The following is a 72,089-nucleotide window of genomic DNA, read 5'->3' on the forward strand; positions in this document are numbered from 1 at the left end:
GTAGTTTAGTTGTAGTTCAGTTGTAGTTCAGTTGTAGTTCAGTTGTAGTTTAGTTCAGTTGTAGTTCAGTTGTAGTTCAGTTGTAGTTCAGTTGTAGTTCAGTCGTAGTTCAGTTGTAGTTTAGTTGTAGTTCAGTTGTAGGTCAGTTGTAGTTTAGTTTAGTTGTAGTTCAGTTGTAGTTCAGTTGTAGTTCAGTCGTAGTTCAGTTGTAGTTTAGTTGTAGTTTAGTTGTAGTTCAGTTGTAGGTCAGTTGTAGTTTAGTTTAGTTGTAGTTCAGTTGTAGTTCAGTTGTAGTTTAGTTGTAGTTCAGTTGTAGTTCAGTTGTAGTTCAGTTGTAGTTTAGTTCAGTTGTAGTTCAGTTGTAGTTCAGTTGTAGTTCAGTCGTAGTTCAGTTGTAGTTTAGTTGTAGTTCAGTTGTAGGTCAGTTGTAGTTTAGTTTAGTTGTAGTTCAGTTGTAGTTCAGTTGTAGTTCAGTCGTAGTTCAGTTGTAGTTTAGTTGTAGTTTAGTTGTAGTTCAGTTGTAGGTCAGTTGTAGTTTAGTTTAGTTGTAGTTCAGTTGTAGTTCAGTTGTAGTTCAGTTGTAGTTCAGTGGTCTCTTTTCTCTTCTTCTCTGTGCTCCTATTCAAATCAATCCCAGACAGGACTCTGCTGCTTTAGTCTCCATGTTTCCAGGTAGAGTGGGGACCAGAAGACGACTGGAAACCACAAGTGACGAGCAGTGATGGACCGTTAAATCTCATTTGGTGACAGCAGCTAAAATTGCTTTAGGGAAATAAATCGATTTTATATCAATCCAACACTGACAAAGACGAAAACGAAGGGAATTTTATCCAGAATTTTTATATGTTTTAATTAATTTTATAAAAACAATACAGTTTCAGTTAGTTATCATTTTTTTCTTTTAATTATAGTTTTTATTGAATTTTACGAAAATGTTTTTACAATTCTAGTTTTCGTCATTTTGTTAGTTTTCGTTCATGATAATAACCTTGGTTCCACATTGTCCCAACACACCTGGGCTCTGTGTTTAACACCTTTATTTAAAACCTGACAAATACTATGCTGCACATTTCTAAGTATACAGCAGGAGGCGTGCAGCAGTAGAACTCCAGTTCCATCTGCAGGTGAAGCTGCTCTGAATGAGCTCTGTCCAGTCTGACCATGAACACTGATGCTTTATCTGATCCACACACTGAGTTCCTCCTGCAGCAGCTGCAGCTGGGACACCAACCAGCAACAAGAGGCTCTGAGTAAACTATGACAAGGTGTTGTTCTTGTGCCCCCCTCCCCTCCCCTCCCCTCCCCTCCCCTCCCTCCCTCCTTCCCTCCCTCTGTCTTCTGTCTTCCGGGAACACTAATAGGCTCCATGCAGAGTAATGTGACCAATTGAATCATCCTCGCCCCAAGAGCCGGAGGCTGCAGATGGGACGAGCAGACAGAGAGCGCCACGCTCAGTCCGACCTCTCTGGACTCTACCAGATCCTCCTCTGGACTGCACCAGATCCTCCTCTGGACTCTACCAGATCCTCCTCTGGACTGCACCAGATCCTCCTCTGGACTCTACCAGATCCTCCTCTGGACTCTACCAGATCCTCCTCTGGACTCTACCAGATCCTCCTCTGGATTCCACCAGATCTTCCTCTGGACTGCACCAGATCCTCCTCTGGACTCACCAGATCCTCCTCTGGACTGCACCAGATCCTCCTCTGGACTGCACCAGATCCTCCTCTGGACTCACCAGATCCTCCTCTGGGACTTTAGCAGGACATAAGTGAGCCGGTTCTTTTTCTCCTCTGTGAGTCCTTGGAAGGCCCACTCGGCTGACTTGGCAGACTTCAGTCCCCAGCTTTGGAAGGCGAACAGGTCAAAGGGCCCCCCCCCCCCTCAGCCCTGACTGCAGCCTTTAGGTGAGTACAAACTCCACAGTGTGATGCTGGGTCACAGATGAGACTGAGTGATCAGTCTTGATGTGATCAGTGTGAGGATCTGAAAGGCAGTGAGTGGAACATAATGCAGCATTTGTCAGAACGCATTCACAAACAGACAAACCAAGGAAAGGGGATTCTTGTCACTTATCAACCTTCAGCCAAAACACAAGAGAATTTACAGGAGCACAAAACGTCGTCAGTCCTCCTCAGTGTTTTTGTGAGATAAAGAGTCAAAAGGGAACAGAAGGTAGCCTCTTCTTGATGATGGAGTCACACTCCTGCCTTTAACTTGGCACATACTTTAGACACGAGGGGAAAATGGCTGACTAGACACCATCACGCGTCGATGTCATTACTCCAACACCATTCCAGTAGACGTAAATATTCTGCAGCCTCAGGGACTCTGCAGACGGTTTCAACAAAGTGCTGTTTGTTTGTGTCATCAGACAGACTGAGGCAGAAGGAGGCTCTTCATTTTTCAACAGTCACATAAATCCATGTGACACACTGATGTGCGCTGAAGTGACAGTGTCACACTTGAACATGAACAGTTCCATCCAGTGCACGGTGACTTCTAATGCGAACGGGGGATTCTGACACAAAACAAGCCCAATGACGAGCTCATAAAATGTAAAAACTACTAATGTGGTCGATGAGAGACGTTTGAACTGCTGACCATGAGATGTTTTTTGCTCTGTTATTGTAGTTATCTTCTTAGCGTATGTTTGAACAGGGTTTCCACAATGCACCTGAGAGAAGAACGTGAACTAGTTTTGTGACAAAATATCTCTTATATTACAAACATTCTTTTAAAATCTGATTTTATGGGAACACTGCTGAGTTTGCATGCCTGTCAATCATTCTGTGTGAGTACGCTAAAGTTTTCAACAGGAAACGGGGTACTTTATATTTTATGGGTCATCATACTGTGAGGAAAAAAGACTCCTTCTCAACAGTCCCAACAACACACGTCCCACTGTATGGATGGATCAGCTTCAAATAATAAGCAAATAAACTCCTCATGCACATTATTTTGGAAAAGCCCTATGTCACACAGTCATACACATAAGACATATTTGCAGTGAAAGTACCATGAACATACTGACATTAACATATGCACAGATCTCAACATTTTTTCAGTATAAATCAAAATTACAACGTTTCAGTCAGTTTTATCGAAGTATATGAAACAATCTGGTGCATCAAACAGCAACAGATGAACCCTGACATCACTTCAGGAAATGGTTGATTACAATAATTCCACTTAGTTTTATATTAAAGACATACTGAACACAATAACAGAAGATGGTGGTGTGGAATCAGGCGGTAGATGATGAAAAGCAGTCTGATGGGACTCACACAGAAACTGTTTACAGATGAAGAAATGTGTAAAAGTTTGACTGATGGGATGTGTAGTGACGTCCAATCATATTAGACCATTTCAGTAACGACAGTAACGACACTGTGACCAAATGGAACTGACTGTTTTCTCTGAATTACTCTGAGCAACATATTATTTTTTTCATGTTTGTGTGTGTATGTGTGTGTGTGTATATATATATATAGATATAGATAGATAGAGAGAGAGAAAGAGAGAGAACTTAAAATGAGAAAAAAGATCCCTCATAAAATAGTAAAGAAACAGTAGAAAGTTAATATAGGGTTATTCCATGAGTTATGAGTTGCTAAAAGTTACATGAATAGTTCTTCAGTCTAAATAAATGCCACAGTGTAAACAGAATATGTGGAAGTGTCCCATAAAAGGACAACAGTCGTCCTGTTTCCACAGTGGACTGGTTGTATTTCATACCAAAACTTTTAGTTGAACTTCACATCTAACATCTAATAGTATTATCTTTCATTTTTGTCCCATAGTTATTGTCATTTAAATGCTGCCCAAGTCATACAAACAAACCTTGTTAGTCATAAAGTAGGGAAAAATTAACCCTTCAGCTCAATGATTACACCAGTCCAGTTTGGAAAATGACTACAGTTAACTGTTCTGCCTCGCTGAAGTGTATTTTCAGTGACTTTCCACTGGTTCCAGGAGTCAGTGTGTGTGTGTGTGTGTGTGTGTGTGTGTGTGTGTGTGTGTGTGTCCATGTCCATGTGGGGGTCAGTGGGTAATCCAGTGACAGAATCCACTCAGATGTCATGAAGTGTCAGGCAGCAGCACATGGCTGTCATGTGATGGGCGAGTGTTTGCCTGAGCCTCAGCACACAGATGGACGTGTGAACACTGAGGCTGTCCAGTCGTCATGGACCCGTTCCCTCAGCTTGTGCCAGATAAGTCCTCAGAGGGTTTGGGTCTGCTCTCCAGCTGAACTCAGGATGCAGACGGTGCTTTCTGATCCTGTTGTTCCTGTTTACTCACCTACATTAGCAGGTCGCTCTCTGGTCATTCAAGAACAGAAGGGTCAATATGACTACGAGGTGCTTTTAGACTTCAAAATGTCAAAAAAAACAAACAAACAAAAAAAAAAACTAGAGATTTTCCACTTAACTTTATGTTCAATGTATTAACCTCCCAGGAAATGTCAGCAGTACCAGCTGTTTTTGTTTTTTATTCAGTCAGTGCCTATATTGGAAACATCATGATGTAACTGTGTTTTCAGATGCAGTTTTTAACATTTTTATGGAATGTCCTTTGAGGTGGACAGTTTTTCTTTCTTTTTTTTTTGTATAAACTTGTGAAACTCTTGTCCACAAATGTGGACAGAAAACCCAGAGCTGGGTCTGAGGAGGTTAAGTCAACTTTAGGATGTTAGAGAGGCATGCTGGTCAAGCTTCAACATTTTTCATTTTAATTTACTTTTTTTTTTTTGCAAGCGAAGTACAAGCAGACGACGAAATACGAAACAAATATGTCCACCCTGTCACTGACAGATACATGTAGACAGAAGTGACAGGGGGGGCAGTTCTGTCTACAGTTAGCAGTTAATGAGCACATGTTGGAACTAGGGGATGTGAAGTAGGTCATCTCTGAAGAGGACGGTGTAATGTTCAACAAATATATTTAGAATTTCTGAAAGGTTTGACATCAGTCGATCTTTTGTGGTGACGGGGTGGACATGCTGGACCACATCTAAGAACAAACACAGAATGATGAACATTTTGAACTGTAAATGTGATTACTAAATGCTCTCATAGACCATGTTTCCACCTCCAATGGGGACAATCAAAATGATGATGATGTCATCAGTGATGTCATCAACTTGATTATTAAAAGGGCACTTCCCCCAGAGCAACAAGATGGACAGCAATTTCAAGGACACGAGTAGAATGTTTATTATTACTATGAAAATAAAATATAAATTAGTAAAACTAGCAGCATTGTACCCGTGGTGCCATTCTACGACGGCATGAGAGGCTCAAATCTCCCAGCATGCCTCACAACATTTGAATACGGACATAAAATGGTGCCTAGTGGATAGTCAGGGACTGTTTGTATTCATTTGGTGAGTTTGGTGGAGATCAGGCCAGTGACGGCTGAGGAGAACCTGCACAAACGCCCCCCTGTGATGGAACAGCGATGGGACGGACAACGTGCATTATATAGTAGGATGAGTTGTTCTACTGAAAAACTGGTTTAGTATAATGACAACATCTAAAAAGTTTGTTTTTTTCATTTAAACGCTTATAAAACTCATTAAAGTTAGAAGGGCAGTGTGAGGGACATGCACAGATCAAGCACTTTCCCTCAAAGAAAAGTGGATAAAAGAATAAAATCACATTTCAGGAGGTTTCAGATTGGACTGATGTATGTGTAGGTGTTTGTGTGTTCAGAACAAACCCACAGAACGTCATTATTCTGAGTTCAGAACAAACCCACAGAACGTCATTATTCTGAGTTCAGAACAAACCCACAGAACGTCATTATTCTGTGTTCAGAACAAACCCACAGAACGTCATTATTCTGAGTTCAGAACAAACCCACAGAACGTCATTATTCTGAGTTCAGAACAAACCCACAGAACGTCATTATTCTGTGTTCAGAACAAACCCACAGAACGTCATTATTCTGAGTTCAGAACAAACCCACAGAACGTCATTATTCTGTGTTCAGAACAAACCCACAGAACGTCATTATTCTGAGTTCAGAACAAACCCACAGAACGTCATTATTCTGAGTTCAGAACAAACCCACAGAACGTCATTATTCTGAGTTCAGAACAAACCCACAGAACGTCATTATTCTGTGTTCAGAACAAACCCACAGAACGTCATTATTCTGTGTTCAGAACAAACCCACAGAACGTCATTATTCTGAGTTCAGAACAAACCCACAGAACGTCATTATTCTGTGTTCAGAACAAACCCACAGAACGTCATTATTCTGAGTTCAGAACAAACCCACAGAACGTCATTATTCTGAGTTCAGAACAAACCCACAGAACGTCATTATTCTGAGTTCAGAACAAACCCACAGAACGTCATTATTCTGTGTTCAGAACAAACCCACAGAACGTCATTATTCTGTGTTCAGAACAAACCCACAGAACGTCATTATTCTGAGTTCAGAACAAACCCACAGAACGTCATTATTCTGTGTTCAGAACAAACCCACAGAACGTCATTATTCTGAGTTCAGAACAAACCCACAGAACGTCATGATTTTGAGTTCAGAACAAACCCACAGAACGTCATTATTCTGAGTTCAGAACAAACCCACAGAACGTCATTATTCTGAGTTCAGAACAAACCCACAGAACGTCATTATTCTGTGTTCAGAACAAACCCACAGAACGTCATTATTCTGTGTTCAGAACAAACCCACAGAACGTCATTATTCTGAGTTCAGAACAAACCCACAGAACGTCATTATTCTGTGTTCAGAACAAACCCACAGAACGTCATTATTCTGAGTTCAGAACAAACCCACAGAACGTCATTATTCTGAGTTCAGAACAAACCCACAGAACGTCATTATTCTGAGTTCAGAACAAACCCACAGAACGTCATTATTCTGTGTTCAGAACAAACCCACAGAACGTCATTATTCTGTGTTCAGAACAAACCCACAGAACGTCATTATTCTGAGTTCAGAACAAACCCACAGAACGTCATTATTCTGTGTTCAGAACAAACCCACAGAACGTCATTATTCTGAGTTCAGAACAAACCCACAGAACGTCATGATTTTGAGTTCAGAACAAACCCACAGAACGTCATTATTCTGAGTTCAGAACAAACCCACAGAACGTCATGATTTTGAGTTCAGAACAAACCCACACAACGTCATTATTCTGTGTTCAGAACAAACCCACAGAACGTCATTATTCTGAGTTCAGAACAAACCCACAGAACGTCATTATTCTGAGTTCAGAACAAACCCACAGAACGTCATTATTCTGTGTTCAGAACAAACCCACAGAACGTCATTATTCTGTGTTCAGAACAAACCCACAGAACGTCATTATTTTGAGTTCAGAACAAACCCACAGAACGTCATTATTCTGTGTTCAGAACAAACCCACAGAACGTCATTATTCTGAGTTCAGAACAAACCCACAGAACGTCATGATTTTGAGTTCAGAACAAACCCACAGAACGTCATTATTCTGAGTTCAGAACAAACCCACAGAACGTCATTATTCTGAGTTCAGAACAAACCCACAGAACGTCATGATTTTGAGTTCAGAACAAACCCACAGAACGTCATTATTCTGAGTTCAGAACAAACCCACAGAACGTCATTATTTTGAGTTCAGAACAAACCCACAGAACGTCATTATTCTGTGTTCAGAACAAACCCACAGAACGTCATTATTCTGAGTTCAGAACAAACCCACAGAACGTCATTATTCTGAGTTCAGAACAAACCCACAGAACGTCATTATTCTGAGTTCAGAACAAACCCACAGAACGTTATTATTCTGTGTTCAGAACAAACCCACAGAACGTCATTATTCTGAGTTCAGAACAAACCCACAGAACGTCATTATTCTGTGTTCAGAACAAACCCACAGAACGTCATTATTCTGTGTTCAGAACAAACCCACAGAACGTCATTATTTTGAGTTCAGAACAAACCCACAGAACGTCATTATTCTGAGTTCAGAACAAACCCACAGAACGTCATTATTCTGTGTTCAGAACAAACCCACAGAACGTCATTATTTTGAGTTCAGAACAAACCCACAGAACGTCATTATTCTGAGTTCAGAACAAACCCACAGAACGTCATTATTTTGAGTTCAGAACAAACCCACAGAACGTCATTATTCTGTGTTCAGAACAAACCCACAGAACGTCATTATTCTGTGTTCAGAACAAACCCATAGAACGTCATTATTCTGAGTTCAGAACAAACCCACAGAACGTTATTATTCTGTGTTCAGAACAAACCCACAGAACGTCATTATTCTGTGTTCAGAACAAACCCACAGAACGTCATTATTCTGAGTTCAGAACAAACCCACAGAACGTCATTATTCTGAGTTCAGAACAAACCCACAGAACGTCAATATTCTGAGTTCAGAACAAACCCACAGAACGTCATTATTCTGTGTTCAGAACAAACCCACAGAACGTCATTATTCTGAGTTCAGAACAAACCCACAGAACGTCATTATTCTGAGTTCAGAACAAACCCACAGAACGTCATTATTCTGTGTTCAGAACAAACCCACAGAACGTCATTATTCTGAGTTCAGAACAAACCCACAGAACGTCATTATTCTGTGTTCAGAACAAACCCACAGAACGTCATTATTCTGAGTTCAGAACAAACCCACAGAACGTCATTATTCTGAGTTCAGAACAAACCCACAGAACGTCATTATTCTGTGTTCAGAACAAACCCACAGAACGTCATTATTCTGTGTTCAGAACAAACCCACAGAACGTCATTATTCTGAGTTCAGAACAAACCCACAGAACGTCATTATTCTGTGTTTAGAACAAACCCACAGAACGTCATTATTCTGTGTTCAGAACAAACCCACAGAACGTCATTATTCTGAGTTCAGAACAAACCCACAGAACGTCATTATTCTGTGTTCAGAACAAACCCACAGAACGTCATTATTCTGAGTTCAGAACAAACCCACAGAACGTCATTATTCTGAGTTCAGAACAAACCCACAGAACGTCATTATTCTGAGTTCAGAACAAACCCACAGAACGTCATTATTCTGAGTTCAGAACAAACCCACAGAACGTCATTATTCTGTGTTCAGAACAAACCCACAGAACGTCATTATTCTGTGTTCAGAACAAACCCACAGAACGTCATTATTCTGAGTTCAGAACAAACCCACAGAACGTCATTATTCTGAGTTCAGAACAAACCCACAGAACGTCATTATTCTGTGTTCAGAACAAACCCACAGAACGTCATTATTCTGAGTTCAGAACAAACCCACAGAACGTCATTAGTCTGAGTTCAGAACAAACCCACAGAACGTCATTATTCTGAGTTCAGAACAAACCCACAGAACGTCATTATTCTGAGTTCAGAACAAACTCACAGAACGTCATTATTCTGTGTTCAGAACAAACCCACAGAACGTCATTATTCTGAGTTCAGAACAAACCCACAGAACGTCATTATTCTGAGTTCAGAACAAACCCACAGAACGTCATTATTCTGTGTTCAGAACAAACCCACAGAACGTCATTATTCTGAGTTCAGAACAAACCCACAGAACGTCATTATTCTGTGTTCAGAACAAACCCACAGAACGTCATTATTCTCAGTTCAGAACAAACCCACAGAACGTCATTATTCTGTGTTCAGAACAAACCCACAGAACGTCATTATTCTGAGTTCAGAACAAACCCACAGAACGTCATTATTCTGAGTTCAGAACAAACCCACAGAACGTCATTATTCTCAGTTCAGAACAAACCCACAGAACGTCATTATTCTGTGTTCAGAACAAACCCACAGAACGTCATTATTCTCAGTTCAGAACAAACCCACAGAACGTCATTATTCTGTGTTCAGAACAAACCCACAGAACGTCATTATTCTGAGTTCAGAACAAACCCACAGAACGTCATTATTCTGTGTTCAGAACAAACCCACAGAACGTCATTATTCTGAGTTCAGAACAAACCCACAGAACGTCATTATTCTGAGTTCAGAACAAACCCACAGAACGTCATTATTCTCAGTTCAGAACAAACCCACAGAACGTCATTATTCTGTGTTCAGAACAAACCCACAGAACGTCATTATTCTCAGTTCAGAACAAACCCACAGAACGTCATTATTCTGTGTTCAGAACAAACCCACAGAACGTCATTATTCTGAGTTCAGAACAAACCCACAGAACGTCATTATTCTCAGTTCAGAACAAACCCACAGAACGTCATTATTCTGTGTTCAGAACAAACCCACAGAACGTCATTATTCTGAGTTCAGAACAAACCCACAGAACGTCATTATTCTGTGTTCAGAACAAACCCACAGAACGTCATTATTCTGAGTTCAGAACAAACCCACAGAACGTCATTATTCTCAGTTCAGAACAAACCCACAGAACGTCATTATTCTGTGTTCAGAACAAACCCACAGAACGTCATTATTCTCAGTTCAGAACAAACCCACAGAACGTCATTATTCTGTGTTCAGAACAAACCCACAGAACGTCATTATTCTGAGTTCAGAACAAACCCACAGAACGTCATTATTCTCAGTTCAGAACAAACCCACAGAACGTCATTATTCTGAGTTCAGAACAAACCCACAGAACGTCATTATTCTGTGTTCAGAACAAACCCACAGAACGTCATTATTCTCAGTTCAGAACAAACCCACAGAACGTCATTATTCTGTGTTCAGAACAAACCCACAGAACGTCATTATTCTGTGTTCAGAACAAACCCACAGAACGTCATTATTCTGTGTTCAGAACAAACCCACAGAACGTCATTATTCTGTGTTCAGAACAAACCCACAGAACGTCATTATTCTGTGTTCAGAACAAACCCACAGAACGTCATTATTCTCAGTTCAGAACAAACCCACAGAACGTCATTATTCTGTGTTCAGAACAAACCCACAGAACGTCATTATTCTGAGTTCAGAACAAACCCACAGAACGTCATTATTCTGAGTTCAGAACAAACCCACAGAACGTCATTATTCTCAGTTCAGAACAAACCCACAGAACGTCATTATTCTGTGTTCAGAACAAACCCACAGAACGTCATTATTCTCAGTTCAGAACAAACCCACAGAACGTCATTATTCTGTGTTCAGAACAAACCCACAGAACGTCATTATTCTGAGTTCAGAACAAACCCACAGAACGTCATTATTCTGAGTTCAGAACAAACCCACAGAACGTCATTATTCTCAGTTCAGAACAAACCCACAGAACGTCATTATTCTGTGTTCAGAACAAACCCACAGAACGTCATTATTCTGTGTTCAGAACAAACCCACAGAACGTCATTATTCTCAGTTCAGAACAAACCCACAGAACGTCATTATTCTCAGTTCAGAACAAACCCACAGAACGTCATTATTCTGAGTTCAGAACAAACCCACAGAACGTCATTATTCTGTGTTCAGAACAAACCCACAGAACGTCATTATTCTCAGTTCAGAACAAACCCACAGAACGTCATTATTCTGAGTTCAGAACAACCCACAGAACGTCATTATTCTGAGTTCAGAACAAACCCACAGAACGTCATTATTCTGAGTTCAGAACAAACCCACAGAACGTCATTATTCTGAGTTCAGAACAAACCCACAGAACGTCATTATTCTGAGTTCAGAACAAACCCACAGAACGTCATTATTCTGTGTTCAGAACAAACCCACAGAACATCATTATTCTGTGTTCAGAACAAACCCACAGAACGTCATTATTCTGTGTTCAGAACAAACCCACAGAACGTCATTATTCTCAGTTCAGAACAAACCCACAGAACGTCATTATTCTCAGTTCAGAACAAACCCACAGAACGTCATTATTCTGAGTTCAGAACAAACCCACAGAACGTCATTATTCTGAGTTCAGAACAAACCCACAGAACGTCATTATTCTGTGTTCAGAACAAACCCACAGAACGTCATTATTCTGTGTTCAGAACAAACCCACAGAACGTCATTATTCTGAGTTCAGAACAAACCCACAGAACGTCATTATTCTCAGTTCAGAACAAACCCACAGAACGTTATTATTCTGAGTTCAGAACAAACCCACAGAACGTCATTATTCTGAGTTCAGAACAAACCCACAGAACGTCATTATTCTGAGTTCAGAACAAACCCACAGAACGTCATTATTCTGTGTTCAGAACAAACCCACAGAACGTCATTATTCTGTGTTCAGAACAAACCCACAGAACGTCATTATTCTGTGTTCAGAACAAACCCACAGAACGTCATTATTCTGTGTTCAGAACAAACCCACAGAACGTCATTATTCTGTGTTCAGAACAAACCCACAGAACGTCATTATTCTGTGTTCAGAACAAACCCACAGAACGTCATTATTCTGTGTTCAGAACAAACCCACAGAACGTCATTATTCTCAGTTCAGAACAAACCCACAGAACGTCATTATTCTGTGTTCAGAACAAACCCACAGAACGTCATTATTCTGAGTTCAGAACAAACCCACAGAATGTCATTATTCTGAGTTCAGAACAAACCCACAGAACGTCATTATTCTGAGTTCAGAACAAACCCACAGAACGTCATTATTCTGAGTTCAGAACAAACCCACAGAACGTCATTATTCTGTGTTCAGAACAAACCCACAGAACGTCATTATTCTGTGTTCAGAACAAACCCACAGAACGTCATTATTCTGAGTTCAGAACAAACCCACAGAACGTCATTATTCTGAGTTCAGAACAAACCCACAGAACGTCATTATTCTGAGTTCAGAACAAACCCACAGAACGTCATTATTCTGAGTTCAGAACAAACCCACAGAACGTCATTATTCTGAGTTCAGAACAAACCCACAGAACGTCATTATTCTGTGTTCAGAACAAACCCACAGAACGTCATTATTCTGTGTTCAGAACAAACCCACAGAACGTCATTATTCTGTGTTCAGAACAAACCCACAGAACGTCATTATTCTCAGTTCAGAACAAACCCACAGAACGTCATTATTCTCAGTTCAGAACAAACCCACAGAACGTCATTATTCTGAGTTCAGAACAAACCCACAGAACGTCATTATTCTGTGTTCAGAACAAACCCACAGAACGTCATTATTCTGTGTTCAGAACAAACCCACAGAACGTCATTATTCTGTGTTCAGAACAAACCCACAGAACGTCATTATTCTGTGTTCAGAACAAACCCACAGAACGTCATTATTCTGTGTTCAGAACAAACCCACAGAACGTCATTATTCTGTGTTCAGAGCAAACCCACAGAACGTCATTATTCTGTGTTCATGATGACCCATTCACAGGCTGGCACTGCAATCTGACAGTTTACAGTCCAACAGGGGACCAACACACCACTGACTACAGGCACAGGTTCCAAAGTAGACCAGTGTGAGAACAGCCACCTGTGACAACAGTCCCACAGTGGAACATTCCCACAGTGGAACAGTCCCAGTGGAACAGTCCCAGTGGAACATTCCCACAGTGGAACAGTCCCAGTGGAACATTCCCACAGTGGAACAGTCCCACAGTGGAACAGTCCCACAGTGGAACAGTCCCACAGTGGAACAGTCCCAGTGGAACAGTCCCACAGTGGAACAGTCCCAGTGGAACATTCCCACAGTGGAACAGTCCCAGTGGAACATTCCCACAGTGGAACAGTCCCACAGTGGAACATTCCCCCAGTGGAACAGTCCCAGTGGAACAGTCCCAGTGGAACATTCCCATTGGAACAGTCCCAGTGGAACATTCCCAGTGGAACATTCCCACAGTGGAACAGTCCCAGTGGAACAGTCCCACAGTGGAACAGTCCCACAGTGGAACAGTCCCAGTGGAACATTCCCACAGTGGAACAGTCCCAGTGGAACATTCCCAGTGGAACAGTCCCACAGTGGAACATTCCCACAGTGGAACAGTCCCAGTGGAACAGTCCCAGTGGAACATTCCCATTGGAACAGTCCCAGTGGAACATTCCCAGTGGAACATTCCCACAGTGGAACAGTCCCAGTGGAACATTCCCACAGTGGAACAGTCCCAGTGGAACATTCCCAGTGGAACAGTCCCACAGTGGAACATTCCCACAGTGGAACAGTCCCAGTGGAACAGTCCCAGTGGAACATTCCCATTGGAACAGTCCCAGTGGAACATTCCCAGTGGAACATTCCCACAGTGGAACAGTCCCAGTGGAACATTCCCACAGTGGAACAGTCCCAGTGGAACATTCCCACAGTGGAACAGTCCCACAGTGGAACATTCCCCCAGTGGAACAGTCACCTGTTAGAACATTCCCACAGTGGACCAGTCCCTTTGGTTCCGTCTCCTGCTCCAGTGGACAACAGTCTGCAGGTTCTCCTGTGCTTGTGGACCTGCTCTGACTCCTGAATGAAACGATGCTTTCATGGACCAACCACTGACTGTCTGTGATCAGCAGACGTTCTATGATAACCGGTACCAAAGCAGATCTAAACAGTATTCATCACTGGTCACTGGCAGCCGTTCCTTTTCCCCACAGTTCCGTCCTGTGGGTGAGCCGGCAGGAGCAGGACTTTGAATGAATGAAGGCTTTATTTGGGTTGGGACGTTAACCGTTGCACTTCGTCCAATCATTCTAATAAACACAAAACCCAAAACAGAAAAGGGCAGAAGCCTGTCCTTTTCACCTGATCCACTGTTTACATGAAACTCAAGTCTAACATTCTCATTATCACAAAAAAAAAATCAACCACAAAAACACATCTACCATCTAGACTTCATATTCCTGAAGGATTTTATACTTAAGGCCTTTTTTAAACTTTGTCAGAGAAGTGAACGACTTAAATTCATCAAATCCATCCCATAATTTCACACCCACATCCATCTGGACCTCACATCTGTCTTCACTTTAGTCCATTCACAAACACAAAAACCTCTGAAATTATAATTACTCTCTATATTTACAGAAATCTTGAATGGCATTTGGAACAAAATTATTTTTTACTTGATAAACCATCTGTAATATTTGAATAAACACAGTTTCCGTCCATTTTCCTTTGGCTTCTCATTGGCTTGTTAAACTGTGACATCATTTCCACTTGTTCATTCGTCTGTATTCAGCGTTCTTCAGCGCTGTGTCTGGAGTCCACAGAACACTTCCTGTCGTCAGTTTACATCTTTACATGTAATGATAAACTCAGAGGAAGTGCATGAAGTTGATAAATAAAGTTCTAATCATTAACCCATGAAGACCCAGGGCTACTTTTGTGGCAGTTCCCACATGAACTGTTCTCTGTATTGAACTGTTCTTAAGGGATTTATCACCATTCCTTACATTATTGTCTGCTGTATTTTACTTTTTTTTTTTTGTTTGTTTTGTTTACAGTGAAAATCTGGTATTTTCTTATATTTAATTTACTCATCATGTAGATGTTCATTAAAGGCCCCGTATTATGCTATTTTTCAGTCACATCATATAGGTCTCAGAAGCCCAAAAACATAGTATTTAAGTTTGTTCGCCCCAAAATCCTCCTTTGTTGGGAGTTTCAGCGGTGGAAACAGTCCCTCTCCCCAGCCCTCCTCAGAACAGGCTGTTTCTGGGCCTGCTTCCGGGTATGCAAATGAACGCATCTGTCCACGCCCACTCCCCCTCCCCTCTCTGGGAGAGGACGCGGCTTACGAATACACCAGTCACCTGTCTGAAATGCCCCTCTGTCGTCTACAATACACGACTCAGACAGAACGTCTTTCCAAACACTGGCTTTCTTTGCCTTGAGGCGTGACTGAGCCCCGACGGAAAACGGCGGTGTTGTGTCGGGTTCGTGGACCTGACACGGAAAGACGCCTGCCGCCACTAATGCAGGCAGCTGCTAACAAGCCTGATGCTAACTGTACTGATGCTAACCACAAAAGGCCCGTGTTCACAGTAGTTCTGTTCAATGTCTCTGGATATTATCAGCTCTTGCATGTTAACGGGGACGCAAACGTTAGCAGCAGTAACCGAGCTATGTTAGCTGCCATGCTAACGTTAGACGTACACATCAACACCCACCAGCTTATCCGTAATGTAGGGTTATGCAGTAAAGATACAAACAAATGATCAGAACTTACATCTCCCACACTTGGACTTGGGTCTCGAAGCGTTGGTACTGCGTCCTTCTTGATTCGGAGTCTTTGTGCTAAGCCGCAGCTGTATGGGCCCATGTTCGAAAAACACTGGTCCGTGAAATGCCGGGCACACACATACAAGCGTTTGGGAATGTTGTTTGGTCCATGAGCATCACAGACAGAATCCAGACACTTTTTACGGAGAGGCTCAGAAGTGGGGAGCAAAACTAAACTATGGTGTTGGTGTGTGCAGCCAACAACACCACAACCTGCGTGTCTCGCCTTCGCCATGTTTGTTGTCCAAGAGCTACTTTTCCAGGGCGGGGCTTACCTTTTCATGCAGGGTGGGGGCACAGTCAGGGGGAGGAGTTAAATCCGCTTATGTCGTCATAAACAGACCCAACTCAAACTGGGCCGTTTGAGCATTTTCACAAACTGTGGTGTAGCAAGGCAGGAGGAAACAGACAGTTTTCAAATTCCAACCTCATAATGAGGAACTGCAACACACACTACTGTAAGAAAACTGTCACAAAGTCAGATTTGCATAATACGGGACCTTTAAAGCTCAGAGTAAATTCAAAGGTTATCATGTCAGAAACAGAGGAAACGAAAGAAAAAGTGACTCTTTCAGCAAAAATATCATTAACTGAATGTAAAAAAAAAAGCCACTCCATCCACTGTCACTGATCCAACTCCATGGGTTTGACTGGGGAATCAGTGTTGGAGAAGATGACGGTGTTTCCATGGTAACAATGGAGCCTCTGAACGTTGAAATATGATCATATCTGATGACCATGAAAAGATGAAGAACTGTATTTGACACCAGTTATGGACATGCATTAACAGAATGAGTGGATCACCAGGTATGAAACAGTTCAGATCAGCAGATGGTTTTGGTCGCTGGTGGTGGTTTGGGTTTTTAAGGATTAAAGAATTTTTTAAAAATAAACTTTGTCATCAGATAATGTCTATTCTCACTGCATGTGTTCAACCACATCTTCAAGGACAACCCTGTTACAGAATACAGCTCCTATACGCACGCATTTTGGACCTTTTGCATGTTCTCACATGTCAGTTTATGCCAAGATGGCCACTTCAAGGTTCCAGTAGTTCTAGATTTTTCATTCTAGTTTAGTTTTAGTTGGTTTGGACTTTTTTTCTCTAATTCAGTTTTAATTCGTTTTTAGAGCAGGTTTGATAGTTTTTATTAGTTTTTGTTATTTTCTAAATGCTTAGTTTTAGTTGTAGTTTAGTTTTAGTTTAGTCGTAGTTAAGTTTTAGTTTAGTTGTAGTTTAGTTTTAGTTTAGTCGTAGTTTAGTTGTAGTTTAGTTTTAGTTCAGTTTTAGTTTAGTCGTAGTTTAGTTGTAGTTTAGTTTTAGTTTATTGTAGTTTAGTTGTAGTTCAGTTGTAGTTGTAGTTTAGTTTTAGTTTAGTTTTAGTTTTAGTTTAGTTTTAGTTGTAGTTTAGTTGTAGTTCAGTTGTAGTTTAGTTGTAGTTCAGTTGTAGTTTAGTTGTAGTTCAGTTGTAGTTCAGTTGTAGTTTAGTTGTAGTTCAGTTGTAGTTTAGTTGTAGTTCAGTTGTAGTTTAGTTTAGTTGTAGTTTAGTTGTAGTTCAGTTGTAGTTTAGTTGTAGTTCAGTTGTAGTTCAGTTATAGTTCAGTTGTAGTTTAGTTGTAGTTCAGTTGTAGTTGTAGTTCAGTTGTAGTTTAGTTGTAGTTCAGTTGTAGTTTAGTTGTAGTTCAGTTGTAGTTTTGTTGTAGTTTAGTTGTAGTTCAGTTATAGTTCAGTTGTAGTTTAGTTGTAGTTCAGTTGTAGTTGTAGTTTAGTTGTAGTTCAGTTGTAGTTCAGTTGTAGTTTAGTTGTAGTTTAGTTGTAGTTCAGTTGTAGTTTAGTTGTAGTTCAGCTGTAGTTCAGTTGTAGTTCAGTTATAGTTCAGTTGTAGTTTAGTTGTAGTTCAGTTATAGTTCAGTTGTAGTTTAGTTGTAGTTCCGGTGTAGTTCAGTTGTAGTTCAGCTGTAGTTCAGTTGTAGTTTAGTTGTAGTTCAGTTATAGTTCAGTTGTAGTTTAGTTGTAGTTCAGTTGTAGTTCAGTTGTAGTTTAGTTGTAGTTCAGTTATAGTTCAGTTGTAGTTTAGTTGTAGTTCCGGTGTAGTTCAGTTGTAGTTCAGTTGTAGTTTAGTTGTAGTTCAGTTATAGTTCAGTTGTAGTTTAGTTGTAGTTCCGGTGTAGTTCAGTTGTAGTTCAGTTGTAGTTTAGTTGTAGTTCAGTTATAGTTCAGTTGTAGTTCAGTTGTAGTTCAGTTGTATTTCAGTTGTAGTTCAGTTGTAGTTCAGTTGTAGTTTAGTTGTAGCTTAGTTGTAGTTCAGTTGTAGTTCAGTTGTAGTTCAGTTGTAGTTCAGTTGTAGTTTAGTTGTAGTTTAGTTGTAGTTTAGTTGTAGTTCAGTTGTAGTTCAGTTGTAGTTCAGTTGTAGTTCAGTTGTAGTTCAGTTGTAGTTTAGTTGTAGTTCAGTTGTAGTTTAGTTGTAGTTCAGTTGTAGTTCAGTTGTAGTTCAGTTGTAGTTCAGTTGTAGTTCAGTGGTCTCTTTTCTCTTCTTCTCTGTGCTCCTATTCAAATCAATCCCAGACAGGACTCTGCTGCTTTAGTCTCCATGTTTCCAGGTAGAGTGGGGACCAGAAGACGACTGGAAACCACAAGTGAACACAAGTGACGGAGCAAAAAGTGTCGTATGGAGACAGCACAGAAAACTGAGAGAGACAAAGAAATCCATTTAACATCAATCTGACATTGACAAAGACCAAAACCAAGGGAATGTGATCCAGAATTTGTATCTGTTTTAGTTAGTTTAGTAAACACACAATACAGTTTCAGTTAGTTATGTTTTTTCTTTTAATTCTAGTTTTTATTTATTTCAGTGAATGAAAATGTTTTTTCAGTTCTAGTTTAGGTCATTTGGTCAGTTTTCGTTAACGATAATAACCTTGGTCTGGCTCACATAACCCTAACCCTCAGTTCGCAGTATTTAACCCACTGGATGGGGGCTGATAACGGTGTGAACATACATGTGGAAATTTTCTAATGTGTTCAGACAACACACCGATTAAAAGCAGCGTGTATATTTATGTGACTCATGAAATCACATACACATTCACTGGTCAGTCCTTTACCTGTACGGTCCAGTTCAGAGCAAGGGGAGATTTAAAGGAGGAATATTTTACTTTTTTAAATGGAATTCTTCCTTTTCCCACATTTCCCTGTGGTCTCCATAAACTATAAGTCTCAGGTGTCAAACATGCGGCCCGAGGCCCAAATCTGGCCCACCAAAGGGTCCAGTCTGGCCTGGGGTGAATTTGTGAAAAGCAAAAATTACACACAGATATGAACAATCCTTTTAGTTCAGGTTCCACATTCAGACCAGTTCAATCTCATAATAACCTATAAATACAACTCCAGTTTTTCACTTTGTAAATGTGAAGGTTTTTGTGTATTTACACTAAAACAAAGTATAATTTCACAAAAACTCTGAATAACCTGAACAAATATGAACAACCTGAAATGTCTTCAGAGAAGTGCCATTTTAATAATATTCCACCTGTTACTAAATATTGTGTATCTGTAGCTCCACTGTCATCTGTCAGTTATAACGTACAAGTGGAAATGAATGAATGAATGAATGAATGAGTGTTTATTTCAGTTAAATACAAAACACATACATATAAAAAAACAAACATAACATTAACACATTTTGTAACTGAAAAAGACAGAAGCTGAAGCCAGAGGTTTATTTCTGCTTCTCCTATTCCCATCCTTACTCTGAGTCCACACCTGAAGTGTCAGCAGATTAAACTTAAACACAAATTATACTACATTCAGTGTAAGTTATTTTGTAATCATATTACTTTCATAGCCCTTCAGAATTTAACAAATTAAATTCTTTTTGAAACTCAACAGTGAACGACACAATTTCACTTCATCCTTCAGTTCGTTCCATAGTTTGACACCAATAACTGAAACACTGTGATATTTAACGTTTGTTCTGACTTTACATGTGTCAAACACAAACATCCCTCTTAAATTATAATGTCCTTCTCTTAACTTAAACATTTTCTGAATACAAGGAGGAAGATTTTTACTTTTAACATAAAACATAAATTCCATTGTTTTTAAATATACAATATCAAAACATCTTAGAAAACCAGATTCTACAAAAAGTGGATTACTTGATTGGAGATAACCAGCTTTGTTTATGACTCTAATAGCTTTTTTTTTTTAAGTTTAATGATAAACTAAAGCAGAATAGTGTTCAAATTACACTGATTTTTTCAGTTTGTTCATGTTATTCACATTGTCTGAAAGGATCGTTTGTAGATGGAAACCTTTTCATAGTGTAAATTCACTTTTTTCACTGTAAAACAGAACATTTTGGGGCTGACATTTATATATTCTGTTCTTATTTGACTGGTTGGGCCCACTGCAGATCACATTTAGCTGAATGTGGAACTGAACAGACATGAGTTTGACAGAACTGCTGTAAATGCTCTGCTTGGCTCTGAATTCATTCGTTCAGCTCCACAGGTCCATCTGCAACACTATTCTGACTAACGACACCACAAAGGGGGTTTGGAGCACTGGCCCTTTAAATGGAAATTAGACACTTCGGGCCCCGCCCCCTCCAGGTGATTGGCTAACCCTAACCCTGACACATTTTTCCACCACAGTAAAGGTTGATGGATTTCTCCTTTTGCAAAAATTAATTAATTTAGATCTTTTATTTACTAAAATTAACAAATAAGCACAAAATCCATTTCTTACTGTGAAGGAAGTTCATGTTCATTTTTCAGTCCTCTTGGTTTGAGTTTCAGTCCAGATATGAGGGTTTGGTGGAATACCCCCCACTTTCAGTCTTGTCAGGATGTCACTCCTGAGACCACAAACATTCAAAACTTCCAAACAGGAAAAGCACTCACAGAGCGCAGACCTCCGCCAAGGCAGATCAGTGGGCCCCTGTGGCCCCCCTGCCCCCCAGCCCGCCCCCCAGCCCGCCCCCCAGCCCGCCCCCCAGCTCACCCCCCATCACCACCAACATTTAATCATTTCTTCTTTGTACCAGTATCAACATTTCCTGAAAGTTTCATGAAAATCCGTCCTTAACTTTTTGAGTTATCTGCTAACAAACAAACAAACAAACAAACAAACAAACAAACAAAGCAAAGCGATCCCAGTACCTCCTGGTGGAGGTAAATACAGGCAGGTAGCTCTGGGCTAAGGTGCAAGTTAAATACAAAAACCAGATCAAACATCACCACACTATCATACACACATTTGTATATGAGTGTTTCTATGGAACTGGTCCTAAAAACAGGACACGGGGCTGAAAATTCAACCCAGATGTAGACGAATGTTCTGAAGCAGGTTTGGAAACACTTTGGGTCTGATTGAAAAATAAATACTTACTGAGATAAAAGAGAAACTATTTTTCAGATAAAACACATTTTTATATTATTTGACATTACATTTAATACAAAAATCTGTATGTAACACGGTCAGAAGGACACGAAAATTACTCACAGTTTTTTTTAAATATCTTTTCATTCTCTCACAGGTACATTTTGGGAATCGTAGTAAATATTCAAGGCAGAGTGTTTCACAAAAATGACCACTGCTCCAAAATCATGTGCAATTTATATGTATTTAACTGGGCAGGTTCTGCATGTAACACCAGTGGACACGATGGGTTCCACACCAAACCTGGAATGAGACTCAGATTGATGAAAAACCCACATGTGTGGATTAGAAAAACCACCTGGATCCACACAGTGAACACAGTGTGTGTATTTAGAGTCTATAGAAGAGCATTTACACACGTTTACACAGCTAATGCACCGACACCTGGGGAGATTTATTTTACAATATTTGATTAAAAATACATTTGAGTATGGGATGGTTTAGAGCAAGAGTATAATTTTTTTTTTGCATTTCTCTGAGGTCATCATTAGGTCCATCCTGGGGTTAAATATGTCTACATTACTTTTTATTATTGAGTCTAAAAAGATGGAACAGTGACAGACACTAAAATAAACCCAGTTTCATAGATAATATTTAAATAAAGAACTGTAAAAGGGTTTGTTCAAAACAGTATGTAGAGTAGCTAAATGACAGCAGCTCTGCTTCAGTGACAGACTGGTATCATCCGTCTTCCTCATGTTTCACATCTGGAACTTGGACTTGTTTCCTGTTTCCAGTCTGACTTGTGTTGGTTTCCTAACAGTGCTACTGTACGCTCTTATCAAACTTCATTTCTAAACTGAACCTCTCCTCATGGGCCCTCACACTTGGTTTGTGCTTTTGGTTGAACTTCACATATCCTCCAGTCGTGCGGTTCGCTGGACGTAACAGCTCTGCAGATGTTAAAACAAATGCACCAGGTTCATCTGCGAGTGCATCCACACAAACCCGTCAGATGTAGATTGAAATTGGTGAACAGGACAAGTGGAGAGCCACGCAGTGCAGCAGGTTTAAAGTTTCCTGCAGATGAAAGACACATTCCTACTCGGCATGTCGCTGTGTTCCACAGACTGATTCCCAGCTGGGACCGGCTCTAATCTCCTGGCAACAATATTGACATAGAAATAGAAACTGTGGAGGACAGGACTCTAGCTGTCTGTCTGACACAGCGCCTTCACATACATCTGGTGCTCGGACTTCCTCCACACAGACTGTATAGAGCAGCCAAATTAAATCCACACAACCGGCCTCAGCTCTCACACCACTGTTTTATATGAGTCTTCACACATTTGATTATTACTTCTATTACTGGTAGTATTAGTTTGACATTTATTTAAGATCTGCCGGCTCTGTCAGACTAAAGCCCCCCCGACATCGCACAATATCAGAAGAATACTGTACTACGTAAAAAAGTCAAGTCTTCACTGTGACTGCTGGGTCTAGTGTTAAAGTGGGTTATTTGTGCTCAGTTTAACCCTTTCATGCACAGGGTCACTGCAGAGGACAGGCCTTCTCCAGCTGTTCTCTTGTATATTCACAGGTTTTGTTGTTTCAGTTCCACTTCAGCCGACACTGTGGACACTAATGCACCATCCCATAATAATACACTGACAGTCAGACCGGTACTGTAACTTTGCAGTTCTTGATAAACCTGATCTGTAGCAACATATTTAAGTGTAAATCAACTGCTAATTGTTATTAGACTGTAATTAAGTTTTTCTTGTTTTTTTTGTAAACAAGAAGTTATGTTTTGTTTTTTGCATATTATTTGAGTAATAACTACTATTACAGTATGTTAAAATATGAGAAAACATCAGATTAGCAACATTATAAAACATTTCTTTCATAGTTTTCACACAGTGTGACAGTAAAGACAGGTTTCTTTACTTCAAAAATAATCACATGGTGTCCAGATGAGTGGATACTTCTGTAACTCCATGAAAAATAGGTTCATTAAAAAAAAAAAAAAAAAAAAAAAAAATTCAATCACATTGTTTTTTTCATGCCTAAAGAGGAATAAAAACAGTCAGGAAAAAAATCTGGATTAAGCCTCTCATAATTCATGCATGAAAGGGTTAATGAGTGCAGAGCAATGAGCAGTGTTTTACTGAAGGAAGTGACTGGTTTAAGGGAGTTTTTATGAAGTTTGAGCTAAGAGAGGTGAACTCAAACTCTGACCTGTTTTATGAAGTATGTTGGACTGCAAGTCCCAGGATGCATTTCAGCCACAAACATCACTCACTGAATTTCATGGATATTATATGTTTAAGATTCAATGAATGAATAAATGCCACTCCCACCAGACATATATGTGTGTGATGAGCGCTTAAGTTGGATTTCAGTAACGTTTACACACTGTTAACTGGACAGACGTGTGTCGGTCAGATTCAGTCACTTCTGTGATCATCTCCATGGCTACAACTTTATTCTGAAAACATATGTGATCAAGTATTTTTCTGTGGGATCCATGGGCACAAAGCAGGGTTCTAATAGTTGTGGATTTTTCATTCTAGTTTAGTTTGATTTAGTTGGGACTGTTTTTTCTCCAATTCAGTTTTAATTCATTTTTAGAGCAGGTTTGATAGTTTTTATTAGTTCTCATTATTTTCTAAATGCTTAGTTTCAGTTTAGTTGTAGTTTAGTTTTAGTTCAAGTTTAGTTTAGTTTTAGTTTAGTTTTAGTTGTAGTTTAGTTTTAGTTGTAGTTTAGTTGTAGTTCAGTTGTAGTTCAGTTGCAGTTCAGTTGCAGTTTAGTTGCAGTTTAGTTGTAGTTTAGTTTTAGTTTAGTTTATTTTCAGTTTAGTTGTAGTTCAGTTGTAGTTCAGCTGTAGTTTAATTTTAGTTTAAGTTTAGTTTAGTTTTAGTTTAGTTGTAGTTTAGTTTTAGTTTAAGTTTAAGTTTAAGTTTAGTTTAGTTTTAGTTTAAGTTTAGTTTAGTTTTAGTTTAGTTTTAGTTTAGTTTTAGTTTAGTTGTAGTTTAGTTTTAGTTTAGTTGTAGTTTGGTTGTAGTTTGGTTGTAGTTTAGTTTTAGCTTAGTTGTAGTTTAGTTTTAGTTTAGTAGTAGTTTAGTTGTAGTTTAGTTGTAGTTTAGTTTTAGTTTAGTAGTAGTTTAGTTGTAGTTTAGTTTTAGTTTAGTTTTAGTTTAGTTGTAGTTTAGTTTTAGTTTAGTTTTAGTTTAGTAGTAGTTTAGTTTTAGTTTAGTAGTAGTTTAGTTTTAGTTTAGTTTTAGTTTAGTTGTAGTTTAGTTGTAGTTTAGTTGTAGTTTAGTTTTAGTTTAGTTGTAGTTTAGTTGTAGTTTAGTTTTAGTTTAGTTGTAGTTTAGTTTTAGTTTAGTTGTAGTTTGGTTATAGTTTAGTTGTAGTTTAGTTTTAGTTTAGTAGTAGTTTAGTTTTAGTTTAGTAGTAGTTTAGTTTTAGTTTAGTTGTAGTTTAGTTTTAGTTTAGTTGTAGTTTAGTTGTAGTTCAGATGTAGTTCAGATGTAGTTCAGTTGTAGTTTAGTTGTAGTTCAGTTGTAGTTCAGTTATAGTTCAGTTGTAGTTTAGTTGTAGTTTAGTTGTAGTTCAGTTGTAGTTTAGTTTAGTTGTAGTTTAGTTGTAGTTCAGTTGTAGTTTAGTTGTAGTTCAGTTGTAGTTCAGTTGTAGTTTAGTTGTAGTTCAGTTGTAGTTTAGTTTAGTTGTAGTTTAGTTGTAGTTCAGTTGTAGTTCAGTTGTAGTTTAGTTGTAGTTCAGTTGTAGTTTAGTTGTAGTTCAGTTGTAGTTTAGTTGTAGTTCAGTTGTAGTTTAGTTGTAGTTTAGTTGTAGTTTAGTTTAGTTGTAGTTTAGTTGTAGTTCAGTTGTAGTTCAGTTGTAGTTTAGTTGTAGTTCAGTTGTAGTTTAGTTGTAGTTCAGTTGTAGTTCAGTTGTAGTTCAGTTGTAGTTCAGTTGTAGTTCAGTTGTAGTTCAGTGGTCTCTTTTCTCTTCTTCTCTGTGCTCCTATTCAAATCAATCCCAGACAGGACTCTGCTGCTTTAGTCTCCATGTTTCCAGGTAGAGTGGGGACCAGAAGACGACTGGAAACCACAAGTGAACACAAGTGACGGAGCAAAAAGTGTCGTATGGAGACAGCACAGAAAACTGAGAGAGACAAAGAAATCCATTGAACATCAATCTGACATTGACAAAGACCAAAACCAAGGGAATTGGATCCAGAATTTGTATCTGTTTTAGTTTAGTAAACACACAATACAGATTCAGTTAGGTATGTTTTTTCTTTTAATTATAGTTTTTATTTATTTCAGTGAATGAAAATGTTTTTACAGTTCTAGTTTTAGTCATTTCGTCAGTTTTCGTTAACGATAATAACCTTGGCACTAAGAGACCCAGGAGCAAGAAGCAAGGCCCAAAGTGAAGTCCGTTGGAGTGTAATACCACTGACAGCCACCAGGGGCTGCTCCAAAAACTCCAGTTCACTAAAAACTGAACTTCTCTGTAAAAGTATCACTTCTATTGTCTTTTTCTGGGTCTCATTTTGATCTCACGTCATTTTTTTTTAGATCCTGTAATAAGTGTTCTGGTCCATCTTAAAATTACTACTCAGTGAATTGATTTTTTGGTAAATAGAGGACTGGGATGTTTACCTTGTGTACGCAGGCAGAAAAAATCAGATGGCTGATGTCACTGTAGCCCCGCCCACTTCATATACAGTCTAGTCTGTGGTGCATTCTGATGATTAAAATATAAGGAAAAAAAGTTGAATCTGTTGTGTCTGGGGTTTCCTAGGTTTTTTTATGACGTGGTCCTGGATGTCTTTACCGTTACAGGATCATCCTCAGCTCCGCCTTCCCCGCTCCACCCGTAACCATGACAACCAAATCTAACAACAGCGTTCTGGGTGGAAAGGCGTCTTCGTCCCCTTTGCTGTCTTCTCCCACTCGACAGCGCCTGGTCACCAAAGATGGACACTGCGCTCTGCGCCCCCCCCTCTGCCCTTCGTCCCGGTGGGGCAGGGCCTCCGGACGGGCCTGGGTCCTGGCCCTGCGGGACGTGTGGGGGCTCCTGGTGAGTCTCCGCTGGAGGTGGGTCCTGCTGGCCTTCTGCGCCTCCTTCCTGGCCCACTGGCTGCTCTTCGCCTGTCTCTGGTACTTGCTCGCTCATCTCAACGGAGACCTGGCGGTTCAGGATCACGACGCCCCCCCGCAGGGTCACGTGGTGTGTGTGAAGCACATCACCAGCTTCACCGCCGCCTTTTCCTTCTCTCTGGAGACTCAGCTGACCATCGGCTACGGCACCATGTTCCCCAGCGGAGACTGTCCCAGTGCCATAGCGCTGCTGGCTGTGCAGATGCTGCTGGGCCTCATGCTGGAAGCCTTTATAACAGGTAAACACGGACCACTGCACACCAAACTATACAACCTACAGTCCAGTGCCTTTCAACCTTGGGGTCGGGACCCCACATGGGGTCGCCTGGAATTCAAATGGGGTCACCTGAAATTTCTAGTAATTGATAAAATTAACAAAAAAAACAATAACTTACAAATAAAATCCCAGCTGGACTGACTGGACAGATCCTGAGCCTTTGTGCAGTAATCTACACCTGGATTTACTGCCTCTGTCCACAATAATAGACATTATACAGACTAAATGTCCACAATAATAGACATTATACAGACTAAATGTCCACAATAATAGACATTATATAGACTAAATGTCCACAATAATAGACATTATACAGACTAAATGTCCACAATAATAGACATTATACAGACTAAATGTCCACAATAATAGACATTATATAGACTAAATGTCCACAATAATAGACATTATACAGACTAAATGTCCACAATAATAGACATTATACAGACTAAATGTCCACAATAATAGACATTATACAGACTAAATGTCCACAATAATAGACATTATACAGACTAAATGTCCACAATAATAGACATTATAATGACTAAATGTCCACAATAATAGACATTATACAGACTAAATGTCCACAATAATAGACATTATACAGACTAAATGTCCACAATAATAGACATTATACAGACTAAATGTCCACAATAATAGACATTATATAGACTAAATGTCCACAATAATAGACATTATACAGACTAAATGTCCACAATAATAGACATTATACAGACTAGATGTCCACAATAATAGACATTATACAGACTAGATGTCCACAATAATAGACATTATACAGACTAGATGTCCACAATAATAGACATTATACAGACTAAATGTCCACAATAATAGACATTATACAGACTAGATGTCCACAATAATAGACATTATATAGACTAAATGTCCACAATAATAGACATTATACAGACTAAATGTCCACAATAATAGACATTATACAGACTAAATGTCCACAATAATAGACATTATATAGACTAAATGTCCACAATAATAGACATTATATAGACTAAATGTCCACAATAATAGACATTATATAGACTAGATGTCCACAATAATAGACATTATACAGACTAAATGTCCACAATAATAGACATTATATAGACTAAATGTCCACAATAATAGACATTATACAGACTAAATGTCCACAATAATAGACATTATACAGACTAGATGTCCACAATAATAGACATTATACAGACTAAATGTCCACAATAATAGACATTATACAGACTAGATGTCCACAATAATAGACATTATACAGACTAAATGTCCACAATAATAGACATTATACAGACTAGATGTCCACAATAATAGACATTATACAGACTAGATGTCCACAATAATAGACATTATACAGACTAGATGTCCACAATAATAGACATTATACAGACTAGATGTCCACAATAATAGACATTATACAGACTAGATGTCCACAATAATAGACATTATACAGACTAGATGTCCACAATAATAGACATTATATAGACTAAATGTCCACAATAATAGACATTATACAGACTAAATGTCCACAATAATAGACATTATATAGACTAAATGTCCACAATAATAGACATTATACAGACTAAATGTCCACAATAATAGACATTATATAGACTAAATGTCCACAATAAGAGACATTATATAGACTAAATGTCCACAATAATAGACATTATATAGACTAAATGTCCACAATAATAGACATTATACAGACTAAATGTCCACAATAATAGACATTATACAGACTAAATGTCCACAATAATAGACATTATACAGACTAAATGTCCACAATAATAGACATTATATAGACTAAATGTCCACAATAATAGACATTATATAGACTAAATGTCCACAATAATAGACATTATATAGACTAAATGTCCACAATAATAGACATTATATAGACTAAATGTCCACAATAATAGACATTATACAGACTAAATGTCCACAATAAGAGACATTATATAGACTAAATGTCCACAATAATACACATTATACAGACTAAATGTCCACAATAATAGACATTATACAGACTAAATGTCCACAATAATAGACATTATATAGACTAAATGTCCACAATAATAGACATTATATAGACTAAATGTCCACAATAATAGACATTATATAGACTAGATGTCCACAATAATAGACATTATACAGACTAAATGTCCACAATAATAGACATTATATAGACTAAATGTCCACAATAATAGACATTATACAGACTAAATGTCCACAATAATAGACATTATACAGACTAGATGTCCACAATAATAGACATTATACAGACTAAATGTCCACAATAATAGACATTATACAGACTAGATGTCCACAATAATAGACATTATACAGACTAAATGTCCACAATAATAGACATTATACAGACTAGATGTCCACAATAATAGACATTATACAGACTAGATGTCCACAATAATAGACATTATACAGACTAGATGTCCACAATAATAGACATTATACAGACTAGATGTCCACAATAATAGACATTATACAGACTAGATGTCCACAATAATAGACATTATACAGACTAGATGTCCACAATAATAGACATTATATAGACTAAATGTCCACAATAATAGACATTATACAGACTAAATGTCCACAATAATAGACATTATATAGACTAAATGTCCACAATAATAGACATTATACAGACTAAATGTCCACAATAATAGACATTATATAGACTAAATGTCCACAATAAGAGACATTATATAGACTAAATGTCCACAATAATAGACATTATATAGACTAAATGTCCACAATAATAGACATTATACAGACTAAATGTCCACAATAATAGACATTATACAGACTAAATGTCCACAATAATAGACATTATATAGACTAAATGTCCACAATAATAGACATTATATAGACTAAATGTCCACAATAATAGACATTATATAGACTAAATGTCCACAATAATAGACATTATATAGACTAAATGTCCACAATAATAGACATTATATAGACTAAATGTCCACAATAATAGACATTATATAGACTAAATGTCCACAATAATAGACATTATACAGACTAAATGTCCACAATAAGAGACATTATATAGACTAAATGTCCACAATAATACACATTATACAGACTAAATGTCCACAATAATAGACATTATACAGACTAAATGTCCACAAGAATAGACATTATATAGACTAAATGTCCACAATAATAGACATTATACAGACTAAATGTCCACAATAATAGACATTATACAGACTAAATGTCCACAAGAATAGACATTATACAGACTAAATGTCCACAAGAATAGACATTATATAGACTGAATGTCCACAATAATAGACATTATATAGACTGAATGTCCACAATAATAGACATTATACAGACTAAATGTCCACAAGAATAGACATTATACAGACTAAATGTCCACAAGAATAGACATTATATAGACTAAATGTCCACAATAATAGACATTATATAGACTGAATGTCCACAATAACAGACATTATACAGACTAAATGTCCACAATAATAGACATTATATAGACTGAATGTCCACAATAACAGACATTATACAGACTAAATGTCCACAATAATAGACATTATATAGACTGAATGTCCACAATAACAGACATTATACAGACTAAATGTCCACAATAATAGACATTATATAGACTGAATTTCCACAATAACAGACATTATACAGACTAAATGTCCACAATAATAGATATTATATAGACTAAATGTCCACAATAATAGACATTATATAGACTAAATGTCCACAATAATAGACATTATATAGACTAAATGTCCACAATAACAGACATTATACAGACTAAATGTCCACAATAATAGACATTATACAGACTAAATGTCCACAATAATAGACATTATACAGACTAAATGTCCACAATAATAGACATTATACAGACTAAATGTCCACAATAATAGACATTATACAGACTAAATGTCCACAATAATCGACATTATATAGACTAAATGTCCACAATAATAGACATTATACAGACTAAATGTCCACAATAATAGACATTATACAGACTAAATGTCCACAATAATAGACATTATATAGACTAAATGTCCACAATAATAGACATTATACAGACTAAATGTCTACAAGAATAGACATTATACAGACTAAATGTCCACAAGAATAGACATTATATAGACTGAATGTCCACAATAATAGACATTATATAGACTGAATGTCCACAATAATAGACATTATACAGACTAAATGTCCACAAGAATAGACATTATACAGACTAAATGTCCACAAGAATAGACATGATATAGACTAAATGTCGACAATAATAGACATTATATAGACTGAATGTCCACAATAACAGACATTATACAGACTAAATGTCCACAATAATAGACATTATATAGACTGAATGTCCACAATAACAGACATTATACAGACTAAATGTCCACAATAATAGACATTATACAGACTAAATGTCCACAATAATAGACATTATACAGACTGAATTTCCACAATAACAGACATTATACAGACTAAATGTCCACAATAATAGACATTATATAGACTAAATGTCCACAATAATAGACATTATACAGACTAAATGTCCACAATAATAGACATTATATAGACTAAATGTCCACAATAAGAGACATTATACAGACTAAATGTCCACAATAATAGACATTATATCGACTAAATGTCCACAATAACAGACATTATACAGACTAAATGTCCACAATAACAGACATTATACAGACTAAATGTCCACAATAATAGACATTATACAGACTAAATGTCCACAATAATAGACATTATACAGACTAAATGTCCACAATAATAGACATTATATAGACTAAATGTCCACAATAATACACATTATACAGACTAAATGTCCACAATAAGAGACATTATATAGACTAAATGTCCACAATAATAGACATTATATAGACTAAATGTCCACAATAATATACATTATACAGACTAAATGTCCACAATAATAGACATTATACAGACTAAATGTCCACAAGAATAGACATTATATAGACTAAATGTCCACAATAATAGACATTATATAGACTAAATGTCCACAAGAATAGACATTATATAGACTAAATGTCCACAATAACAGACATTATACAGACTAAATGTCCACAATAATAGACATTATATAGACTAAATGTCCACAATAATAGACATTATACAGACTAAATGTCCACAATAATAGACATTATACAGACTAAATGTCCACAAGAATAGACATTATATAGACTAAATGTCCACAATAATAGACATTATATAGACTGAATGTCCACAATAATAGACATTATACAGACTAAATGTCCACAAGAAAAGACATTATACAGACTAAATGTCCACAATAATAGACATTATACAGACTGAATTTCCACAATAACAGACATTATACAGACTAAATGTCCACAATAATAGACATTATATAGACTAAATGTCCACAATAATAGACATTATATAGACTAAATGTCCACAATAATAGACATTATATAGACTAAATGTCCACAATAACAGACATTATACAGACTAAATGTCCACAATAATAGACATTATATAGACTAAATGTCCACAATAATAGACATTATACAGACTAAATGTCCACAATAAGAGACATTATATAGACTAAATGTCCAAAATAATAGACATTATATAGACTAAATGTCCACAATAATACACATTATACAGACTAAATGTCCACAATAATAGACATTATACAGACTAAATGTCCACAAGAATAGACATTATATAGACTAAATGTCCACAATAATAGACATTATACAGACTAAATGTCCACAATAATAGACATTATACAGACTAAATGTCTACAAGAATAGACATTATACAGACTAAATGTCCACAATAATAGACATTATATAGACTAAATGTCCACAATAATAGACATTATATAGACTAAATGTCCACAATAATAGACATTATATAGACTAAATGTCCACAATAATAGACATTATATAGACTAAATGTCCACAATAATAGACATTATACAGACTAAATGTCCACAATAAGAGACATTATATAGACTAAATGTCCAAAATAATAGACATTATATAGACTAAATGTCCACAATAATACACATTATACAGACTAAATGTCCACAATAATAGACATTATACAGACTAAATGTCCACAAGAATAGACATTATATAGACTAAATGTCCACAATAATAGACATTATACAGACTAAATGTCCACAATAATAGACATTATACAGACTAAATGTCTACAAGAATAGACATTATACAGACTAAATGTCCACAAGAATAGACATTATATAGACTGAATGTCCACAATAATAGACATTATACAGACTAAATGTCCACAATAATAGACATTATACAGACTAAATGTCTACAAGAATAGACATTATACAGACTAAATGTCCACAAGAATAGACATTATATAGACTGAATGTCCACAATAATAGACATTATATAGACTGAATGTCCACAATAATAGACATTATACAGACTAAATGTCCACAAGAATAGACATTATACAGACTAAATGTCCACAAGAATAGACATGATATAGACTAAATGTCGACAATAATAGACATTATATAGACTGAATGTCCACAATAACAGACATTATACAGACTAAATGTCCACAATAATAGACATTATATAGACTGAATGTCCACAATAACAGACATTATACAGACTAAATGTCCACAATAATAGACATTATACAGACTAAATGTCCACAATAATAGACATTATACAGACTGAATTTCCACAATAACAGACATTATACAGACTAAATGTCCACAATAATAGACATTATATAGACTAAATGTCCACAATAATAGACATTATACAGACTAAATGTCCACAATAATAGACATTATATAGACTAAATGTCCACAATAAGAGACATTATACAGACTAAATGTCCACAATAATAGACATTATATCGACTAAATGTCCACAATAACAGACATTATACAGACTAAATGTCCACAATAACAGACATTATACAGACTAAATGTCCACAATAATAGACATTATACAGACTAAATGTCCACAATAATAGACATTATACAGACTAAATGTCCACAATAATAGACATTATATAGACTAAATGTCCACAATAATACACATTATACAGACTAAATGTCCACAATAAGAGACATTATATAGACTAAATGTCCACAATAATAGACATTATATAGACTAAATGTCCACAATAATAGACATTATACAGACTAAATGTCCACAATAATAGACATTATACAGACTAAATGTCCACAAGAATAGACATTATATAGACTAAATGTCCACAATAATAGACATTATATAGACTAAATGTCCACAAGAATAGACATTATATAGACTAAATGTCCACAATAACAGACATTATACAGACTAAATGTCCACAATAATAGACATTATATAGACTAAATGTCCACAATAATAGACATTATACAGACTAAATGTCCACAATAATAGACATTATACAGACTAAATGTCCACAAGAATAGACATTATATAGACTAAATGTCCACAATAATAGACATTATATAGACTGAATGTCCACAATAATAGACATTATACAGACTAAATGTCCACAAGAAAAGACATTATACAGACTAAATGTCCACAATAATAGACATTATACAGACTGAATTTCCACAATAACAGACATTATACAGACTAAATGTCCACAATAATAGACATTATATAGACTAAATGTCCACAATAATAGACATTATATAGACTAAATGTCCACAATAATAGACATTATATAGACTAAATGTCCACAATAACAGACATTATACAGACTAAATGTCCACAATAATAGACATTATATAGACTAAATGTCCACAATAATAGACATTATACAGACTAAATGTCCACAATAAGAGACATTATATAGACTAAATGTCCAAAATAATAGACATTATATAGACTAAATGTCCACAATAATACACATTATACAGACTAAATGTCCACAATAATAGACATTATACAGACTAAATGTCCACAAGAATAGACATTATATAGACTAAATGTCCACAATAATAGACATTATACAGACTAAATGTCCACAATAATAGACATTATACAGACTAAATGTCTACAAGAATAGACATTATACAGACTAAATGTCCACAAGAATAGACATTATATAGACTGAATGTCCACAATAATAGACATTATATAGACTGAATGTCCACAATAATAGACATTATACAGACTAAATGTCCACAAGAATAGACATTATACAGACTAAATGTCCACAAGAATAGACATTATATAGACTAAATGTCGACAATAATAGACATTATATAGACTGAATGTCCACAATAACAGACATTATACAGACTAAATGTCCACAATAATAGACATTATATAGACTGAATGTCCACAATAACAGACATTATACAGACTAAATGTCCACAATAATAGACATTATACAGACTAAATGTCCACAATAATAGACATTATACAGACTGAATTTCCACAATAACAGACATTATACAGACTAAATGTCCACAATAATAGACATTATATAGACTAAATGTCCACAATAATAGACATTATACAGACTAAATGTCCACAATAATAGACATTATATAGACTAAATGTCCACAATAATACACATTATACAGACTAAATGTCCACAATAATAGACATTATACAGACTAAATGTCCACAAGAATAGACATTATATAGACTAAATGTCCACAATAATAGACATTATACAGACTAAATGTCCACAATAATAGACATTATACAGACTAAATGTCTACAAGAATAGACATTATACAGACTAAATGTCCACAAGAATAGACATTATATAGACTGAATGTCCACAATAATAGACATTATACAGACTAAATGTCCACAATAATAGACATTATACAGACTAAATGTCTACAAGAATAGACATTATACAGACTAAATGTCCACAAGAATAGACATTATATAGACTGAATGTCCACAATAATAGACATTATATAGACTGAATGTCCACAATAATAGACATTATACAGACTAAATGTCCACAAGAATAGACATTATACAGACTAAATGTCCACAAGAATAGACATGATATAGACTAAATGTCGACAATAATAGACATTATATAGACTGAATGTCCACAATAACAGACATTATACAGACTAAATGTCCACAATAATAGACATTATATAGACTGAATGTCCACAATAACAGACATTATACAGACTAAATGTCCACAATAATAGACATTATACAGACTAAATGTCCACAATAATAGACATTATACAGACTAAATGTCCACAATAATAGACATTATATAGACTAAATGTCCACAATAATACACATTATACAGACTAAATGTCCACAATAATAGACATTATATAGACTAAATGTCCACAATAATAGACATTATACAGACTAAATGTCCACAATAATAGACATTATACAGACTAAATGTCCACAAGAATAGACATTATATAGACTAAATGTCCACAATAATAGACATTATATAGACTAAATGTCCACAAGAATAGACATTATATAGACTAAATGTCCACAATAATAGACATTATATAGACTAAATGTCCACAATAACAGACATTATATAGACTAAATGTCCACAATAATAGACATTATACAGACTAAATGTCCACAATAATAGACATTATACAGACTAAATGTCCACAATAATAGACATTATACAGACTAAATGTCCACAAGAATAGACATTATATAGACTAAATGTCCACAATAATAGACATTATATAGACTGAATGTCCACAATAATAGACATTATACAGACTAAATGTCCACAATAATAGACATTATATAGACTAAATGTCCACAATAACAGACATTATACAGACTAAATGTCCACAATAATAGACATTATATAGACTAAATGTCCACAATAACAGACATTATACAGACTAAATGTCCACAATAATAGACATTATATAGACTAAATGTCCACAATAATAGACATTATACAGACTAAATGTCCACAATAAGAGACATTATATAGACTAAATGTCCAAAATAATAGACATTATATAGACTAAATGTCCACAATAATACACATTATACAGACTAAATGTCCACAATAATAGACATTATACAGACTAAATGTCCACAAGAATAGACATTATATAGACTAAATGTCCACAATAATAGACATTATACAGACTAAATGTCCACAATAATAGACATTATACAGACTAAATGTCTACAAGAATAGACATTATACAGACTAAATGTCCACAAGAATAGACATTATATAGACTGAATGTCCACAATAATAGACATTATATAGACTGAATGTCCACAATAATAGACATTATACAGACTAAATGTCCACAAGAATAGACATTATACAGACTAAATGTCCACAAGAATAGACATTATATAGACTAAATGTCGACAATAATAGACATTATATAGACTGAATGTCCACAATAACAGACATTATACAGACTAAATGTCCACAATAATAGACATTATATAGACTGAATGTCCACAATAACAGACATTATACAGACTAAATGTCCACAATAATAGACATTATACAGACTAAATGTCCACAATAATAGACATTATACAGACTGAATTTCCACAATAACAGACATTATACAGACTAAATGTCCACAATAATAGACATTATATAGACTAAATGTCCACAATAATAGACATTATACAGACTAAATGTCCACAATAATAGACATTATATAGACTAAATGTCCACAATAAGAGACATTATACAGACTAAATGTCCACAATAATAGACATTATATAGACTAAATGTCCACAATAACAGACATTATACAGACTAAATGTCCACAATAATAGACATTATACAGACTAAATGTCCACAATAATAGACATTATACAGACTGAATTTCCACAATAACAGACATTATACAGACTAAATGTCCACAATAATAGACATTATATAGACTAAATGTCCACAATAATAGACATTATATAGACTAAATGTCCACAGTAATAGACATTATATAGACTAAATGTCCACAATAACAGACATTATACAGACTAAATGTCCACAATAATAGACATTATACAGACTAAATGTCCACAATAATTCACATTATACAGACTAAATGTCCACAATAACAGACATTATACAGACTAAATGTCCACAAGAATAGACATTATATAGACTAAATGTCCACAATAATAGACATTATACAGACTAAATGTCCACAATAATAGACATTATACAGACTAAATGTCCACAAGAATAGACATTATACAGACTAAATGTCCACAAGAATAGACATTATATAGACTGAATGTCCACAATAATAGACATTATATAGACTGAATGTCCACAATAATAGACATTATACAGACTAAATGTCCACAAGAATAGACATTATACAGACTAAATGTCCACAAGAATAGACATTATATAGACTAAATGTCCACAATAATAGACATTATATAGACTGAATGTCCACAATAACAGACATTATACAGACTAAATGTCCACAATAATAGACATTATATAGACTGAATGTCCACAATAACAGACATTATACAGACTGAATGTCCACAATAATAGACATTATACAGACTAAATGTCCACAATAATACACATTATACAGACTGAATTTCCACAATAACAGACATTATACAGACTAAATGTCCACAATAATAGACATTATATAGACTAAATGTCCACAATAATAGACATTATACAGACTAAATGTCCACAATAATAGACATTATATAGACTAAATGTCCACAATAAGAGACATTATACAGACTAAATGTCCACAATAATAGACATTATATAGACTAAATGTCCACAATAACAGACATTATACAGACTAAATGTCCACAATAATAGACATTATACAGACTAAATGTCCACAATAATAGACATTATACAGACTGAATTTCCACAATAACAGACATTATACAGACTAAATGTCCACAATAATAGACATTATATAGACTAAATGTCCACAATAATAGACATTATATAGACTAAATGTCCACAGTAATAGACATTATATAGACTAAATGTCCACAATAACAGACATTATACAGACTAAATGTCCACAATAATAGACATTATACAGACTAAATGTCCACAATAATAGACATTATACAGACTAAATGTCCACAATAATACACATTATACAGACTAAATGTCCACAATAATAGACATTATATAGACTAAATGTCCACAATAATAGACATTATACAGACTAAATGTCCACAATAATAGACATTATACAGACTAAATGTCCACAATAATAGACATTATACAGACTAAGTGTCCACAATAATAGACATTATATAGACTAAATGTCCACAATAATAGACATTATACAGACTAAATGTCCACAATAATACACATTATACAGACTAAATGTCCACAATAAGAGACATTATATAGACTAAATGTCCACAATAATAGACATTATACAGACTGAATTTCCACAATAACAGACATTATACAGACTAAATGTCCACAATAATAGACATTATATAGACTAAATGTCCACAATAATAGACATTATATAGACTAAATGTCCACAGTAATAGACATTATATAGACTAAATGTCCACAATAACAGACATTATACAGACTAAATGTCCACAATAATAGACATTATACAGACTAAATGTCCACAATAATAGACATTATACAGACTAAATGTCCACAATAATACACATTATACAGACTAAATGTCCACAATAATAGACATTATATAGACTAAATGTCCACAATAATAGACATTATACAGACTAAATGTCCACAATAATAGACATTATACAGACTAAATGTCCACAATAATAGACATTATACAGACTAAGTGTCCACAATAATAGACATTATATAGACTAAATGTCCACAATAATAGACATTATACAGACTAAATGTCCACAATAATACACATTATACAGACTAAATGTCCACAATAAGAGACATTATATAGACTAAATGTCCACAATAATAGACATTATATAGACTAAATGTCCACAATAATAGACATTATATAGACTAAATGTCCACAATAATAGACATTATACAGACTAAATGTCCACAATAATACACATTATACAGACTAAATGCGTCTAAAATCAATGTTTATTTGTGAAATAGAATAGCAAACTATTACATGATCAAAAACAAATGAATTTTAGCAAAAAAAAAGTCTCAGTTTTGAATGTGTGGGGTCGACAGAAATTTGTGATGTTAAAATGGAGTCAGGAGTAAAAAAGGTTGGAACCACTGCTATAGTCTGACATGGAGGTTGGAGACGTTCAGTGTAAGGTTTAGAGGGGTTTGTAGAATAGAATAGAATAGAATAGAATAGAATAGAATAGAATAGAATAGAATAGAACTTTACTGTCATTGTTACAGGAAGAATGAAACTCCATTTCACAGCTCTGTCTCTGTTTAGCAGTAAACACTTAGAGCGACACTGGAGTTTTTCAGCCTTCGAACTCCATTTTCCAGGTCATTTTGGTGGTACAGTAACTCACAGTAGGTTCAGTTCCACTTTCATCATGGCCCCAGAGCGTCTGTATCGCCTGCACTGGCACTATGACACTTTTGGTTTGGGGTTGGAACCTGACACTAAAAGAACTAGAAAATGTGGCTGCTGTACGGCATACGTCACATCCCCCTCCACCTTCAGAAGAAGAACCAGGTAAATGAAGTTTACAAACAGGCTGATGGTCATGACTGCCGGGGGCCAAATCCAGCCCACCAAAGGGTTCAGTCCGGCCCATGGGATGAATTTGTGAAATGCAAAAATCATACTGAAGAAATGATCAATCAGTGGTGTAAAAATCCTTTTAATTCAGGTTCAACATACAGACCAATTAAATGTCATTTGGGTCAGACCAGTAGAATACTACCATAATAACCTATAAATAATGACAACTGCAGATTTAATCTTTGTTTTAGTGTAAAAAAAGTAAAATTACATGAAAATGTTTATATTAACAAACAAAAAATGTGAATAATCTGAACAAATATGACCAACTTGAAATGTCTGAAGAGAAGTAAATGCAGTTTTACTAATATTCTGCCTGGTACTAAATGTTTTATATATTTGTAATTGTAAAGTAAACTGTACTGCACATGTGTAAATGATTAAGTGAGGCAGAATATTGGTAAAATTGCCCTTGTTTTTCTTAAGATATTTCAAGTTGTTAATGTTTTTCAGATTTTTGAGGAAACATTGTGGCTGTAAACATTATCCTAATGTAATGTAACTTTTTCCACTGGTATTATTTTACTGGTCTGGCCCACCTGAGATTATACTGGGGTGAATGTGGCCCCTGAATGAAAATGAGTTGGACTCCCCTGGACTAGGAGGTGTTAAGATGACTATGTTTCAGGCTAATGTAAATTGAATTTCCAACGTTACAAAGTGATCTTTTATTTTTTGTATGACCAGATGAATATGATGACCAGGCAAACAGCATCGTACAGTAAAACTATGTTCCCATAATGAGCGATCAGTTCTAGGCTGTTCTATAGATTTGTTCATTTGTCCTTTTTTTTTGTTTCCAGTGTTTTTAAAAAAAAATACTCATGTTTGTATAAATGCTGTAGGGTTACTTTACCTGGCCTGATGACATGCTTAAACGCACATTAATTGTCTTGCCTCAGGAAGTTTGTCAGCAAATGTGTGAGAATTGCAGAGATACAGATTTTACGACAGCTCTTACAGACAATCCCGTTTCTTGACTTTCGGGGGACCCCACGAGCAAAAGTTCCATGGTGTTACTTTGAAGTACAAAGACTGTACACAAATGTCACACAAAATACTGAGAAAAGGCTCCAGTGTTTGATGTTCACACAAAACAGCTACCTCTAGTGGACACCCTGTTGTACTGCACACAGGGGAATAAATCAGACCCTGGTAAGAGTCCTTGGAATTTAATTAAAATAATGTGTCAGTTCACCTTTTTACAACTACAAAAAACTCCTGCTACTTTAATATAATGTTCATACTAAAAAAGACATGATGCATGTTGGATACAAATGTGAATAAGCCTTTGTATGGCCTCAGTATTTAGTAGTACAGATTTATTTAAAAGTAAGCAGTAATGTGATAGTAATGCAGGTTCTCATCTGAGTCTGATAATGTTCTGCTTTGTTCATTTGGTTGCATCATGTTCAACAGAGAATAAGTCTAAGTCTACATGTGTTCATTCACAGCCTGATGAGGACATCGTCCACACACCGTGGTCTGTTTGTTTGGCCAAAGCCTACTCTCATAAACATATTATTTTCACTGCAAGGTGGAGGATCCTAGTTTTTCCTCCCAGAGAATCACACAGGACTTACTGGATTCCTTTTGTAGTCCTTTTACCTGCAGAACTCTGGAGCACAGATCAGAGGTTATTTTAGACCACACCTCTTTGTTGTGATCTGTCACTGGTCGTTCCTCTGCTGACGTCCACACCATCACTAATGTGTTTCCACGGCTGTGGAGGTCATGTGATCATTAGGAGTAGAGGAGCTCTAGAGCTGAGCTCTGATAAATAAAAGTTCATTCAAGTTATTATTCCTGACTTAAAGGAAGTGAAACTTCTGTCAGTTGGTGTTTGGAAGATCTGACTCATCCTAGAAGAATTCTGTTGAGTTTGAGTTCACTAATGTTGAGTTTTTAATGAGTTTAGCGTCCATGCTAATGCTAACATGCTAGGTTAGCCTGTATGCTATCCTGTGGTTAATGTGGTACTGTGTGTGTTTTCAGAGCAGAGCTGGGCAGACACACAGTGTTCGCAGATAAACACTGTTTTCTGATTGGACCACCGTCCTGTAACAGTAAAACTGAAAAAGGCTCCACTGTCCATCTCCTGACCACCTGACCAGTACGGTGCAAATACACAATGAATGAACTGGTAAAGTTAGCACCGCTCACGCTCGTAGCCTATCCAAGCTAACACCAACCCTTCCCCCTCAAAACGTCACTTTTCACAGTATTAAAGTCAGTCCTTTCAGAGTCCAGCCCATGACTCAGAGGTCGAACACACACTACAGTGCATACGGCAGTGATGCAACAGGTGGGCGTGGTCTGTTTTCACATTTAACATGATCACTGCTTTTCTCCTGTTGAATAACATGGGAGATCTTAGTTCATTTGGACCTTTTCAGGCTTACATGAACCACATCAAAGCATCTCTGGTCACAACAAAAAGTAGCAGACGCACCTGGATGAACCAGTGTGTCCAATAATGACAGACAGGAAATAAAGGACCTACCTGAAGTTCAGGAAGTAGTGGGGCGGGGCATAGAGTCCACTGCTGACCTACAGCTGTTTGCACATGGCACAACACCTGTCCTTTTATGGTGTCACACATGCTCAGTGGCCACGCCTACCCCACCAGTCAGATTCACCGTCCAGTTCACCTGGGTGAGGGTGGAGCTGGGTGTAAAAACATCTGGTGCATCCAGAGGTGAACGGTCCTGAGCAAAAAGAAGAGAAAACAAAAGAGAAATGTCAGAGAATATTTGTGCATGAGGCCCATCGTGTCTCCAGGTGTGTCTCAAATGATCACATCTGGTCAGCTCTCTCCTTCACGTCTCTATGTGCATTCTATTCACACAGCACATGTGCACGTCTAGTCCACCAGGCTGACACTGTGAATCCTTGTAATTCACTGTGTGGATAAAAGGCTGCTGGCTACTGTTAGATCAGTACAGGCCGTCTGTATCTGTTTTCACAGGATCACATTCTAGAACACAGGTGTCAAACATGCGGCCCGGGGGCCAAAACCAGCCCGCCAAAGGTTCCATTGCGGCCCTGCAGGATGAAAGTGCAAGACTGACCCTGAACAGTCCAGGTTTTCCAAATCCTGTTGGTTCAGGTTCCACATACAGACACATGTGATCTACAGTCAAAAGAACAACACAATAATCCAGGAATAATGACAAACCCACATTTACTGTGAAAAATTATGTGGAAAAAATTTAAGTGAAAAAATAAGATCACATTGTGAAAATATTTACATTTACAAAACTATTCTTTCACAGTAAAATACAAATAAATGCATAAATAAAAACACAGATGAACAACCTGAACTGTGCAGTTTGAACAATATTCTGCCTGTTCCTAAATGTTTGGTGCATTTATGGATCCACTGGATCTGCAGTTGTGTTCAGAATAACAGATGGAATATTGGAGAAACTGTTCACATTTTAGTTCAAACTCCAACAGTTGAACAATATTCTGCCTGTTCCCAAATGTTTATGGAACACTGTGTGGAAATGCACATGTAGAAATAAGAAGTCCAGGCAGAAGAGTGTTCAAATTGCACTAATTTTTCAAATGAAATTTCTGTTTTTTCAGGTGATTCACATCTTTTTTGTAAACTGTAAAAATTTTCATAAAGGAAAAGCTTGGCTTTGTCATTATTTATAGGTTATTCAGTCATTCTTTTACTAGTCTGGCCCACTGCAGATCAAACTGGGCTGAATATGGAACTGAACTAAAATGAGTTTAACAGCCCTGGTCTAGATCTTGTTTGTCGCATCACTGTCCTGTCATTGTCCTGTTTTTTTTTTGCCACTGAACATAGATCTCCTAAAGTCTCCTGTGGGTTCTTATACCACTAGGTATATAGAGTCTGTGTCAGAGCATGTGACCAGATGTAACCTCTATCATTTCTCTGTACCCCACCTCTCTCATATCTAGTAAACATCATATAAAGTGTGAAGAAAATACATTATTCACATCGCATCCAACCTGCAAAACTAACCATTTCCAAACGGTGGGTTATATTCTTTCACTGCTAGACGATCGCCTTCTAAACTCTGGGAAACAAGGATTGTATCAACAAGTTTTACATTCAATTAATCATTCCACTGTGGGAAGTCAGAAGCAGGTTTGACTGGCTGAAAGTGACAATGTCGATCACTTGTTTTTATCATTTGTAACAAACTCCATAGAAAGATGATCCTTTGAAAGGAAAACAGTATTCTATTTGTTCTATGAATATGTGACTTACACTAAACTCTGAGGTTTTAGTTGAACTTTAGTAGAATTTATGAGTGATACTGCAGAGGGTTAGCGTAGTGACTGTCTTCTACATGAATACAGTTTTATTTAGTGTATGCTAACAGCCCCACAGCAGCAGCAGGTTCATCACAGACTGTTCAGTGTGATCTGAGTGAACCCATGGGTTAAATGTAGTGGATTTACACTTGTTTTTCTTAGTAACACTTATTAATTATATTTCTGCACATGTTCCTCTTCACTTCTGACTGACAGGGGCATACGCTACAGCACAGGTGTCAAACATGCATCCCGGGGGCCAAACCTGGCCCGCCAAAGGGTCCAGTCCGGCCCTGGAGATGAATGTGTGAAATGCAAAAATTACACTAAGATCTGAACAATCCTTTTAGTTCAGGTTCCACATTCAGACCAGTTCAATCTGACGTGGGTCAAATTGGTAATATACGATCATAAAAACATAAATAATAACTCCACATTTTTCTCTTTGTAAATGTAAATATTTTCATGTCTTCACACTAAAACAAAGTATACTTTCGCAAAAAATGTGAATCACCTGAACAAATCTGAACAACCTGAAATGTCTAAAGAGAAGTCAGTACAATTTTAACGATATTCTGTCTGTTATTAAATGTTTTGTGTGTTTGTAGATCCACTGTGATCTGTACGTTATAATGTACATGTGGAAATGATAAACTGAGACATATTATTGTTAAAATTATATTGATTTTTTCAGTTTGTTCATGTTATTCACATCTTTTGAAAGGATAGTTTGTAGATGGAAACCTTTTCCTCATGTAAATTTACTTTTTTTGCTCTTAAACATTGAGAAAAGTTTGGAGTTGACATTATTTACATGTTATTATTTGACTGGTTGGGCCCACTTCAGATCAAATTTAGCTGAATGTGGAACTGAACTAACATGAGTTTGACAGCGCTGTGTTGACAGGATCAGTTCAGTGAATGCGTGTCGTCCTCAGTGGGGAATTTCCCTTGGGTTCAAGTATCTCATATCATGACGTGTCATTTTTGTCCTGTTTTCTTGTTGCTGTCGTCCAGGTGCATTCGTAGCTAAGATTGCCCGTCCTCAGAAGCGAGCGGGGGCCATCCAGTTCAGCCCCCAGGCGGTGGTGGGCCAACATCAGGGCCAAACCTGCCTCATGCTGCGAGCCACCAACCTGCTGCAGCGTCCTCTGGTGGATGTGAAGGTGAGTGCAGTGCTGTATGAGGAGCACGAAGGCCAGGCCCTGCACCAGACCTCTTTGGACTTCCACCTGGACCACCTGGGCCAACAGCCCTGCCCCTTCTTCATCTTCCCGCTGACCTTCTACCACCCTCTGGACCGTCGCAGCCCCCTGTACCCGGCCCTCTGCGAGGGCACCTCCACCCACTTCGAGCTGGTGGTCTTCCTGTCCGCCTTCCAGGAGGGAACCGGGGACTCGTGCCAGAAGAGGACCTCGTACCTACGCCAGGAGATCCAGTTTGACCGCCGTTTTGTCCCCGCCTTGGCACTCGATGCTCGGGGGAGGTACATGGTGAACAGCCAGCACTTTGACACGGCCCACTCAAAGGACAAGGACAAGGACTGTGTGGTCCAGATCAACGGAGACGGCAGTGACAGGATGGAGTAGGGACGCTGTAGGACAGGAGCTTTGATAGGGACAGATGACCATGATCAGTAGGGTAACAATGGGACAGACATTACTGTCCACAGGAGCTTCAGCTAGTTCAATCTGAATGTAGGTTTGATCATTTGAAAGTGCACATCAGACTTAAGGTGGACCCCTGGAAAGGAGTTTTAACCCAGTCACCAAACTAAAATGTTGCCATTAGATGGATTTTCCACGGAATTTTTAGAAAACCTGTGAGACAAAATGCTAATTAGTGCATTTTGCTTCCACAACTGCTCATTTGCCACTTCCTCATAACAATTTCAAACTAATCAGACATAGTAATTCATTCTATAATCCATAAACAGACCAACAAAAGAAAGAAAGAAAAAGAAAAAGAAAGAATCCCACCCTCTAATATTTCACTGGGCTGTTCCTTCAGCTTTAATTACAGCCTGTGGAGCATCATTTCAAACAGTTTGTTATTTCACATTCATTTCAGTCACTTTTTGGACACATGACGTAACTGAACCCACCCCAGGTCATTATACTGACCCCACTGGATAGTACTGTAAGCACTAGGCATGATGGGTAATCACTTCATCCACTCCTCTCTCACCCTGACGCACCATCATTCTGGAACTGGAGAACAGGTTGATAAGAAGTTGACAGATCTGACTAGAAGTCTCTGACAGAATATTTCTAATGTGCAAACTGCAAATGCAAATAAAAGTCTGGACAGAGACGTTTCTGTTCTGATTTGAACAGGACACATTTAATCACATGTCGTCGGCTTCCGGATAAAACCTCCTAAGTGACGTTTCCGGTTGGGAATAAAAACCTGCTATCTCCCCTTTTCTAGCTTCAAATTTCAGTCTCCTGTGACTGTTGTTTACATTCCATCATAAATACCAACATTCAAGGAACAGATATTTTTGGTCATATTTCACAGTTTCCTCTTATATCAACAGTTTTTTGTTTCTCCTGTAAAATTTGCCCAAAGTCACAGAGCAGGTTTGATCAGGAAGCCGACGATATGTAATCATCTGTGTATCATGTGCATTCCTGTTCACACCAAAAGAGTCTGTAACACTTAAATAACGCTGACACGTGTCCAGTTGTTGATATGAAAAGCCTTTCTGGTGTAGAAATGTTGAGGTGGTTCAGTAGGCATGTGTGCACAAAGGCGACAGTTTATTGTGGTGACTGCGTTCAGTTCTGGTTCTACCAGGAAAAAGAACAGAAGAGGTCCAACTCTTAGACAGGACAGTCAGTTACTGGAGGAGAACAGACATGCAGGCAGTACAATGACAACCTTGTGAATTAGAAACCATGATCCATGATAGCTGCTCTGCACACACTTCCCTTTTTCATTTCAGTTTTTGGGGCATTAAGAAGGATTATTAGCAGCATTTTAGCCGCTATTGATTCCACTGATTTAGTATGGGACAGACTGCTGGTGTTTCCTGATTTCAGCAACTACTTCAGTTCAGCGAAGACCATGTTATTTTCACTGAGAACAGAACAGAGCTTCTACCAGAGAGGAAAGAACAAACTCAAATAAAAAAGGAATCTGTGGCTTCTTCTTCTTTTTTTTTTTAACTTTATCATTGAATTCTCCAAAGTTTGAATGCAAAATATGGATGTGTCATATTCCAGTCAGATATCTGCTGTCACTGACGACTGACTAAACTGCAGCTCAGATGCAGTGAGGACGACCAGTATGGACCAGTAGGACCAGTATGGACCAGTATGGACCAGTAGGACCAGTAGGACCTGTATGGACCAGTATGGACCAGTAGGACCAGTAAGACCAGTATGGACCAGTAGGACCAGTAGGACCTGTATGGACCAGTAGGACCAGTAGGACCAGTAGGACCTGTATGGACCAGTAGGACCAGTAAGACCAGTATGGACCAGTAGGACCAGTAGGACCTGTATGGACCAGTAGGACCAGTAGGACCAGTAGGACCTGTATGGACCAGTAGGACCAGTATGGACCAGTAGGACCAGTATGGACCAGTATGGACCAGTAGGACCAGTAAGACCAGTATGGACCAGTAGGACCAGTAGGACCTGTATGGACCAGTAGGACCAGTAGGACCAGTAGGACCTGTATGGACCAGTAGGACCAGTAAGACCAGTATGGACCAGTAGGACCAGTATGGACCAGTAGGACCAGTAGGACCTGTATGGACCAGTAGGACCAGTAAGACCAGTATGGACCAGTAGGACCAGTATGGACCAGTAGGACCTGTATGGACCAGTAGGACCAGTAAGACCAGTATGGACCAGTAGGACCAGTATGGACCAGTAGGACCGGTCATGATGGTCAACATGAGAAGTGGACACTGCAGGGTTGGCACCGTTCAGGCCATGGTGGGTCAGTTTATGCACTGTACTAGAACATCAGCTGGATTAGAAAAGGTCCCAAATGTCAGATTTGTAGTGATTGCATCGGGTCTAATTACAGAAATGGAATTTAAAAAATGCATAATTGTGTTTTCTGTAGAGTATAATCACCTGAAAACAGGAACAGCTGTGTTAAAGGTTCACATTTGTCTGAACCCACTGTTCTGAGTCTGGGCTTCCTGTCTGTGTGTTTGGACTCGAACAGTTCAGTTTGAATGTGAACCCTCCAGCTGATCACAAACTATGTTCAGGTTCATTTGGACCAAACTCCAGTGGATTTCTCCATAACTGTTTGAACTCTGTTTCAGACCTGCTTCCGTCTCCTCCTTTGTTCATTTCAGCTCCAGACTTCAGTCCAACACTTCTCCAGTTCTTCTCCAGAACTGTTTGGCGTCATCAGTGGTTGGAGTCCAGACTGAAAATCTGTCCAAACTTGGAGCCCATTACTGAAAATGTTCAGTTATTGGTTGAACAGGACAGAGCAGCACAGCCAATCACCTGGAGGGGGCGGGGCCTGCAGTGTCTCCTGTGCATTTAAAGGGCCAGCGCTCCAAACCCCCTTTGTGGTGTCATTAGTCAGAATAGTGTTGTAGATGGACCTGTGGAGCTGAATGAATGAAGAATTCAGAGCCAAGCAGAGCATTTACAGTTTATGGAGACCACAGGGAAATGATTTAACTCTTTAAAACCTGACGCGTCATCTCTGACACACCCTGTGCATATTCAGTTTGGATGGCTGTAACACTTTCACTGTTTGTGCAATTAGAAAAATTCCAACAGTTTCTAAAACCTGAGATGTTGTGCTTTATAGGTTTTATTGGGTCAGTACAGTAATTTCACTCACACCTGTACTAGAAGCTGGACAACAAGCCATTTTAATAGCATTATACATGCACTAAATAGTAAATGACTGTTGGATTCTGAAAGTTGTAAGTGCTCTGGAAAAATGGGCAAAAGGACTCACCCACAGCACATTTTCTAGCCTTTTTATAGTCAAAATAAGAAAAAAGGTTCAGATGGACCATTTTAGGCTATGGGTTTAAAGGGTTATAAGGACATAATTCCATTTAAAAAAGCAAACTATCGCTCCTTTAATGTGACCTTCGAATGAGCTGTTCAGATGTGCACAGGGAGCTGGTCATGTTGTGCTGCCATGTTTCCACAGTAGCTCAGGACGTCCTCTCCTTCTTCCTTCCATCGTGAATGTGGACCAGAGCCATTATCCACTTCATTAAAAATCCCAGAATGGACAAAAACAAACACCTGCATTAGTACAAATGTCAGGCTGTGTACAGACTGTATTTGTGCAGCCTCAGGCCTTTGTGAAGTCTAGTAGTGTCATGAAAGTGCCAAAGGTGGTGTAGCTGTGACACGCCAAGGGTTAGATCTACAGTACCACTCATTTCAAGTGTCTTGCCCAAGGACACAACGGACTGACTAGGATAGGGCTGGATTTGAACCGCCAACCCTTCAGTTATTGGACGACCCGCGGCCGCCCCACATAAGTGACGCTGTGTATGAATCACACCCCCACCTACATCAGCCCCTCCAACCTGCTACAGGGAGCGTATCCATGGAACTGAACATATGTTTGTGTCTGGGCTCAGTCAGAGCCGCCCTAACCTGACCCCCAAGTAAAGTGTCCAGGGTAACCTCACTGATTTCTTTGAATAGGATGACTAGGAAGATAAAATATATGAAACAACTGAAATTAATACTGTAAACTAAACTAAACTAAACTAAAACTAAGCATTCAGAAAAAAACGATAACTAATAAAAACTATCAAACCTGCTCTAAAAACTAATTAACACGAACTGAATTAGAGAAAAAAAGTTACAACTAAATAAAACTAAACGAGAATGAAAAATCCAAAACTATTAGAACCTTGGTCCTGAACGTCAACCCTGTGGAGTGGAAGTATTAGTGTGGAAGTGTGAGTGGAAGTGTGGAAAAGTACCAGAGAGGAAAGGGTAGAATGTGATGACTCATTCATTTGTAGAAAAGGACATTCACATATCTGATCAAACATTTCCTCCACTGATGCTTCTGGTCTTGAGCTGAAGGATTTCACTGTAGACGATCCACATGAGCTGAAAATCACATCAGAGCATCAGAAGGTTTGACATCCGCTGTACCTTTAAGCTGCTGAAGCCTTTTTTGGAAGAAACACACTGATGTATTAAAGTGAACTATCTAACATTAGACTGAGCTGAAGTGAGCGCAGGCTCACAAGTGACTGACAGAATGATACTGACCGCTGATTCATTTACAGATTATTGCCTTTATTTTCAGAATCATTGCCTAAATCATTGCAAAGATTAAACAGATGTTCAGTACATTCAATACTTAACGTTTCTAGACTTAGTAAAGAAAGTTAAACAGCTAGGAAGAAAGTTGTAATAAATGTGAGTTTGTATTTGGTGTACTTGCTTTTTTCCCTTCAAAGATTCTTGGTCAGAAAAGAATCCGTGTGCTACACACTGGTGTATGGTTTAAAGAAACCATGTCACTTCTATCAGAGAACACATGAGGAAAGCTGTCACAAACTGTGGAGATCAGATCTCAGTGTATCTCACATGCTTCAGTGCCTTTGTACAGTGTACATTACATGAAATAAATATTTTCTAAACAAACATGGAGTTTGAAGAAATCTGTTGTTGGTTATTCCATGTACTATAGTTACCATGGTGACCACAGATGGCGGACTACTTTGCCAATGCTTCCCCCTGGTGGCACAGCGCGTCTTTGAATCTTAACTCTTCATGTTCAGTGTTGATGCTCTTACCTGAACAACTCAGCTCCAGTGATGGAAGGACCTGTGTCAGATCTAAAACAGTCCCCCAGTGCAGATCCATCCCAGTCTGGTCTATATCTGGATCTGAACCAGTCCATCTGTGTCTCAGTGAAACTACAGATCCACAGTCCAGTTCTGCACAGACTCTGTTTCCTAACTTCCTGTACCAGTATGACCCTTCCACTGGTTTCCAGTCTCCATCCTGTCGTTTCATCTCCAGGTCACCATGACAACCACTGGCTCCTCCCACCAACCTGAAGTGGACCGCCCCTGTAGAAATAAGACAGACCAGTCAGAGTCCAGTCCAGAACCAGCCCAGCCCATGTGGACCACATGGACTGGATTCTTGAGCACATGTGGTTTCCATGTGTGAACAGTGTTTTCAGTCCCACTGACAGATTTTGTGTCCAAACGGACTCAGTTCATCCCTCATTCATTCAGTCAGTGAATTGAATGGCTCAGTCTGCTCCTGTTTGTCAGTGTTTCCTTCACTTGTGGATCTTTAAAGCCACACTTGTCCAAATGTCAGGAACAGGAGCTGAGCGTGCTCAGTGGAGCTTCTGTAAACCCATCCTTCCTGAATCCTCTGCATTGGCTCCAGTTTGTTCAGATGAAAACCACCTGAACCAGGATGTTCAGCTTCAGCCCAGTTCACATCCCTCCTTTGTGCATTTCTTACCTGTTGAAGTGCTGTTGTTTTCAGACAGGAGCCCTGCAGCAAAAACACAAAGGACAGCCATGAAAACAGGACAAGACTGGGATTAGAACTCCAACATGTCCACATGAGGAACCAAACAGGAAACTGAGGCTGATCAGGTTGGATCCAAATCTGTCTGAACTGTGTTTGTGCTTTGACTTTGACAAACAGCGTCTAAATACCAAAGCAGCACATGAGACACAGATGAAGGTTCAAATCCAAATCTGTGACATGATGTAAAAGGAACTATGCACGGTTTTTACCTTAATTAAGCCGCTCTGAAGTAACTGTGATGCTTAAATGGTTTGTTAGGGGGAGAACAGAGGTTCTCTGCCGTCCCACTAGTGTATCTCCAGCTGTAAACACCATGTGCACGTTCTCTGCCACCGTCCAAACGGCCTAGATCTCCTCTAATGAAACACAGCATGTTTACAGCACTACGACACAGACACACCCTGGACATAAACTATAAACCTCCACTTGAGCCAGCAACTCCTGTCCAACCCAGAAAGGATATTCCATCCTTTTCTGACAGAGGACCATGGCCTTGGACTGAGAGGTGCTGATCTTCATCCTGACTGCTTCACACTCAGCTCTGAACCAAGGTTATAATGGTTTGGGATTTTTCATTCTAGTTTAGTTTTATTTAGTTTGGACTTTTTTTCTCTAATTCAGTTCATTTTAATTCGTTTATAGAACAGGTTGGCAATGTTTTAGTAGTTTTCATTTTTTTCTAAATGCTTAGTTGTAGTTTAGTTTTAGTTTAGTTGTAATTTAGTTTAGTTGTAGTTTAGTTTTAGTTTAGTTGTAGTTTAGTTGTAGTTTAGTTTTAGTTTTATTGTAGTTTAGTTTTAGTTTAGTTGTAGTTTAGTTTTAGTTTAGTTGTAATTTAGTTTAGTTGTAGTTTAGTTGTAGTTCAGTTGTAGTTTAGTTGTAGTTCAGTTGTAGTTTAGTTGTAGTTCAGTTGTAGTTTAGTTGTAATTTAGTTTTAGTTCAGTTGTAGTTCAGTTGTAGTTCAGTTGTAGTTTAGTTGTAGTTCAGTTGTAGTTTAGTTGTAGTTCAGCTGTAGTTTAGTTTTAGCTCAGTTGTAGTTCAGTTGTAGTTTAGTTGTAGTTTAGTTGTAATTTAGTTGTAGTTTAGTTGTAATTTATTTGTAGTTTAGTTGTAGTTTAGTTGTAGTTCAGTTGTAGTTTTAGTTGTAGTTCAGCTGTAGTTCAGTTTTAGTTCAGTTTTAGTTCAGTTGTAGTTTTAGTTGTAGTTCAGTTGTAGTTCAGTTGTAGTTTAGTTGTAGTTCAGTTGTAGTTCAGCTGTAGTTCAGTTTTAGTTCAGCTGTAGTTCAGCTGTAGTTCAGTTGTAGTTTAGTTGTAGTTCAGTTGTAGTTTTAGTTGTAGTTCAGTTATAGTTTAGTTTAGTTCAGTTGTAGTTCAGTTATAGTTTTAGTTGTAGTTCAGTTGTAGTTCAGTTGTAGTTTAGTTTTAGTTTAGTTTTAGTTCAGTTGTAGTTCAGTTGTAGTTTTAGTTGTAGTTCAGTTGTAGTTCAGTTGTAGTTTAGTTGTAGTTCAGTTGTAGTTCAGTTGTAGTTTAGTTTAGTTGTAGTTCAGTTGTAGTTCAGTTGTAGTTTAGTTGTAGTTCAGTTGTAGTTTAGTTGTAGTTTAGTTGTAGTTCAGTTGTAGTTGTAGTTCAGTTGTAGTTCAGTTGTAGTTTTAGTTGTAGTTCAGTTGTAGTTTAGTTGTAGTTTAGTTGTAGTTCAGTTGTAGTTTAGTTGTAGTTCAGTTGTAGTTTTAGTTGTAGTTCAGTTGTAGTTCAGCTGTAGTTCAGTTTTAGTTCAGTTGTAGTTTTAGTTGTAGTTCAGTTGTAGTTCAGTTGTAGTTTAGTTGCAGTTCAGTTGTAGTTCAGCTGTAGTTCAGTTTTAGTTCAGTTGTAGTTCAGTTGTAGTTCAGTTGTAGTTTAGTTGTAATTTAGTTTTAGTTCAGTTGTAGTTCAGTTGTAGTTCAGTTGTAGTTTAGTTGTAGTTTAGTTGTAGTTCAGTTGTAGTTTTAGTTGTAGTTCAGTTGTAGTTCAGCTGTAGTTCAGTTTTAGTTCAGTTGTAGTTCAGTTGTAGTTCAGTTGTAGTTTTAGTTGTAGTTCAGTTGTAGTTCAGTTGTAGTTTAGTTGCAGTTCAGTTGTAGTTCAGCTGTAGTTCAGTTTTAGTTCAGTTGTAGTTCAGTTGTAGTTTAGTTGTAGTTCAGTTGTAGTTTAGTTGTAATTTAGTTTTAGTTCAGTTGTAGTTCAGTTGTAGTTCAGTTGTAGTTTAGTTGTAGTTCAGTTGTAGTTTAGTTGTAGTTTAGTTGTAGTTCAGCTGTAGTTCAGTTGTAGTTCAGTTGTAGTTTTAGTTGTAGTTCAGTTGTAGTTTAGTTGTAGTTCAGTTGTAGTTCAGCTGTAGTTCAGTTTTAGTTCAGTTGTAGTTCAGCTGTAGTTCCGTTTTAGTTCAGTTGTAGTTCAGTTGTAGTTTAGTTTTAGCTCAGTTGTAGTTCAGTTGTAGTTTAGTTGTAGTTTATTTGTAATTTAGTTGTAGTTTAGTTGTAATTTATTTGTAGTTTAGTTGTAGTTTAGTTGTAATTTAGTTGTAGTTCAGCTGTAGTTCAGTTGTAGTTTAGTTGTAGTTCAGTTGTAGTTTTAGTTGTAGTTCAGTTGTAGTTCAGTTGTAGTTTAGTTTTAGTTCAGTTGTAGTTCAGTTATAGTTTTAGTTGTAGTTCAGTTGTAGTTCAGTTGTAGTTCAGTTGTAGTTTAGTTTTAGTTCAGTTTTAGTTCAGTTGTAGTTTTAGTTGTAGTTCAGTTGTAGTTCAGTTGTAGTTTAGTTTTAGTTCAGTTGTAGTTCAGTTGTAGTTTAGTTGTAGTTCAGTTGTAGTTTAGTTTAGTTGTAGTTCAGTTGTAGTTCAGTTGTAGTTTAGTTGTAGTTCAGTTGTAGTTCAGTTGTAGTTCAGTTGTAGTTTAGTTTTAGTTCAGTTTTAGTTCAGTTGTAGTTTTAGTTGTAGTTCAGTTGTAGTTCAGTTGTAGTTTAGTTTTAGTTCAGTTGTAGTTCAGTTGTAGTTTAGTTGTAGTTCAGTTGTAGTTTAGTTTAGTTGTAGTTCAGTTGTAGTTCAGTTGTAGTTTAGTTGTAGTTATGTTGTAGTTGTAGTTCAGTTGTAGTTCAGTTGTAGTTTTAGTTGTAGTTCAGTTGTAGTTTAGTTGTAGTTCAGTTGTAGTTTTAGTTGTAGTTCAGTTGTAGTTCAGCTGTAGTTCAGTTTTAGTTCAGTTTTAGTTCAGTTGTAGTTCAGTTGTAGTTTTAGTTGTAGTTCAGTTGTAGTTTAGTTGCAGTTCAGTTGTAGTTCAGCTGTAGTTCAGTTTTAGTTCAGTTGTAGTTCAGCTGTAGTTCAGTTGTAGTTCAGTTGTAGTTTAGTTGTAGTTCAGTTGTAGTTTTAGTTGTAGTTCAGTTGTAGTTTAGTTTTAGTTCAGTTGTAGTTCAGTTATAGTTTTAGTTGTAGTTCAGTTGTAGTTCAGTTGTAGTTTAGTTTTAGTTCAGTTGTAGTTCAGTTGTAGTTCAGTTGTAGTTTTAGTTGTAGTTCAGTTGTAGTTTAGTTTTAGTTCAGTTGTAGTTCAGTTGTAGTTTAGTTGTAGTTCAGTTGTAGTTTAGTTTAGTTGTAGTTCAGTTGTAGTTCAGTTGTAGTTTAGTTGTAGTTCAGTTGTAGTTCAGTTGTAGTTTAGTTGTAGTTCAGTTGTAGTTTAGTTTAGTTGTAGTTCAGTTGTAGTTTAGTTGTAGTTCAGTTGTAGTTTAGTTTAGTTGTAGTTCAGTTGTAGTTTAGTTGTAGTTCAGTTGTAGTTCAGTTGTAGTTTAGTTGTAGTTTAGTTGTAGTTCAGTTGTAGTTCAGTTGTAGTTTTAGTTGTAGTTCAGTTGTAGTTTTAGTTGTAGTTCAGTTGTAGTTCAGTTGTAGTTTTAGTTGTAGTTCAGTTGTAGTTTAGTTGTAGTTCAGTTGTAGTTTAGTTTAGTTGTAGTTCAGTTGTAGTTTAGTTTAGTTGTAGTTCAGTTGTAGTTCAGTTGTAGTTTAGTTGTAGTTCAGTTGTAGTTTAGTTGTAGTTCAGTTGTAGTTATTTGTAGTTTAGTTGTAGTTCAGTTGTATTTATTAGTAGTTTAGTTGTAGTTCAGTTGTAGTTTAGTTGTAGTTCAGTTGTAGTTCAGTTGTAGTTATTAGTAGTTTAGTTGTAGTTCAGTTGTAGTTTAGTTGTAGTTCAGTTGTAGTTCAGTTGTAGTTCAGTTGTAGTTCAGTTGTAGTTATTAGTAGTTTAGTTGTAGTTTAGTTGTAGTTCAGTTGTAGTTCAGTTGTAGTTCAGTTGTAGTTCAGTTGTAGTTCAGTTGTAGTTCAGTGGTCTCTTTTCTCTTCTTCTCTGTGCTCCTATTCAAATCAATCCCAGACAGGACTCTGCTGCTTTAGTCTCCATGTTTCCAGGTAGAGTGGGGACCAGAAGACGACTGGAAACCACAAGTGAACACAAGTGACGGACTGTGCAGTACCGTATGGTGTCACCAGCTAAAACTGCTTGAGCAAAATAAATCGATTTCATTTCAATCCAACATTGACAAAGATGAAAACGAAGGGAATTTGATGCATAACTTTCATACATTTAAGTTAATTTTGTAAACACACAGTACAGTTTCAGTTAGTTTTTGTTTTTTCTTTTAATTATAGTTTTATTTATTTCAGTTATGTTTTTAGTTAATCAGTTAATGTTTTTACAATTCTAGTTGTTGTCATTTCGTTGCTCTTTCCTTGCTCTGGACTGTCCCAGTGGAAGCTGAAGGTCACAGCCTGATGAAGCCAACAAGACCAGATCATCACCAAGCACAGACACGACCCTGAGGCCCTCAAACCAGACCCCCTCCTCCCCCCGGCTGTGCCCAGAAATTCTGTCCATACAAATTCTAAACAGAATCAGTGCTCTGGCTCCGGTCGAACAAGGACTTGATGGTCTGTAGCAGCGGACCATGGACCACGTACTCCCACAGTACCCCCCATAGGATATCCCAAGGAACACAACGGAAAAAATCTAAATCTTACCAAGTGTATTTTTCTCCTTTCTCGTCAAAATATCTCATCACACTTAAAATAACACATAATCACCTAAAAGTATCTTTTCAGTGAGACATAAGAAGTGATTTATAGACAATAGATCTGGAAAATCTGATTTCAACAAATCTTACCGAGATCATTTTCACTTGTTCCATCGGCAGATTAAAATCAGCAGTTTCTTGGTTGAATAAAAGTTGAATTAAAATAAATAAACAAGTACAAATACCTTCAGATCCATTAAGAGCCCACCCCATAATTCAGGTGCCTTCAGTTTTTCTCAGGTCTGAATTGAACCGGTCTGAATGATGATGCAGGTCTTTGGTGGTTTTGGAGGTAACATGGGGAGTGCAGGTCCAAACATGACCTCCAAAACCATTTAACAAGACCAATGCTGAACTACGCAGCTCCTTCTGACGCCCTGCACCTACACCCCTTAGGCTAACTAGCTTCTTCCATGTCCACGACCACGCACCGACATGAAACACCTGAAACATGTAGGTCAGCACCCCCGCCCAAATGTCCCGCTCTAAGAACTCTTCACAGGTTGAACCTAAACATCAAACATGACAGAGATTGGATGATTTTACACTGATGGAACGACAGACAATACTCCTGTGGCCAAGGGGCAAAAAGAAGAGCTGCAGCTATCCATTATTTTTCTAATAGATTAATATGTTCATTATATTCTTCAGTTTGATTAAACAATTATTTGAATAGGTGAAAAAAAATATGAATATGAAAAAGACATGTCTGAAAATTAACTTGAAAACAGCTTGTTTTTTATTCCAGAATCAGCTGAAAGAACCACAAAAACTATAAGGATATAAAAATAAATATTAGGAATAATAACAATAATAGGAATAACAACAACAATAATGAAAGTATATATAAAAAAGTATATAGTGCACCTTTGACTCAGCATTTAAACCAAACCAGAGTGATGGGAGATTGAAAAGGTGGATCAGGAAAGGACTGACCACAGATGACTCATTCATGCACACAGGGCTGTTCCAGAGTTTTGAAGAACTTCACAGATCTCATGGGTTGGAAAAGGATGACTTCTACAGGTATCTGCAGGTTAGATCTTATTTTCACCAGAATCTACGAGATACCTGGGAATCAGCTGGTCTTAATTTCTTTAATATGTTTTTATCCTTGTTGAAATCTGATTCATGCACCAAAGTTGTTTCCAGATTATACAATGGTATTGTGCTGTCTAAAAAGGGTGATACAGACCACATTAGAAATGAGTGGGAGAAAGAAGGAACTCTAGTTCTACCAGTGGACAGATGGGAAGAGATCCTCAAACAACAATGGATGAACTCAAGCTCCAACAACTGGAGGGAACTCTGCTGGAAAAGTATTGTTAGATATTTTGTAACTCCAGCCCAGAAAACACACCAGGGCAGTGGAGACACCTGTTGGACACTCTGTGGGACAAAGAACACCAGCACTGTCCTATTTTCTGGAGTTGTCCAGTCATCAAACCATTTTGGGAACAGCTGTGTGAACATTTAAATCACATTTTTACTGAAAAAATTCCTTGTAAATGTGAAGCCCTGTATGTAGGAGATATTTCATGTGAGGACTGGACTCTGAAAGATAAAAAAAACTGTAGTTAATGCTTTTGGCAGCGAGTACAAAGACTATCAGTAGAAAATGGTTAAAGCCTGAAGCACCCACAACTGAAGACTGGATGGACATGGGACAGGACATTTACACTCTGGACAAGTGGACATTTAGATTTAAGGGTCAAAAGGAATCTGTTTTCACTATTTGGTCAAAATAGACAAACTGTGTTCAATTTGTCATGGATGTGAAATGAATACATCTGTGATGTGAATACTTTTACATGTGAAACATTTGTGTTTAAAGTGATGGAAACATTCACACCTTATAGAATCTTGTCTTTTCACTGAAGTAATGGAGTCAGCCCTCTCTTCCAGCCCACCTTTCTTTATTTACTTTAAAAGTTCTTTAGATGACAAAAAATCTTGGAGAAGCATTTTTTTATGTGATGTGTAGAAATTGAACGGTACATGTAACAGAAGTTTTGTAAATTGTGCTTTTTCAAATAAACAAAGCATTTAAAAAAAAAAAAAGTGTATAGTATGTATAAAATATATGTGGACAGAAAAAAACAAGACAAATGACATCTACAAATAATATGTGCACAGCAGTCTCCAACTTACTTAACAACTAAAGATGGAACTAACAACTTTCTGTTGATCCTGGCGTCATGTGCGTCATTATAAGCGCCCGTGTGAAACACAACAGTGGAACTAATGTTTAGTAACAGCAAAAGTAAGGAAACGAAGCTCTGATCCAGCATAGAACACACTGTACATGTGTCTGTACGTTTTGTACAATGACTATGAAGTATCTGACTTTAATGAAGAGACAGAAGATGAATACTGCAGAGTACTTGTTCTTGTTCCTCATTAAGTTCATTATACCACTGGTCCAGAAGGTGACTGCACTTCCAGGATCTAGTTTATTTACTCTGTTCATCACTATTCACCTGCTGTCCCTTTAACCACTCCCCTCTGGGGGAGGGGCTACTGTTTCAGATGTAGCCGCCTGGGGCCCAAAGACGACGGGATCTGAGGTGACCCATCTGTGTCCTGTCCTGACCTGTGACCCCTGACCTCCCCCACCCTCACCTGTCTCATCTGACTACATGGACCCCCCCCCATGTGCCCCCACCTACTGCATCTGTAAAGACTGGAACTACACCTGCACATGGAGGTCCATCAGTCCTGGTTCATCTACAGTCTGTCTGTCCATGGGAGTGGGTCTGACCTTCAGTGTGGTTCAGGTTTAGTGGGTCTGTCCTTCAGTGTGGTTCAGGTTTACTGGGTCCGTCCTTCAGTGTGGTTCAGGTTTAGCGGGTCTGTCCTTCAGTGTGGTTCAGGTTTAGCGGGTCTGTCCTTCAGTGTGGTTCAGGTTTAGCGGGTCTGTCCTTCAGTGTGGTTCAGGTTTAGGGGGTCCGTCCTTCACTGTGGTTCAGGTTTAGCGGGTCTGTCCTTCACTGTGGTTCAGGTTTAGCGGGTCTGACCTTCAGTGTGGTTCAGGTTTACTGGGTCTGTCCTTCAGTGTGGTTCAGGTTTAGCGGGTCTGTCCTTCAGTGTGGTTCAGGTTTAGCGGGTCTGTCCTTCAGTGTGGTTCAGGTTTAGGGGGTCCGTCCTTCAGTGTGGTTCAGGTTTAGCGGGTCTGTCCTTCACTGTGGTTCAGGTTTAGCGGGTCTGTCCTTCAGTGTGGTTCAGGTTTAGCGGGTCTGTCCTTCAGTGTGGTTCAGGATTAGGGGGTCCGTCCTTCAGTGTGGTTCAGGTTTAGTGGGTCTGTCCTTCAGTGTGGTTCAGGTTTACTGGGTCCGTCCTTCAGTGTGGTTCAGGTTTAGCGGGTCAGTCCTTCAGTGTGGTTCAGGTTTAGCGGGTCTGTCCTTCAGTGTGGTTCAGGTTTAGCGGGTCCGTCCTTCAGTGTGGTTCAGGTTTAGGGGGTCCGTCCTTCAGTGTGGTTCAGGTTTAGGGGGTCCGTCCTTCAGTGTGGTTCAGGTTTAGCGGGTCTGTCCTTCACTGTGGTTCAGGTTTAGCGGGTCCGTCCTTCAGTGTGGTTCAGGTTTAGGGGGTCCGTCCTTCAGTGTGGTTCAGGTTTAGGGGGTCCGTCCTTCAGTGTGGTTCAGGTTTAGGGTTTAGCGGGTCTGTCCTTCAGTGTGGTTCAGGTTTAGTGGGTCTGTCCTTCAGTCTGGTTCAGGTTTAATGGGTCTGTCCTTCAGTGTGGTTCAGGTTTAGGGGGTCTGTCCTTCAGTGTGGTTCAGGTTTAGCGGGTCTGTCCTTCAGTGTGGTTCAGGTTTACTGGGTCTGTCCTTCAGTGTGGTTCAGGTTTAGCGGGTCTGTCCTTCACTGTGGTTCAGGTTTACTGGGTCTGTCCTTCAGTGTGGTTCAGGTTTACTGGGTCTGTCCTTCAGTGTGGTTCAGGTTTAGCGGGTCTGTCCTTCAGTGTGGTTCAGGTTTAGCGGGTCTGTCCTTCAGTGTGGTTCAGGTTTAGCGGGTCTGTCCTTCAGTGTGGTTCAGGTTTTGTGGGTCTGTCCTTCAGTGTGGTTCAGGTTTAGCGGGTCTGTCCTTCAGTGTGGTTCAGGTTTAGGGGGTCTGTCCTTCAGTGTGATTCAGGTTTAGCGGGTCTGTACTTCAGTGTGGTTCAGGTTTAGTGGGTCTGTCCTTCAGTGTGGTTCAGGTTTAGCGGGTCTGTCCTTCAGTGTGGTTCAGGTTTAGCGGGTCTGTCCTTCAGTGTGGTTCAGGTTTAGCGGGTCTGACCTTCAGTGTGGTTCAGGTTTACTGGGTCCGTCCTTCAGTGTGGTTCAGGTTTACTGGGTCTGTCCTTCAGTGTGGTTCAGGTTTACTGGGTCCGTCCTTCAGTGTGGTTCAGGTTTAGGGGGTCTGTCCTTCAGTGTGGTTCAGGTTTACTGGGTCTGTCCTTCAGTGTGGTTCAGGTTTAGTGGGTCTGTCCTTCAGTGTGGTTCAGGTTTAGCGGGTCTGTCCTTCAGTGTGGTTCAGGTTTAGCGGGTCTGTCCTTCAGTGTGGTTCAGGTTTGGAGTCTTCCTTTGCAGTGAAGGAGGGTCTAAGGACTGGGGGGTCTGGGACATTAATCCGTTTCCTTCTTCTACTGTTTCTTCGACACTTGTTTGTTTTCATATCCATCTAACTCTAAAGCTCTGTGAGGTGAACAGGTTGTCATATAGTTCTGTACAAATACTATTGAATTGAAGTGAGTTTCTGCGCCTATTATCAATAGTTTGCGTTAGTGTTTAGGTCTCAGTTACTCATTATAATATTCAAGCTGCTTTGAGTTGTCGTCTTCGCATGAACATGTGATGAAATGTTTGACACCGACTGCGACGCTGAGCAGCCGAAGCAGAGGAGATGGACAGATAAGACTACGGAAGGATGAGGCTCGTGTCCTGATAAAAGACGACACAGAGACAGTAAAGACGACGACACTGAGAGGAGAAGACCATCTGACTGGACATGGACCACAGCGTCTACATCCTGATTCTGACATCCACATGCATTCGAGGTAGGAGAACGGTGGACGACCCTGGAGTCTGGGACACAAACAGTGTGTCTGAGCTGTCAATCAACCACACACCGGACACACTGATGCATTACAGCACAGGGGTCAAACATGCGGTCCGGGGGCCCATCTGGCCCACCAAAGGGTTCAGTCCGGCCCTGAGATGAATTTGTGAAAAGCAAAAATGACACTGAAGATATTAACGATCATTTAGGTCAATTAAATCTGAAGTAGATCAGACCAGTAAAATACTGTCATAATGACCTAGAAACAATGAAAACTGTACATTTTTCTCATTGTTTTACTGTAAAAAAAAGTTCAATTACACAAAAATGTTTACATTTACAGACAAGTCATATATATACATATATATATATGTACACACACACACACACACACACACACAGGGTGGGGAAGCAAAATGTACAATATTTTGAGGCAGGGATTGAAAGACAGTGTATGACCAATTAGTTTAGTGAAAGTCATGAGAATTTATTTGCCACAAGAAAATGTCCATAATAGAAAATGTTTTTATTCTGTGTCCTCCTTCTTTCTCAATAACTGCCTTCACACGCTTCCTGAAACTTGCGCAAGTGTTCCTCAAATATTGGGGTGACAACTTCTCCCATTCTTCTTTAATAGTATCTTCCAGACTTTCTGGTAATAGTTTTGCTCATAGTCATTCTCTTCTTTCCATTAGAAACAGTCTTTATGGACACTCCAACTATTTCTGAAATCTCCTTTGGTGTGACGAGTGCACTCAGCAAATCACACACTCTTTGACGTTTGCTTTCCTGATTACTCATATGGGCAAAAGTTTGTGAAAAGGTATGGATAATAGTGTTAGGTATGATTATGACATCAGTATATGTTTGGGTTCAAAACAACTGACGTAGTGTCTGCTGAGAAAAAACAACTAAATGTTCAGTGTACATTTGGCTTCCCCACCCTGTGTGTGTGCACATATATGTGTGTATATATATATATATATATATATATATATATATATATATGTGTGTGTGTGTGTGTGTGTGTGTGTGAATAACCTGAAATCTCTTAAGCGAAGTAGGTGGAATTTTAATAATATTCTGCCTGTTATTTAATGTTTTGTGTATTTGTAGATCCACTGTGGTCTGTAAGTTGTGACGCACTTGTATAAATGATAAACTGAGGTGTACTATTGTTACCATTGCACTTATTTTACTTCAGAATTTTCAGGTTGTTCATATTTGTTCATGTTATGTTGGAGTACAATTCATAGATGTAAACATGTTATTACAGAATTCTACTGTTTTCACTCCAAAATGATGATCCTACTCTTTATAAAACTGAACTGGGTCTGACAGCCCTGCATTACAGTGTGTGCAGTGGAAACAGTGGGACTGCTGTCGTTCAGTTGGTCTACTCATTTGTAACTGTCAGATTATGTGAAATGATGGGATGTTGTTTTGAGCTGGGATGAACCACAGCTGCTCATGTTTGGGTGTTGGATGTTCAACAGTGACGCTGGAAGCTGACGTTGTGCTTTATTGATGCCTGTTCAGTATTGATCAGTGTTTGATTGGATGTTTAGTTTGTGTTTGTCTTCCACTTAGTGTTGATGTTCTAATACAGCTGTGTTTGTTGGAGGTAGACTCAGTGAAAAGTACCTGTGTTTAGTACCTGATCACTGGTTTCAACCGTATAAGAAGGTGTTTTTGACTGATGAACCGGATTGGTTCATGTGGAACGTGTTCATATGAAAAGAGGCTTCACACAACAGGAAACCACATTCTGTTTCTGAGAAATGACATAAATGGACAAACACAGGATTATCTCCATGGCAACAGATGCGTCATGTGTTTGATATAAATCATAGCGTGTGCTGATGGTCATGTGACTGACAGGACGACAGATAAGTGTAAAAGTCAGATCAGTGTGAATGCAGTCAAACACTGGTGGTTTGATGATCCTGTCTGTTTCAACATTGATGTCAGACATTTTTAGAAGAATGAGCTGCTGACTGTGTCCATGACTGCCTTCTTTCATGGACACCATGTGATCAGATGGTGTAACTGTGTGTGGTGCTCTCATCAGCCTCAGCTTCTGTCTGGAACTGGTCTGTGGTGGATTTGTGGACCAGGATCAAACACATGCATGTTGTGTTTCCTCTCAACACACACCCGTACATGATGCGTCTCAACCACCTTTACTGATCCACTTCCTGTTTGTCACAGCAGCTGCTTATTCCAGCTCTGTGATTGGTTCCACAGTCTGTCCATCATCTGCAGTTCCACAGTCCACTGACAGAACCTGTTCAACTGAACACATGGGTTCAAATGTCCTTCTGTCATTTAGTGACTTTAACACATTTTTTATATGTTTATCTTCTAATTATTTTTCAGTTGTATTTGATGTTTATTGTCTTGTGCTGCTGTACATCTGAATTTCCCCTTTGGAGGATCAATAAAGTCTATCTTATCTTAATTGATTAAAATGATTAAAGTATTAGTTTAATAACTACAGATCAGTTCTGGTTCAATGTTTTGTTTTGTTTTGAATTCAACCATCAAACACAAACTGAACAATAATCAGATTAAGTCTGGGTTTATTTCAGCTGATTCATGAACGATTCCTCCAGTTGGACTGATCCTGCTCAACCTAAATGTGTCAGTTTCATCTTGTGGTGGTTCATCTGCTGCTGTTCAATCATGTCATAGATTTGGATTTGAACCTTCATCTGTGTCTCATGTGCTGCTTTGGTATTTAGACGCCGTTTGTCAAAGTCAAAGCACAAACACAGTTCAGACAGATTTGGATCCAACCTGATCAGCCTCAGTTTCCTGTTTGGTTCCTCATGTGGACATGTTGGAGTTCTAATCCCAGTCTTGTCCTGTTTTCATGGCTGTCCTTTGTGTTTTTCCTGCAGGGCTCCTGTCTGAAAACAACAGCACTTCAACAGGTAAGAAATGCACAAAGGAGGGATGTGAACTGGGCTGAAGCTGAACATCCTGGTTCAGGTGGTTTTCATCTGAACAAACTGGAGCCAATGCAGAGGATTCAGGAAGGATGGGTTTACAGAAGCTCCACTGAGCACGCTCAGCTCCTGTTCCTGACATTTGGACAAGTGTGGCTTTAAAGATCCACAAGTGAAGGAAACACTGACAAACAGGAGCAGACTGAGCCATTCAATTCACTGACTGAATGAATGATTCAGTATTTACACAGAAAACAACACACACACACAATCCTATAAATGTGGTATCATTGGATTCCTTGGGATGTCTAGATTACAAATGTAACTGGTAACAGTAAAAAAAAACTGTGACTCACTGTGACATATCAACAGTTTCATTGACCTACTGTAAAACAGACAAAATGGCTGAATGGAAAATCTGTCATTTTACCATTTGATTCAAAAACTCATTCAATCCTCATTTTTTAGTAATTGAACAGATAAAGCACAAAATAAAAACTAATTGTATGCCAAATCATTTACTTTTAAAATAATGCATCTATCCATATTGTGTCTACAGATATACTAGAGTAAAGTATGACATGGTCTAAACAATAAACACCTGTATCACATACATGTGCATGACCTCAATAAATGTTTGTTCTTCACAATTCTCCAACATTTAGCTAAAATATATATACAACAAGAAAGCTGTGTCTGAGCTTCCATCTCCTATAAAAGTAATCCAGCTGGACAAATACTGGCAAAGATACCACAGGTTTCAATGAGTTATGGATAAAATGGAGAAATGAATCCTGAAGGTTGCATAATTATCTGGTATAGAACTTAAAATGAACTGAAATGTCACTGCCAATGTCAGGTGTGCACTTTTAACATGTACGTATTCAAGGTTATTATCGTTAACGAAAACTAATGAAATGACGAAAACTCAAATTGAAAAAACATTTTCATTAACTGAAATAAATAAAAATTATAATTAAAAGAAAAAAAACATAACTAACTGAAACTGTATTGTGTGTTTACTAAACTAACTAAAACAGATATAAATTCTGGATCAAATTCCCTTGGTTTTGGTCTTTGTCAATGTCAGATTGATGTTCAGTGGATTTCTTTGTCTCTCTCAGTTTTCTGTGCTGTCTCCATACGACACTTTTTGCTCCGTCACTTGTGTTCACTTGTGGTTTCCAGTCGTCTTCTGGTCCCCACTCTACCTGGAAACATGGAGACTAAAGCAGCAGAGTCCTGTCTGGGATTGATTTGAATAGGAGCACAGAGAAGAAGAGAAAAGAGACCACTGAACTACAACTGAACTACAACTGAACTACAACTGAACTACAACTGAACTACAACTAAACTACAACTGAACTACAACTGAACTACAACTAAACTTCAACTGAACTACAACTGAACTACAACTAAACTAAACTAGAACTAAATTACAACTGAACTACAACTGAACTACAACTAAACTACAACTGAACTACAACTGAACTACAACTGAACTACAACTAAACTAAATTACACCTAAACTACAACTGAACTACAACTGAACTACAACTAAAACTAAACTAGAACTAAATTACAACTAAACTACAACTGAACTACAACTAAACTACAACTGAACTACAACTAAACTACAACTGAACTACAACTAAAACTACAACTAAACTACAACTGAACTACAACTAAACTACATCTGAACTACAACTAAACAACAACTAAAACTAAACTACAACTAAATTACAACTAAACTACAACTGAACTACAACTAAACTACAACTGAACTACAACTAAATTACAACTGAACTACAACTAAAACTAAACTACAACTAAATTACAACTAAACTACAACTGAACTCCAACTAAACTACAACTGAACTACAACTCAAACTAAACTACAACTAAATTACAACTAAACTACAACTAAACTAAAACTAAGCATTTAGAAAAAAATGAAAACTAATAAAAACTAGCAAACCTGCTCTAAAAATTAATTAAAACAAACTGAATTAGAGAAAAAGTCAAAACTAAACTAGAATGAAAAATCCCAAACTATTATAACCTTGCACGTATTTTTTCTGCCAGAATTTTCAACCACATGCAATATTTAATATGTCTTAACATTAACCAGTAACAACAGTACAGTAACCCAGTAACACAAATATTAACAAAGTCAATCTTGTCAGACTTTCAAGATGTCTAACCACAGGATTCACCCTTCAAATTTCATCTTTCCTAAAAGATACAAGAAAATTGCTGAACAATTTTTTGTGTTTTGTTCGTTTTATTGAATTTTGTGTGCGTTTCATTTTTACTTGTAACAACAGGTCAACTGAGTCTGAATCACAGTCACTTTCATCATCTGCAAATAGGGATGTACCGATACCACTTTTTTCCAGACCGAGTACGAGTATGAGTACTTACATTTGAGTACTTGCAGATACCGAGTACCGATACTAGTCCTTCATAATCCCATTCCAGTTGTTAGTTCCTTTTGTCAATGTGCTTTATTGTCGTTGTTATTAGTCTGACTGGAACAAAGTGCTGCTACTGACATTTAATGTGTCCTTGTATGACCGAAGCAGGAGCCTGGTTCGCATTGCCGGCAGAAAGGCAGACCTGTTCCAGGTGCATGTTGGACTCTGGCAGGGCTGCCCTGTCACCGGTTCTGTTCATAATTTTTATGGACAGAATTTCTAGGCACAGCCAGGGGCCGGAGGGGGTCCGGTTTGGGGACCACAGGATTTCATCTCTGCTTTTTGCAGATGACGTTGTCCTGTTGGCCTCATCGAACCTGGACCTTCAGCGTGCCCTGGGGCGGTTTGCAGCCGAGTGTGAAGCGAGTGGGATGAGGATCAGCACCTCCAAATCCGAGGCCATGGTTCTCGACCGGAAAAAGGTGGTCTGCCCTCTCCGGGTCGGTGGGGAGTCTTTGCCCCAAGTGGAGGAGTTTAAGTATCTTGGGGTCTTGTTCACAGTGAGGGAAGGATGGAGCGTGAGATTGACAGACGGATCGGTGCAGCGTCTGCAGTGATGCAGTCGCTGTACCGGTCTGTTGTGGTTCAGAAGGAGCTGAGCCGAGAGGAGAAGCTCTGGATTTACTGTCAGTCTACGTTCCTACCCTCACCTATGGTCATGAGCTTTGGGTCATGACCGAAAGGACAAGATCCCGGATACAAGCGGTCGAAATGAGTTTCCTCCGTCGGGTGGCTGGGCGCACCCTTAGGGATAGGGGGAGGAGCTCAGTCACCAGGGAGGAGCTCGGAGTAGAGCCGCTGCTCCTCCACATCCAGAGGGGCCAGCTGAGGTGGCTCGGGCATCTGTTTCAGATCCTCCTGGACTCCTCCCTGGGGAGGTGTTCCGGGCATGTCCCACTGGGAGGAGACCTCAGGGAAGACCCAGGACACGTTGGAGAGACTATGTCTGTGGGCTGGCCTGGGAACCCCTCGGGGTCCCCCCGGAAGAGCTGGAGGAGGAGTCTGAGGAGAGGGAAGTCTGGGCATCCCTGCTTAGACTGTTACCCCTGTGACCCAGCCCCGGATAAAGCAGAGGATAATGGATGGATGGATGATTTGGCATACAACTGTTTTCATTTTGTGCTTTATATGTTCAATTACTAAAAAAAAGAGGACTGAATTAGTTTTTGTATCAAATGGTAAAATTACAGATTTTCTGTTTAGCCATTTTGTATGTTTTACAGTAGGTCAATAAAACTGTTGATGTGTCACAGCGAGTCCCAGTTTTTTTTTACGGTTACCAGTTATATTTGTAATCTAGACATCCCAAGGAATCCAATGATACCAAATTTATAGGATTGTGGGGGGGGTGCATGAGAGACCATCCTGGCCCATGGCCTATGTCAGTTAGACTGAAAACACTGTTCACACATGGAAACCATATGTGCTCAATAATCCAGTCCATGTGGTTCAGATGGGCTGGTGTGGTTCTGGACTGGACTCTGACTGGTCTGTCTTATTTCTACAGAGTCGGTCCACTTCAGGTTGGTGGGAGGAGCCAGTCGTTGTCAAGGTGACCTGGAGATGAAACAACAGGATGGAAACTGGAAACCAGTGGATGGGAGAGACTGGTACAGGAAGTTAGGAAACAGAGTCTGTGCAGAACTGGACTGTGGATCTGCAGTTTCAGTGAGACGCAGAGACACTGATTCAGATACAGATAATTGGAGGATCAGACCAGACTGTGATGAATCTGAACTGAGGAACTGTTTTAGATCGAAGACAGTTCTCTTTTCATTCCTGGAGCTGAGTTGTTCAGGTAAGAGCATGAACACTGAACCCGAACCCTTCCACTGTCACTGTGGGCTCCAGACTCTGTGGACTCTCAGATCCGGGTCGGTCCAAGACTTCAACTCACATTTAATGTCAACTCACACAAACTGAGCAAAACAATCAATCAATCAATCAATCAATAATATCCATGTCCACAAACAAACAGCTGATGAACATCATGTCACACAGAAGAAACAAACATAAACACAAATGAATGTGAGTCCACTACAGTCCAGTCAAATCCACTATATAGTCCAAACCCCAGACCCTGGTCTCCTCCAGTCCACTACAGTCCAGTCAAATCCACTATATAGTCCAAACCCCAGACCCTGGTCTCCTCCAGTCCACTGCGGTCCAGTCAAATCCACTATATAGTCCAAACCCCAGACCCTGGTCTCCTCCAGTCCACTGCGGTCCAGTCAAATCCACTATATAGTCCAAACCCCAGACCCTGGTCTCCTCCAGTCCACTGCAGTCCAGTCAAATCCACTATATAGTCCAAACCCTAGACCCTGGTCTCCTCCAGTCCACTGCGGTCCAGTCAAATCCACTATATAGTCCAAGTCCCAGACCCTGGTCTACTCCAGTCCACTGCGGTCCAGTCAAATCCACTATATAGTCCAAACCCCAGACCCTGGTCTCCTCCAGTCCACTGCGGTCCCGTCAAATCCACTATATAGTCCAAGTCCCAGACCCTGGTCTACTCCAGTCCACTACGGTCCAGTCAAATCCACTATATAGTCCAAGTCCCAGACCCTGGTCTACTCCAGTCCACTACGGTCCAGTCAAATCCACAATATAGTCCAAGCCCTAGACCCTGGTCTCCTCCAGTCCACTACAGTCCCTTAGAGTCCACTTCAGACTCTAGTCTTATTCCAGTCTTCTTCCATCTGTGTCCACAGACTCTGTCAGACTGGTCCATGGGTCCAGTGTGTGTTCAGGCAGACTGGAGGTCCGGTCTCACCAGTCCAGGTCCTGGTCCTCAGTGTGTGAAGGACACTTGGACCTTCGTGGTGCCCAGGTGGTCTGTAGGGAGCTGGGCTGTGGGGCTCCTGGGCTCCTCCAGGGGGCGCTCTCTGGAGCAGCGGAGGCTCCTGTGGTGCAGACGTTCACCTGTGAAGGCCATGAGTCTGCTCTGCTGGACTGTGGAAGCTCAGGGGCACAGACCTGCTCATCTGGAACAGCTGTGGACCTTACCTGCACAGGTGGGCGGAGCTTTGACTGACACCAGCTGACATCAGTTCACTCACTTTGAGCTCATTTATCTGTCACTTGTATTTGATCAGATCCTGATGATGTCAGACTGGTGGGAGGAGCCAGTCGCTGTAACGGTGACGTACAGATCAAACATCATGGAGAATGGAGAGACATGGAATATGATTTTAGATTTGACCCTTTGACCCTGAAGGCAGCAGATGTCATGTGTCATCGACTGGACTGTGGATCTGCTGTTTCTGGGACAACATCTGGTTCATCTGATTCTTTCTGGTCCATCAGCCACGCCTGTTTTCTCTCTACATCTGCACTGATGGACTGTGTGAAAACAGATCCTTTTACCTCTGACTCCGCCCTGTTCCTCACCTGTTCAGGTAAGTCTACTGATGATGGTCCTGGTTCTGTCCCAGTTCTTCCGTGAGTCCATTCAGGTGTGTTTTATCTGACCTGGGTCAAACCAAACCCAGTCAGACCAGGTCCACTCATTACTATTATTAGGCCTGAGCCCAGACATACATGTCAGTGAGGGCCTAGGAAAATCACATGGTTCCATTATTTTTTTTTTTTTTCTCTCACCACTTTGCACACAAATGTGACCCCCTGAATTTTAATGAAAAGTCAAATTTATTTGACTAAAAATTCAAGCCTGGTGAATTTTTTTTTTATTTGAAGTCGCCAACAAAAAATATTGAAAAATGACTCGGCCACGCCCCCTCAAAAATCTAAATACATTATGCGGATGGGAGCCCTCCCCAAATTTTTTTCCACGTACAAACATGAAACTTGGTCCAGGCATAGCCCATGGTAGGACAAGTAAAAAATGACATTATGGCCCCGCCCTAAACCCAACAGGAAGTCAGCCATATTGGGTGGAAGTGTGGACCTGTAAAATCCCACCCCTCATCCTTTCATCATCTCCTCCTAAGGTTTACATCCAATTTGGA

General features: G+C 38.4%; 1 protein-coding gene across 1 annotated transcript; it reads left to right on the forward strand.

Moving 5' to 3' along the window:
• Positions 1-1,711: 1,711 nt before the first annotated feature.
• Positions 1,712-47,156, forward strand: kcnj13 (potassium inwardly rectifying channel subfamily J member 13). The gene is made up of 3 exons (XM_030129364.1): positions 1,712-1,907; positions 26,396-26,952; positions 46,078-47,156. Exons 2-3 carry the CDS (start codon positions 26,436-26,438, stop codon positions 46,647-46,649), a joined length of 1,089 nt encoding a protein of 362 aa, XP_029985224.1. The 5' UTR covers positions 1,712-1,907; positions 26,396-26,435; the 3' UTR covers positions 46,650-47,156.
• The last annotated feature ends 24,933 nt before the right edge of the window (positions 47,157-72,089 follow it).

The sequence above is a fragment of the Sphaeramia orbicularis genome, unplaced genomic scaffold (genome assembly GCF_902148855.1).
Source record: "Sphaeramia orbicularis unplaced genomic scaffold, fSphaOr1.1, whole genome shotgun sequence".
Taxonomy (NCBI): domain Eukaryota; kingdom Metazoa; phylum Chordata; class Actinopteri; order Kurtiformes; family Apogonidae; genus Sphaeramia; species Sphaeramia orbicularis.

Bases quoted from the DNA above. Each gene is read 5' to 3' on its own strand.
- kcnj13 (XM_030129364.1), top strand. From the start codon at position 26,436: ATGACAACCAAATCTAACAACAGCGTTCTGGGTGGAAAGGCGTCTTCG. The intron at 26,953-46,077 runs GTAAACACGGAC...GCTGTCGTCCAG, and splicing joins GCTGGAAGCCTTTATAACAG to GTGCATTCGTAGCTAAGATT.